Raw genomic sequence first — 72,089 nt, forward strand, 5'->3', positions numbered from 1 at the left:
TTTCTGCATTATTCATAACAAACTTAGTTACAAAAATTTTAAATGCCCCTTCAATACAATGAGATTGGAGGGACTTGTGCTAAATTACACTATAGACTAGCAATAATTAAAAAAAAAAATATCAGTCGACTGTAACATAGCACTATAACAAAATTATAAAAATAAAGGATACAAAATTGTTTTTATTCCTTTTATGATAAAAGGATATTGGATCTAGGGGAATTACCTAACTCACACAATGAGTCATCAATGATTTGACCAAACACACTATTATGCGAGTTGAATTTAAAATTTTGTCTAATAAATAAAAAAATAATTAATAAATTGTAATACTAATGACAAATTATATACTTAATTGAATTAGGCCTTTTGCCAACTCAGTACTATGATATAGTGGTATTCCTCTATAATTATAAATGAAATGTCTTAGATTCAAATATCATTGAATTAAAAAAAAAGGCCTTTTGAACCTTTTATATTCTTTAATGGCAATTCTTTTAAAATTGTTTTATTTTTTGCCGACACATTTCCACCATACGAGTGTTGACACGTGCGTGGTGTAGAAATAAATACATTCTCTTTTTTCCAGATCGAAGTCGAAGTGCTTCTGCAACGTACTTTTAGCCACTACGATCTACGACAACGTGTTGGGTCCTCTTATAATGAACCCTGTCGTAAAAAGTCATATCTTCGGAGCCTTCATTTTATTTTTCAATTTTGTTTTTTTGTTTTTTTAACCAACGATAGTATTTACACTAAAGAAGAGGGGTATGTTTAGCCTCATAATGGACTAGCAATAATATGATTCAAATTCACTTTTGGCGAAAAATATAACCTAAGACCTCTCACTTACAAGTGAAGAGAAATATCACTAGATCGTAATACCAAGTGCTTCTTTTTGTTAAAGTCTTTCATTTTGGTCATCATCTTTCTTTTTTCTTTTTTTTCTTTTTTTTTTTTGGGATTTATTTATCATTGTTTAAAGATATTCTTAAAATTATTCATTAATTTGGAAACTATTTAACTATGCATAGAGTGGAGCAAATCAACGAGAAATTTTTCGGGGTTCTGGTAACATTAGCTGAGCTGGTGTTCCCAAAACCCATAAGAATTTGACACCTGTTTGTCTATTTTGTACATTTGATAAAAATGACACCTATGTCATTTATTAACTAGGGTTTACTCTTATAAATATATGCTTTTAAACAAACAAATAATATCTCACCACTATCTTACATTCTCTCTCTTTTTCTCTCTCGACTCTCGATGATTTTGAATCCAAATCCTACTTCTTTTGCTTAAAGACAATTTTAAGGAGAAACAGATAAAAATTATGAATTGCTTTTTGGTTCTTCCAAAGACTAAAATTGCAAGATTCAACAGTCTACAAGTTTTGTTTTTGTTTTTGTTGTGTATCTGTTTGGGTCCAAATTAATATTATTAAGCCGAGCTTAGGCTTGTGCTCGGCCCAATGCTCTTCGAGAAGTATTATGGGATGTCCAGCTGTCATTAGCCGTCTAATCAGGTTGGCCAAGTCAAATTGTGAGAGGGATTGATTTGGATAAGAGCGAAGAAATCGAATCCTGGTACAATAAGGGGTTTCGATGTTGGTAGCGCTGATAGCATGGGAATGAATCTGATTCATTATAGAGCTTGGTTCAGAAACCTATTGAAACTAGGATTGGCCGAATCCTAATTAGATTAGATTTGAGAGTTTTGGTCCGGATACATCTCTGGTTCGGCCAGGAGTAGGTTCACTGCTATAAATAAAGAGTCGCAGGCAACATTTGAGGCTCTTCCAATTCAACACACAAACTGCCCTATGCAAACTCTCGCTCTATGCGAAACCTCTCAACAACCTTGAGATTTTTATTTTCTTTTTCCGCCAACACATCTTCAGTTTGGATAAACAGCATTGTGAAGGCAACCAGCGAACATCTTCAGTTTGGATAAACAGCACTGTTGCCGTGAATCAGCCGACTGCGGAGCAATTTCAGTTTGGATAAACAGCACTGTGTCGAGGCCGACTGGTTACTTATCTAAGTCTCAGTCAAGAAGGATTTTCGAGTCCTTATTGGCAGAGGTCATCTAATTAGCCTTCTCGGTAAAGTGAGGTGTTACAAATTACTGGGCTTGACACATTGAACGCCAAGTTGTTTTATGATTGGGTATTCACAAGTAAGTTTTAGAGTTCGACATTCTGATAGCCAAACCATATTTACCATCAAGACATACATCTCATTTGAGTACTTGTGTTCGTATATTTTAGTGCCAGTTCGGCGTGCTTATACTCTTACGAATATAATCACTGTGACCGAACCCGGCGTCGACGATCCATAACTTCGCAAGACTAACAGCCTTGTCTTCAGACTCTAGGACCCGAAGGTCGAGATGTGTTCCTTCCTTGGCCACAGTCGCGAGATTCAGAAGTCAACAGCTCGTCCAACGCAACATTAACTCATTTGACTCACCGGCCGACGAGTTGGCACACCCCGCACACAACCGAATGACGTAGTTAGCTTTTTAATTACTCTGCCTGTGCGCCACGTAGGCTTGATAGTTTTTAGGGTTAACATTTTGGCACGCCTAGTAGGACCCAGTGCTAAAAGCTATGAAGTTCATGACCATTGAGACACGATCAGTAAAAAGGAAAACAGAGATGTGTAAATTAGCGACTAACCTTCCACCTATGGTCTAAAACCTAGATCATGATTACCTGTCATAGGCACAGAATCTTCATGCTACCGTTACACTTGAAGCCACAAGTGCGACACGTCGAGAAAAATAAGTCAGTCTCGGCGGACAAGCTCGTGATGCGGAGATCACCACTAGAGCGACAAAAGGAATTTTTGTCGAAGGAATAGTAAAGGATTGTGATGAGGATAGTGGTGAAGCATTTGATCCACCAACTAGGTCGTTTTTCCGAAGACGACTTGAAAAGCAATCTCGGCCGTTTAAGTAAGCATTTAGCCGAGAAATAAAAGGGATACTTGAAGAAGTACGTGGTTATATCGCCGTGCATACTAGATTGCTTGAGGTCCTGGTTCACAATACCTAGAATATTGGGCACGCTGATCGATCCAGACATCGTATTCTAAAGAATAATTCAATACCAGCATTATCGACCGAGACAAGATCTGCTCGGCTTAAAATGATTAATTTGGAGAAAAAGGGTGGATCAACCAGCAAAGCGGACGAATTAGACTGAGGAGCTGAAGCGGCATCCGTTGATATGGTATAGGTCCAAAGAATGATCGATTCGGCCCTCAAAAAGGGGCTGAAGTTCCCAAAATTCATTAATCCATACCCAGCTTATGTAGAAATGTTCGAATATCCTAAAAGCTTTAAAATCCCAGACTTCAGCGTTTTTGCTGAAGAATCGTCCCTGTTTTCATTAGAACATGTAGCTTGGTTCACTGCGTAATGCGGAGATGTTAATAGTGACTTCCATAAACTATGACTATTCAACTTCTCGTTGATGGGCTCAGCATTCGTGTGGTACATCAACCTCCCACCTAACTCCATCCAGAGTTGGGATGAACTAGTCGAAAAATTCCATGAGTAATTCTAATAGCCGGGAATGGAAATGTCAGTTTCTTCCTTGGCCATGATGGCTTAAGCATCTAATAAGTCACCAATGGATTATCTTACAAGGTTGAAATCGGCTAGAAATTGGTGCCGGGTACCTCTCTTTGAAGTCGAATTTGTCAGGCTTGCCTTGAATGAGCTAGACATGGAATACAAAAAGAAATTCTTGGGGGCATACTTTCAAGATATGTATGAGTTGGCTCAACACGTCGAACAATATGATTATCTACTCCGAGAAGAAAAGATCTCGAAATCCTTATCTCAAGGGACGATCTATAAGAACCCTACAGTTAGTTATGAATCGGTCGAAGTTGAAGAACCTCAATGTGTCAACACAGACGCGGCTGAGATAGTGATTGATAAGTTGTATGTATGTAAGGCATTGGCACACGCCAACTCCAAGGATGTCAAAACTCGCTCGGCCAGTGTAGAAGCATCCATTAAAACATCTAAGGTCTATACCTTCAACATAACGAAGGTTGATGCCATTTTCAACCAGTTACTGAGCGTAAAAATTGTCAAGCTTCGGTCGGGATATAATATTCACAAGGCTGACAACTTAAAAGGGAAAATTTATTGCAAATACCACAACTCGGACAAGCATACTACGAACAACTGCGTCATGTTTCGGGATGCCGTCCAAAGCTAGATCGACAACGGCAAACTCAAGTTCCTAGAAAAGAAAATGGGTGTTGACACCGACCTGTTTCCTACGGCAACAATAAACATGGTAGACGCTCGTCTGCCTAGGGATAAAGGAAAAGGAAAAGCTGAGTTCATCCCAGTATGGTTCGTCTCGAAACAAAACTCTTGGCCACGAGTGAAAATTGATTTATTCTCAAATGAGCCATCTCAAGATTTAACTGGGCCAGCTGTTGTTGAATCAATGTTGCTGAGGAAATTGAAGAACCAATGATCTTATGTAGTTGGTGCAAAGCGAACGTCGAGCCGAAAGAAAAACTGCGTCAAATAGGAATACCATAACACGTGCGCACAGCTGCAATGACGCCTTAACAAGTGTTTGGAACAGGCCAACGTCATAAGGTCTTTGATAGGCTTGGTCCTCGGTCTAAAATACTAAGCCATCTTCTGCAAGATGACACCTTGATTTCAACGCGCCGCTTTATAACGAAGATTATTATGTGCGCAGCTCTAGTAGTTCAGGTTCACCCGTAAACCAGTGCACCTTTAGACCTCATGAGCCAAGCGATCATTGTTGGTATACCTATAATTCCCCTGACGGTGTATACATTGCGCTGACCAAATCACAGAAATGTCGGTGCCAAATAATAGACTGTATGGCTCTCCGACGAGCGACTCACGATATTTTGGCCCCCAAGTGGCAGCCAAAGGAAATAGCCATGAATGAATAAGAATGACAGCCTCCGACGATTATGATCGAATTGCTCCAGGGAAAACAAGTGATCGATTGTGACTTTGAAACCACGATTGAGGAATCTGAAAAGCGGATCAAACTTCTTCTTCGTCCTGGAGAAATAAAAGCTCACCTCGAGTACTTCCGGAAGGAAGCCGAGAGTGAACTTCCTCCGTCACCCATAAAGGAACTGTTGATCAAAGTCACACGAAATCTACATCCATTATTCCTCGGGGACGCTTTAGAGTACATGCGGGAGTTTCATAAAAAACATTCGGCTAATGACTTATACGATTTTCCGAAAGCATGCCAAGATACTATTGACCTCATTTTGGCATGGCCAGATGTTGAACGAATCATCCAAAGAACTTCGAACCTGGGTTTAAAAGCTAGGTTCTAGCATATACGTGAGACTCGAGTCATCGGCTTTGATGTAGATCCATACATTGATATTGACGCGGCTAAACTTTCTTTCTCTCTCGAGGACCTCTAATATTTGCAGTGCCATTTCGAAGTCTTTTCCGCAGTCTCCCTCTTTGGTCTTACGGCTGACGAGACAAAACGTGTTGCATGATTAGATGCTTACCTCGCCACCAGAAATGCTCAAATCACATATCAGAAGCAAGCTCGTACCAAGACACAAGTCCCAAACCCAATTCCACCTTTTGATGATCTTAAGGCCAATGAACAGACCGAGAAGGCTCATGTCGACATATCGCAAAAACATACTCCAGCGCCAGCTGAGGAAGACCAAGCTAACATTACATACACGTTGTTAGAAGATCCAGAAATAGATCGTGACCCAATGGATCATTCGGTCCTTGACAACATGGAGATCAGCATGGTTCATGTCTTACTAGCCGAGTTCCAGCCAACTGTGTCCTAACCAAATTTCTTGGATGGCGACGTAGTTGCCAAAGAAGCCACACAAGTTGATTTCGTGGCCATTGAAGAAATTCAGCTGACCACAAAAGAAGACAAACTCAAAGCAGCTATTGCTGAGTTATTTTCCGGTTCTTCTTCAACCAACCTCCATCATGTGAAGCCGTTGTATGTTATAGCTCACATTGAGGGGTATCCAGTTTCCAAAATCTTCGTCGACTATGAAACAACGGCCAATATCATGCCCGTCTCCATTATAAAGGCACTGTGTCATTCTAATGGCGAACTTATTCCATCAGGGATCACCATGAGTAGTTTCGTCAATGACAAATCCCAAACCAATGGGGTACTTCCGTTAAAAGTAAACATCGCAGGTCACAATCACATGATCGCGTTTTTCATAGTCGATTCACATATCAAATATAACGCATTGCTCGGTCAGGACTGGATCCATCAAACAGGTTGTATTCCTTCATCTTTATATCAAGTCCTCATTTTTTGGGATGACAAATCGGTCGTGGTTCATCCAGCCGATAATCAACCGTTCGAAGCTAACATGATCCAAGCATGTTACTATGACGACCACGTCGGCTACATCACCTTGCATGGTTTCAACGTAGAAGGATGGCCGACGTAGATTTCAGTTTAGAAAGCCATCGAGGTTGGCGTCGAGACTGTTCACCAGGATTCGACGAGACTCGGATTGGCTGACCTCATTACTGATCCCAATGTCTGACACTAAACAGGTCAAACGATGGGTAGCGGTTTCATCTACCATGGAATGACTGCTACCTCAACCCATTATTTATTAGTGCTTTGTTACCTCAACCCATTAAAACTGACCTTTGTAAGTTACTAAATGAATTTAAAGATTGTTTTGCTTGGAGTTACCATGAGATGCTTGGTCTAGATTGAACTCTCGTCAAACATGAATTACATATCAAAGCTGGTTGTAAACCTTTTTGCCAACCCCCTCTACGATTCTCTACCGAAGTACAACTCGACATAAAAGACGAACTAGTTCGACTTTTAAAAGCCGGGTTTATTTGGATCGCTTGATACATCGAATGGTTGGAAAATATCGTACCAGTGCTAAAGAAAAACCGTGCTCTACGGATTTGCATCGATTTTTGTAATTTGAATTTGGCAACTCCTAAAAATGAATATCCAATGCCAATTTCAGATTTATTAATTGATGCTGCAGCTAATCATGAAATGTTGTCCTTCATGGACGGCCACGCTGGTTACAACCAGATTTTTATCGCCGAAGCCGATGTTCACAAAACTACTTTTCGTTGCTTGGGAGCACTCAGAACCTACGAGTGGGTAGTCATGTCATTCGGCCTTAAAAATGTTGATGCTACATACCAACAAGCTATGAATGCTATCTTTCATGACCTGATTGGCACGATCATAGAAGTGTATATCGACGATGTGGTAGTTAAATCAAAGTGCTGCCGAACACATTTAGATGATCTTTGGCAAGCTTTCCTTTGCATATGCCGACATAATCTCAAAATGAACCCGGCCAAATGCGCATACGGTGTATCGGCAGATAATTTCTTTTGTTTTCTGGTACACTTCGTGGCATCAAGATGGACAAAAATAAAGCTCACGCGATTATTGAGGCTCCACCTCTGACGACCAAGAAGCAACTACAGTCTCTACTCAGGAAGATAAATTTTCTTTGCCATTTCATAGCTAATTCGGCAAGAAAGATGAAAGCGTTCTCTACGCTTTTGAAACTCAAGGACTTGGATAGGTTATAGTGGCGTGAAGAACATCAGGCGGCTTTCACACAAATCAAGGTCTCCCTTACAACCCCACCCGTCCTCGTACCGCCTTGGCATGGTAAACCTCTTAAGCTATATATTTCATATGTCGAATAGTCCATCGGTTGCCTCCTAGCATAAGACAACGATATCGGGCGTGAACATACCATCTTTTATCTCAGTCACAATCTTAACCCACCTGTAATTAATTATTCCATCTTCAAAAAACTCTGCCTGGCTTTATTTTTTGCTGCGTCTAAACTACGGTATTACATGCTCCATTCCGTCACTCAGGTCATCACCCAGACCGATATTATTCGGTACATGCTCACTGGATCATTGGTCAAAAGCTGAATTAGGAAATAGACAATGACACTGTCTGAATTCAGCTTGCAATACGTGCCACAAAAAGCCGTCAAAGGACAAGCATTAGCCAATTTCTTAGCTTAACATCATTCTCTATATGGTTTCGGGGGTAGCAATGTCGAAATCAGCATGGTGGAAACACATGATAATTACTGGATGATGTATTTGATGGCTCTAGTACATCGGCCTCGGCTGATGTTGGCATTGTCATTCAATCCCCAGATCACTACCGCTGGTATTTTCTATCAAGCTAGATTTTAATTGCACGAACAATCCAGTCGAGTATGAAGCATTTATCATCGGCCTTCATGTCCTTCACGACTTAAGAGCAGCCCGCGTCCTCGTCTTTGGTGGTTCAGAACTTATAATTAACCAAATCAATGGCACTTTTCGTTGCATGAGTTATACTTTGGCGCCATACCACATAGTTGCCAACTATTTAGCCGAGTCATTTGAGAGAATCACATTCAAGCACATCTCGCTTGTTCGAAATATTGACACGGATGAACTAGCACAAATAGCCTCTGGAGCATAACTCATGGGGGGCAACCTAGGCTGGGTAATACAAGTAGTACGACGACCACACCAGGCCCTGGTTAATCACCAGGTTCTTGAACACAATCACATGATCTATCCTCGAGTTATGTCCCTACCTTCATTGTTGGAACGAGAGGTTTCTGTAGATGTTTGTGCTATCGAGACATTACCAGACGATTGGAGAAGATTGATTATGCGATATCTCGATAACCCCAATGATAAACACGATTGGAAGACAAGGGTCCATGCCATAAACTATGTGTCGTACTAGAATGAGTTGTATCAAAAAGGTAAGGATGTCTTATTGTTATTGTGCCTTGGACAGTAGGAAGCTGCCCAAACAATTATGGAAATACATGAAGGAATTTGTGGAGCTTATCAATCTGGACGTAAGATGCGTTGGTTGCTTTGCCGACACGGCTATTTCTGGCTGAGTATATTGAAGGATTGTATCGAGTATGCACGAAAGTGTGTACAACGTCAAATTTATGGGCCGATACAGAGAATCCCAACCGAATTACTCCACTCGGTTACCAAACCATGGTCGTTCATAGGATGGGCCATGGATGTAATTGGAAAAATTACACCATCTTCTAGAGCAGCAAAACATGCATGGGTACTTGTGGCAATCGATTACTTTACTAAGTGGGTCGAAGAAAAATCATATGCCGAATTAACATCCAAGGAAGTTTGCAATTTTGTAGAAGAAAACATTGTGACCAGATTCAACGTGCCAAAAACAATCATAACTGACAATGACACAATCCTTACAACCAATAGGTTCAAAGAGTATATGGCGAAGTTGAAAGTCCAACTCAAACAATCCATACCAGATTACCCACAAGCAAATGGACAGGTCGAAGCCAGTAACAAAGTTTTGATCGGCATTCTTGAAAAAATGATAAAAGAAAAACCTGGCATATGGCATTTAAAGTTGAACGAGGCTTTATGGGCATATCGGACTTCACTCTAATCAGCAAAAGGAATGACCCCGTATGCAACTTATGGGCACGACGCGATGTTACCAGTCGAGTTAAGTATAAAGTCATTGCGAGTAATTGAACAAAGTAGAATGTTCAGTGCCGAATACAATCAGTCCATGAGACAAGACTTAGAAGACTTGGAGGAAGTTCGGCTTGATGCTTATAATTTATTGGTGGCGCAGAAAAAGATTGCCAAGCGAGCCTATAATCAACGAGTCAAACAAAAAACATTTGGCGAAGGGTAGTTAGTTTGGCAAACCGTGTTACCCGTAGGAATTAAAGATCCTAGATTCAGGAAATGTTCGCTAAATTAGGAAGGAGTTCATCGTTCATAAAGTTCATGGCAAGGGGGCATACCACCTTAAAGATCGAATCGGTCTAATTCATAAACTACCAATCAATGGAAAATTCTTAAAGAAATACTATCTGGTCACTTGGGAGATGTAAGAATAAAAGTTCATTTCATTAATTTTTGCAAAATGGGTGTACAAGTAGAATTGATCGACCAATTTACAAAAACAAAGTTCTAAGAGGTTGAAGGAAGAAAGGCTTCAAGGGCGGTTTTCAACTCTAACCACCTCACTTTGCCCATTGTGATTTCAGCTTGCCGAGTTCTCTTGTCCATCTTCAGTTGCTCGATTCGTTTTGCCCTAGCCGCATATTCATCAAACAAGGTTTGCTTGACTCAAAATCCTTTGCGAGATCAGAGGCAATGGCTGACCTCTGATGTTGGAATTCGACAATTTGACGGTCGAGGTCGGCCAACTTTTCGGTCTTTGCCTTTATCGCCTCAACCTCTGGACGAAGAGCCTTTTGAGCAACCAATGCAGCCTTAAAGTTGTCTTATGCCCGAAGAGCTCTTTCAAAAATATTAAAATATTCTCGAGTTTGTTCCAGGGTAGAAGACAGGCGAGTGATAGTTTCATTGCTCAATAGGCCGTCAACTACAAGGTGGTTCAAACATTCTCCTACAGAGTCGAGCCCTTTGTGTTTGAGAATTTGAAAGGCTAAAAGAGACAAGAGCCTATGTAGCTTGGTAAGTATATTTGACTTTATCGCTGATGCAAAGGGTCGACTATAGTAGCAAGAGAACCGGCCGCCCCCAAAGAATTGGAAAGAAGGGCGTTGAGTTCGATTTACCACGAAGGCTGCATATAAAATAAAAATGTTGAGAAAAGTCAAGTCAGAAGAGCCGAAAAAAGGAAGGTTTGCTCTAAGACCTGTCGATAGGAGATTTCAACCGTGTCTGTTGGCTTGTTGCTTGAACCTAGAGAACCTCTTAATTCATGTGGCCGATGTAGGCTATCCATATTCGACAGCCACTGGGGTGGCCATGAAATATAGATAACACCTTTCGGCGCATATAATTTTCGGTGATATGAGTAATCGGGCACCTGACATTTAATATTTTCTTGGTTTAGAATCCTAAAGCAAGAAGTTAATAAAAGAGAATGAAGGTTCTTACAAAAGCCGAGGTGACCTTCAGTGGAGGAATGCCGAGGTCCTGATTCTGACGGCCGAACCACATTTACCATCAAGACATACATCTTTTTTGAGTACTTGTGTCCATATAGTTTGGTGCCAATTCGACGTGCTTATACTCTTATTAATATAATCATTGTGACCGAACCCGACACCGACGATCCGTGAACATCTTAAGACTAGCAGCCTTGTCTTCAGGCTCTAAGACCCGAAGGCTGAGATATGTTCTTTCCTCGACCGCAGTCGCGAGATTCAGAAATCAATAACGCGCCCAACGCAACATCAACTCATTTTACTCATCGGCCGAGCTCGGCCGTCGAGTTGGCACACCTTGCACACAACCGAATGACGTAGTTAGCTTTTTAATTACTCGGCTTACGTGCCACGTAAGCTTGATAGTTTTTAGGGTCAACAGTATCAAACAGCAATTACGAATGCAGTCATTACCAAAAAAGTGAGATACAAAGTGAATAAGCAAAAGAAGAAAGAAAACATTGAAGCAAATGAGTATGAATCTAGTATGCATAATTTTCATATCCATAGTTTCTGTAGGAAATTATGGTGTTGTATTTGGCGACAAGGACGCCGCCGTGTTTGGGCAAAACAAATCTCCAAATCCTAAACCTTATACTAGAATCTAAGGCTGCAGATAATATTTTTCTGTAGAGATCCGTTTTGTGAACTTGGGTTTTGCTAGGTACTGGCTGGAATTTCTACCATACAAAATACTTGAGGTTCACCATACCAGCCCAAGAAGAAGGGTGATGAACAGTCAATTAGTCATTGGATTAGATTAACCTAGAAGCCATTGGATCAATCTTACGGTAGGTGTTTATAAGCATAAATAGTTGTGAAGCATTTATTAGTAATGATTTAACCAAAGTGCCACATGCTGTGGTTGATAAAGAAGAGAGGCCAGGTGTCGAAGTCCAACTCGTGGGGAACACCACCTATCATGCTGAGGTTTGTGTACCTAGAACATCGAAAATTTTCATGATTGTCAACTTATTTAATTCATAAAGATGGTCAAACAGTCTTCAAATTGAGTTAAAATTTGCAAGAGAAGATATGTTGAGAGAAATGATGTCATGTCGTTATGTGAGAAAAAATAGCTCCTTACATTAAGGACGGAATTAAAATGACATTGAATGGTGCAGTTAAAAAACAATTGCATACTCCTCCCAACCCCCCCAAAAAAAGGCCAAAACATAAGGGTCCATTTGATATCCTACTTTCAAATTTTATTATTTTCAAAAATGTTTCGTAAGTAAGCTAATTTTTTAAGTTGGTTTTGAGTCTACTTTTTAAAATAGTCTTACCAAACAAGAGTCATTGACTTGAGACTCAAAAATTGTTTTTGAGTTTAAAAAATTGAATTATAATTGCATACCAAACATGTCCTAAGTAATTTGGGCTCACGAATCACAAATACAAATTTAAAAATAAATTTAAAAAAATGCAGGAAATGAATGAAAAATAGGAAATATCTCATATTTAGCCAACAATGGAAAATGACTACCACACATAAAATTTTAGCTCTGCTACTGCAAGGAGCCAAGTAATGTCCTATTTTGGTTTTAGTGTCAAAATAGTTCATGCGTTTTGCACACTTGCCCAATTTTGTATGTGTGTTTTCAATTTGGTCTATTTGGCTTTGTATTTAGCTTGGTTAGCCAATGTAATCCAATCAATCTAAATTAACTTGAAAATTGTTTTTGGACTATTTTATAAAAATTAAAATATTAACTATAGATATTTTTTAATACAATCGATATTTTACTGTAAACTACTTTGATTGAAAAAGAAGAGTTGGCAATGCGATAGGATGAAACAATAAATCCTATCCATATATGACAATCAGGGCCGGCTGAAGTACACACCCACCTAGGCCCCCAATTTTTTTTTTTAAACACACACACACATATATAATATATATAAAATTTTATAACTAATAGTTATCAAAAATATAAAATCATAGGCAATAATAATTTTTCACAATTTTTTTTTTTTACATTTGTTTCTTTTCTCTCAATCCAACTGTTCATTCATTTATTGAACGTAATAAGTAACTTTGTAACAATAAACAATAAAAAAAATATTAGAATTTGATGTACTGGGTAGCAAGGCTAGCGACTCTTTTTTCGGTCAAATCAGTCCGACTTGGTGGCGACTGGTAGGCGATATCCTTCCTCTCTTACAGGTTAGGTCACTATTTTTCTTCTCCAGCTTCCCTTTCCTATTCTTTTTCCTTTAATTCAATTTGTAAGCTTGTTTATAAATGGAATTAGGATTTTTGAATCTGTGCCCCCTCTAGGGATTTAGGATTTGAAAGATTTTAAGGATTTAGAGATTCAATCTTTTAGGTGTTTATGGATTACTATAAGGATTTAGGATTTGAAAGATTTTACGGATTTTTCTAACTCAATCTTTTAGGGGTTTTTGGATTCAATTTTAGGGTTTTTATTTTGAAATATTGTTAAGTTGGAAACATAAAAAATAAAAACTAATGATTATCAATGTCATCATCCATTTGCAGATTGAGTGGGTTAGCGAATTAGTTAAAAATTAGATTATATAAACTTATTTAGTACATTTGCATCTAAAAAGCAAGACATGTAATATTTAAGTAATGTTTATATATTTTTCTTCTTTTAATGATATTTGATGTAGAGGTAGACTTTTTCAAGTATTTAGCGATTTTTTTTTTGTTTTTTTTGTTTTATACATATCAATGTATAAATGATCGGAAATCAGAAAACTCTATTGCCCACTTTAAAAGCTCGTTTAGAGGCCCAAATTCTCAGGGCCAGTCTTAAGGAAAATCCTTGCAAATCATAAGGATTTAACCAACCCTCCAACACTCTATGATATTGTCCCGTCAAGCATAGAATGCCCCCACAACCCCAAATCTGTAGACTTGGTTTTACTATTTCAAAGGCTGCTTAACCGATGCCTACAATATTGTGCAGATTTTTTTTTTTTTGTTAGTTTCTATAATTTTCTATAGATAATAATCACACATTTACAACTTTGTCTTACAATTATGTGGATTAAAGAAATGAGGATAATGGGATTAACTTCTTGGAAAAATTAGGTATCAAACTAATATGCACATATATGCATATTAGGAATTGAACTTTACATAAGATTATTGATTAGGTTTATTCAACATATCAACGTAGATAATATATGCATATTAGAAATATATAAGGTTATTTGATTAGGTGTACTCAACATATCAACATAGAGATGCACGTATATGCATATTAGGAATTGAACTTTTACATTAGGAATGAATATATTAAGTTATTGATTAGGTGTATTCAACATATTAACGTACAAATTAAACGTGTATCGATGTTTCTCAAAAACTATTTAATTTTTTAAAATTTCTTTAGTCAACATATAAATTTCGTAGATCTAGTAGTATTATAACAATTAATGTCCTTCTATAAATTAGTAGATTCAGATTAAATTTTAAATCTACCCCTATTAAATACAGAGTCTTTTGGATCACTGTATATACCTTGGCCATTACTGTATATATTTCATATTTTGCATTAGAAATGTATTGTTTGGTTTTGGTAAAGTTGGAGGTAAATTCTAGTCGGTCGTTGATTTACCAAAAAACTAGATAGAGAGTTGGCATCTCGACTCAGATTTCTGGTAAATCAGTGATTCGATTAGAACTTATTTCCATAAAACTTCATTTTCATGACGAAGTTGCTTAGCGAATTCGAGTTCAAGAAGCTAGAACATGAGTTGTAACATCCCACATCGTCTAGGGGAGTGCGTCATGTAAGCCTTATATGTATATTCCCATCTCTACCTAACATCGCCTAGGGGAGTGCATCATGTAAGCCTTGTATGTATATTCTCATCTCTACCTAACACGAGGCTTTTTAGGAGTTCACTGGCTTCGGGTTCCGTAGGAACTCTGAAGTTAAGCGAGAAAGGGCCCAGAGCATTCCTAGGATGGATGACCCATCGAGAAGTTCTGCTCGCATGAGTTTCCAGAAACAAAACAGTGAGGGCGTGGTCGAGACCCAAAGCGGACAATATCGTGCTACGGTGAAGTCGAGCCTAGGATGTGGTGAGGACCCGGACCGGGATGTGACATGAGTTCCAACTTGACACATGGTGAGATTAGTCACCTACTATAAATTATATTCTTCTAGTAAAAGAATGAAAATTTTACAACAATTCTAGTCGAGAGCTTGTATATTTTCAACATAACTTGTTACTTCTATTGATGAAATTTAATATTTTTCGAGTAAATATATGAAAAATCCATCCTCTGTGATTAGATAATTGAAGCTTAGAGATTATGCGTTTAAAAACTTTATTAACTTTGTTCTTCATGGCCACTTAGTAGTACAATTTAGTTGTATTCCTCTTCACTTCTTAGAAAGAATTTTTATGTTTGAATTTTACAGATGACGAGTTTGAAACCAATTTATCCCCCCTCTCCCCAAATCGTTTTTATAAATATATTGTTGTAATGAATAAATGCCAATAAAATTTTCTTTAGACGTCAGACATTCTAAACCAATTTTTTATTTTTTTGGTTATTTTGCTATAATTTCTGTGAATAATAACTACACATTTATAACTTTCTTTTACATTTGTGTGGATATGCATCTTATGAGTTGAAAATTTACATTAGTAATGAATATATAAGGCTTTTAATTTTACTTAGTAGTGGGTTAAACTATTAGTTGTTAGGGGGGTGGGGGAGGGGATTTGTTGGGGATTGAGCCCGCACTTGATTGCTTTCCGTCACTGTGGTAAAGCTTCAGGTTATTGATTAGGTGTATACAACATATCAATATAGATATATTAAGAATTGAAGTTTTACATTAGGAATGAATATGTTAGGTTATTAATTAGGTGTATTCTATATATTAACGTAGAGATTAAACGTGCATCGCTGTTTTTCAGAAACTATTTTATTTGTAAAAAATTCTTTACTCAACACAAAAATTTGTACTATGATACTATGATACCCTTCCTTAAATTAGTGTTTCTGATTAAATTTTAAATCTACCATAGAACCCTTTGGCAGATGCAAGATCTGAGACGAGCCATAAAGCATTTGATCATGATCAATTTTGTAAGCCGACCTGAGTATTGAGCATTTATCTGCAAGAACTAAATTCGTTGCAATCCGATTCCACCTCTCCCCTCAACAACTAACTATTTAGTCAACTAACGCTACTGTTTTTAAGAAAACAAAGTTGAAGATAAACCCTAGCCGATCGTTGATTTACCAAAAATCTAGTTAAGAGAGTCTGGTGCGATCGGTCTCATCCGATTCGAGCTTGATTCCATAAAACTTGACTTTCACGACCAAGTTGCTTCAGCATGAAGGTGAATTCTACTTCACCCGATTTGAAAGACTGAAGATTCATAGGTGAGATCGCTCCCTGCAAAAGCTTGTGACGGAACCAATGATATTCCTGAGTCACTTGACTCATAAGCAGAAAGACTCGACGCAACCAAAATCCAGACTGGTATTTAAGTGAAAAAATTTCATTCGACTCCACCAGAATCCAATCGTGGTGTCATACAATAGTCGGGTCCCTTCCCAGGAGAGAGATTCATCATCACCTTGAGCGAGACATCAACCGGTAATTGTTTACAGAGAGATGAACGTGATACAAATTGCACCCAACGCTATAAGAGAGACGATGTACTGTACAGTAACACTGTACAAGACAGACGATATGCTATACAGTAACACCGTATACGAGAGACCTTTTGTAGCTAGAAATTTTTTGGAAAAGGTCTTTACAATATAAACACACATTTCAGTTCTCGTTTAGAGATCGCAAAAGAGGCTGAGGATCGTCAAGAATCCTCATAGGTTTCCAGTCAGATTCTTCCTTGGTTTGCCTTAGAGCCACAAAGTGAAGTGCGTCGCTTTGGACTTGATAAATGTGACACGCCCACGGGTAAGAATCTGGAGCGGACCACACCTTTTGCGCTTCGAATTCCGTCTCTTCAGCAAGTGACTCGGACACGCAATACACTTTGTCAAGTTCCGGCTCCATAAAACTAGCCATAGCAATGCATCCGGGAGACACATATCCCTCCGGAGCCCGAGGATGCCAAATCGATACCGGTGCTGCATAGTCATCCGTGCAGTTCCTCCATACCTGCATATGTACGTATATGTTAACCATTATATAATAGCTGACCGTAGAAAGGTCATTAATATATGACAAAAAAGAGCCATCATATAAAACTTCAAGCGAAACAGGACTCATCATGGTTCTATATCGAATGTAACTATGGCAGGCCGCGCTGACTGGGGTGATAGACTATATTGAGCAAACGTAACCATGACCCAGTTCACGATTAGAAGTTTAAAAGAAGTTTGAACATGAGTGAATGGCTTATGATTAAAATTTCCAATATCCCCTACTTTCATTCCAATCGTTATTATGTGTGAAATGAAACGCTCTCGACTATTCCACACGTGATATGCCTGACATATGAAAAGAAAACATACAACTTTCTCCTGATGATGATTAAGTTGATCATCAATAGATACAATTTGTATGAAGGAAGTTTTTCAGTACAATGAGTGAGATGCTATTAAGGCAAACCACAGATGCAACACACAAAAATACGACCTAAAAAGTTCTACTGATCCTCATAGACTATCCTAACTAGGTTATAACTCTATTAGTGATTATAAATTCTTACCAGGTCATAACCAACTGGAAGTGCAAACAATCTGTCAATCTTGCGATAAACAGCAGCAACGTTTGGAGGATGGCTGCCAATGCGAGCAATATCACCAATCGAGACATAGCTGAAGAAAAAAAACCACTCATCAATTTTCGCAATGACAACTAGCAAGTTAGTAGCAGCTGGTAGTGAAATGCATAATTTCAGGAGACTGAAATGTTAACGCGGTTCTACTTTCTTTGGAATACAGAGTAAAGGATCATCTTAACAAACACTCAAGACATGTTTTTCATTTTTGTAAATCACATTATATTAAAGGCTAAAGAGAACCACATATGGCCATTTTCGTCTTTTCCTGACTTTTCTCCTTTAATTGGGGAAGATTCGGATGGAGCCCTAGGGGTGGGGCATTAAACCGGTGATATACCATAGCTTTAGCTCAGCTAGAGAAAAGTCTAGGAACAGCACTTTTCAACACGCCAGTCGGTCCCTTTAGGTTGAGCAAGAATGTGACGGAGCTTCTTGAACTTCATGAAGTTCAATAACAAGTAGCCTTTAAAAGTATCCTAGCTAAAAAAAGAAACAGCGCTCTAACTGTTGCAACAGAGCATTCACATGAACAGTCCTGCTCCAAACTAAGTAGGCTCTTTGACTGATACATAGAAAGATGCGTTTATAGTCCGAGACAAAAAATATAAAATGCAATGAATATTAATGTTATCAAGAAAAATAGAAAGTAGAAAATCGATAATAATTACCCGTCTGGACAGATGGGTCTCCAAATGCTACATATTACACCATCTTCAGGAACCTAATTATATAAAACAATGATTCATCTTAGACTGCAAAACCATAAGGTGCCAAATCTTGACCAGATAACAAGAAAGTACTAAAAATGGAAACAAGGTAAGCAATGTGAACAGTAAATCACCTGTTTTCTGCACAACGTGCATCGATTTCTGGATTCTTGTTCGCTGCTCCAAATCTTTGAAAAGTTAATACTGTGTTTAACAAATTTACCATCCAATGCAGAATTGTATGATGGGATGTCTCTCAGCCTAGTAATTGCCTTGTTTGGTATACGGTGCTCTCTCCCATCAGCTTCAGACCCGGAAAAATACACATGTCGCTGGCTTGATGGAACCTGAGAATGGTGAACCATATTAAAATTGTGTATAGGTTACCTCTTAAAAGAACAAATCTTTATGTACAGTATTAACCTTCAGAATTAGGCAGTTCATGTCCGACTGAGATGCTTTCCACATCTTCCGTACTACGGAACAGATCCTAACAGCTTGGAGTTCATTTCCCTCAATTTCTTCAATACTGCACTTTATCACCCGGACAAAATTTTCTGATCTTCTAAAATTTTTGAGGTGGAGGATCAAGTGAGATGGTTGATTGCAGCCTGCTTTTGCCAACTCCACAGCCATGAGCTCTTCCCAAGGTACATCCCACATGATCTTGCAAGGTTTCTTATCCATTTTGTCTGGAGCCAAACACTAGGAAGCAAAGAAAGAAGATTGAATGTCAAGCAGACAAAAGCATTGGGCACATACAACAGAAAAACCTATAGGCCATTGCAAGACTGCTTGAATAACCTGAAGCAGCATGACTCGCTTATTTGTCACTAAAACAATCCGTTGGTAAGGCACAACAAAATGATCTTCATAATAATCAGACCAAGCAAACTTTGATGGTTCCTTGAATAGTTCAGTACAACCAAAGTGCCGATGTGCTTCTGCAAGGTATAAAATCATCTGCCGAAAAGAAACAAAGAAAGTAAAAATAAATAGGACTTGTACATTAAGATAATAGCGACTTCTTTTTGGTGGAGCAGTGTGACAGTGTCAAATAAAATTACCCAAGACTCGCAAATGTTAGCAGTAAAAGGCTAATAACTAACAGATACATTTGATTCGTATTTGAATCTTTGATACATGTATTTCAAGTATCTCAGCAATGTGCCAATTGAAGTGAAAGACTTATAATCACAAAACTGAATTTTTTACCATCTCCTCCTTATGCATCCCGTATCCTACTCACTCACACTCCCAGGAAAACCAAAGCAAATAGTTTATTTGATCACTGAAGTTAAGGAAGTAACAAATTACCTGCCCAACAGCTTCTCTCTCACAATACTCTCTAAGTACAGCATCAGCATGGATTGCTCGGGGATTTCTAATTCTTTGGAAGGTTGTCTTGCTATTGAAAACTTCTAAGCATTTGGAACAACTTGCTCCAATTCCATCAACAGTCAATGAGAAGAAGTCCAATGCCCCACTGACTGGTTGCACTATCACTCCTAGAAAAGCACGCCCAAGCCCATGAACTAGTCCTAAAACACCATTCTGTCTTGCGCTCTCTACAGGCTTTTTCAGCACTCCAGACACCCCAAAGGCAACACCTTGCACAAGTGCTTCTGTACCTTGAATAATTCCATCACCCACCCCAGTTATTCTCCTTGACGTCACCTGAAACCATTTCAAAAACAGCCTTTCATCATAACATTGCATTACTAATTTTTATTTCTTGGTTAATATGAAAACATTACCTGCTTTGAACGCAGTTGCAGAAATTGTCCATCCGTCGACAGCTCAGCAAACCCATTACTAAGAGAAGCCAATGTTGAACTTGTCATACCAAGTACATCGACTGAAAATATCAAATGTAGAGGATTATGGATCAGATCTCTCCAAATACGGTTACCAATGGCAGAAGCAATGGAACTCTTCCGCATGAATCTGTCTTTGTGCATCACCCTTCTCAAATGCACCTGCAGCAATGACATATTACTGTCATGACTATAGCCTCACCTCAATATTATGATGGATTGGAAACATTTTCCGTAGTTTACAAATGAAAACTGTTTACAAGTTTGAGAAACTGGAGAGCAAATCATAGCATCTGAATAGAGAACCACCCAGACTCACCTGAATCTTGAATGCATTTCCGACAGCTGATAGTATGGGGCTCCACACTCCTAGAACCCCATGAGGTCTTTGGGCTGGTGCTGTTTCCAATGACACCTTCAGCCTAACTTCTGAAACATCTATTAGGCTGGAAAGAGAAGGAAAGAAAAACAGCAAAAAAGAGAGTGAGGAAATAGAACTATTATCCCAAAATTAAATCACAAAAAATTATTCCTGATAGTTCACAACTCATATTTCCCCATAAGTAGACAGTTCCAAAGTTTGCAGGTCTCTAAACACCCCACAAATATAACCCCCAAAAATACAGCCACTAATCCTATATGTAATTGCAAAAAGAATAGGCTGTGCTCAGACAGGTAACAAATATTTGGGTGATAATACAATGGAACATGGAAGGAGGGAGGGTGGGTGATAATACAAGGGAACATGGAGGGAGGGAGGGTGGGTGATGATACAATTGGAACATGGAGGGAGGGAGGGTGATAATACAACGGGAACATGTTTCCCCATCAGTAGACAGTTCCCAAGTTTGCAGGTCTCTTGCAGCGCCCCACAAATATAACCCCCAAAAATACAGCCACTAATCCTATATGTAATTGCAAAAAGAATAGGCAGTGCTCAGACAGGTAACAAATATTTGGGTGATAATACAACGGGGAACATGGAGGGAGGGAGGGAGGGAGGGTGGGTGATAATACAACGAATCCTATATGTAATTGCAGAAAGAATTGGCTGTGCTCAGACAGGTAACAAATATTTGGGTGATAATACAACGGGAACATGGAGGGAGGGAGGTAATTGCAAAAAGAATAGGCTGTGCTCAGACCTAACAAATATTTGGGTGATAATACAATGGGAACATGGAGGGAGGGAGGGAGGGAGGGGCACCCAATGGGTCTTGGGGAATGGAACTAGAAGGGTATCGATGTTTAGTTGTATACTTATATCTTTCTAAATCATATGGCTAATATTAAAAGAAAAGGAAACGGAATAAATGCTATAGCAAATGACATAAGAACCAATTTTGATTAATAAAAAGAAGGCCCAATGCCTTAGCATATGAGCTTTAACCGCCAAATAAGGACAAAGCAGTGGTGGTCAATTTTTTTCCCCATTACATTTTCTTTTTTTGTTTGGTGAAGGAAAAACAGTTCTCTTCAGCGCTCATAACTATATTGCTGCAAATCCAATGAATTGCAGTTTCTGCACACAAGCAGAAGTAGTGATACTTACTCAATGCGTATTTCTGGATCAACTTCTGTGACACTAGAACTTTTAGGCAAACGATCCAACTGTAGATTATTGTAGAAATCTACCAAAGCCCAAATTATTGGTTCATGAATATTAAGCCTCCAACACTTATCGGTTACCTATCATGTCATCACAAATTTGGGTCAGAGCTTAGGTACTTCACTGTTACAATTGACAACAAAACATTTTAGGCATCCTGTAAAGAGGCATTACCCGTATATAAACATAAGGGTACACCTGTACGCCATCACTATTTTCCTTGCGCATTGTAATAGTCGTTTTGAACACTGGGTAATGCATGTCAGAGTTCATTTCTGGAGCCAACAGCACTGGCATCAATGTTAGAGGAAGCTGGTTGTCCAGCTGCAGAAGACCCAGTATGAGCTTGAACCTAGCAGAGTGAAACATAAACGTTTGGTGTGTAAAGCATATTATTTAATAAGAAAAGCTACATTGGAGTGAGGATGGATCTGAAAACACGGAGTTAGAAGGATAAAAAATTGGACACACAAAAAGAATCAAACAAATGACAGTCACATATTCACAGATTCTGTAAATTTAAAACAAGTGTTTAGCTTAAAAGAACTTGGGTTCTGATTCTCCTGACAGAAGATTAAGAAGCAAAAGTTGTTTCACGGACCACGATACTCTACAATAACTTTATTGAATATAAACACTAGAACTTGGTTTGCTGTAAATTTGAATGAAAACTTATTTTCGGTTTTTAATTCAAACTTTCATACTTACGACACCACCTTTACAGCCACAATTCAACTAACATTTCGTTGTTTTAATTCTATTTAATAGTCATGATACTACTGCCAATATGCAATTCACATGATTATTTTAGGTATGCAAATGAAACAATGCTTCATCTTTCTAGTATGTTTTTAACGAGGCGATTACAAATCACTAATCCTCATTAATGTCATTAATAGCTCAATCTATAGGATAACATAAGTGATAAGAAAAGTTGAAATTTCAGAACTTCACATAACATTACAGCTGAAAGACATCCATAAGAAAATGCTATAGGAGTATAAGAAGGTTATGCTCTCACCTGGCTGTTGTACCACCATCATAACCGGTCGAATATGAGACGAAGACTCTCTCAAAATAAAAGTAGGAGACCTCTTTTGGTCTATGGTCAACAATAGAGATCCCTACAACTCCAAACTCAATTATAAGCTCAACAGGTGAGGCACTATTACTTTGATTGGTGTTTTGCATATGAGAATGCCCCCAATTTCCAGCAATTTGCAAATCCAAACTTGTCCCCGAAGTTGTTGTGTCTGTGAACCTAGCTACCTTGATATCACCAACTTCCATAACATGAAATTGTAATCCAAGTCCCTCATCTGCACAACATATCCCGGTCCTTTCCAAATCAAGTTCCCAAGGCCCATTGCTAGCACTGTCAACCCCAGCTTCTATGATCTTTTGGCCATAAGGGTCTTCCCAAGAAAAATTCGTTGTTGAAAGAGGCGCTAGGAGAATCCAGGCATCCTCACCAAAAGCAGACTGGCGAATTCTAATTGTTTTGCTGACTGTCCTGTTCTCAATTCTGCTCAAATGAAGCTTTAATAGGTTAGTCACCTATATCTCTCATATATATATATATATATATATATATTATACACACACTACACACACATGGCCCATTTCTTATAAGGGATGCCCTTTTACTATTGATTAAAACAGATCTCAAGTGGGCCCAACCATCACTGCGATTAAAAATTCAACGAAATTGCAAATCATTTAGCCATCTAAATACAACACAACAAATAAATGAGCAAAACGTGTGTGATAACACTACGACATTTTATTACGATGATCAAATAGTCAAACAATTTTCGATTCAAATAAGTTTTTGCAGGGGCTTATCCCCGACTGGGGATCTAAAAACTAAAGTTCAAATCACTAGATCACATTGTAGAGCGGCCCGGTCGGTGAACAGGTGTGTGTATCAATGTGCACGTATGCATTTTAACCGCCTTAAGAGTGATCAAAATAGATTAATTGTTGAAAGGGATCATTGGGAGGGGTATTTCACAATGTGGGTCAATAATTAGAATAGTCTAGCTTGTATATCCCATTCAAACAACCATCCCTACAGAGGATCAGCCAAATCCTGTTTGACCATTTGACGATCGTAACAATCAATATTTCATCGATCGATAGCCTTATAGCCAACATTTGACAATATAGTAATATACAGTTATACATACATGTCTGTTCTTTAATACACACCATATTTCATCAATAAGAGAATATACAGATGCAAAGAGAATATATGGCGGCGGATATGGCACCACTTTTTTTACACAACTTCCGACACACGTTTTTGTGGGCCCACTTGCAATGTATTTCAACAATCTAAACCATCTTTTAGGTCTTCCCTCAAAGATCATGTCTACCAAAAATCACCCAAATTTGAAACCATATTTCTTTTGTATGCAGTAATTCTTTATAGAACAGTATTCATCCATTTTCTTCACTCTAAATAACTGTCTTAATGGTTTTGGATTTGTCTAATTTTTTGCAAAGATGATCTATAAATGATGTTATAAAAAATAGATGGTTCGGATCGTTAAAATACATTACGGAGTAAGCCCCACATTATATATGTATATATTATATAATATTATATATATTTAATATTTACCAGCATATAACAAAAACACGATATAAGTACCTGATGGGACCACGGTTTGATCCGAGGCGGAATACAACAATGAAACGCGAACCTTCTTCATAGCCCCGAATCTCTGTTCTCAAAAATCTCCGAGTACCATCATGCTTCTTCAAAACAAGATAAATGGTATCCTCCTTTACAATTTGAACAGGGAATGACCAGTCGGTATCTTCTAGTCGAACCTAACAATGGAACCGAAAAATAGAAATAAGTTTTTCAGAGTGCATAAGATTAAAGCTCAGATCATTCATCTATGTAGATAACTGAAACAAAAACCGTCCAGCATGATTCCAAAACAAAAGGTTCTAGTTCGGGCAGGATACACCTGAACCAAGCCTTACTTTTGTACCAACCTGAGCTAAATTAATTTATCAGGCTTTCATGTAGCTTTTGCTTCTCCAAATATGATATATATTTTATACTATATTTGATCACATGGGACTTGTCAGGGGTCACATGTCCATTACTAGGTGAAGTATCGTATTGTGAGTAGGTTCTTTAGATCCTTTTAAGGGTAAAACGCACCCTGATTTTCCAAAACAATGGATACAGATACAAGGACCATTGTTAAATATGTTTCCTATAAAGAATTACCGCGTACACTCCACTAACCTGAAGTTTATCATGTCCTTCTGACTCACGATGTACAAACGAGACCCTTGAATCAGATGCTCGAAGAATCTTTGGTTCATCCTCACTGCATAACTTAATGGATATATCCCGACCAAGTCTATTGGTAAAAGTCATATATGGTCGGATAGAAATTACCTGGAAAGAGAGCAAAGGGTAAATAACCAGTCTAAAGATTTATTGCAATCTCTAAAAATTAAAATTACCTTTGTGGGAACAGATTGATATAGGCATGGTTTTGTTGTAATAAAAATCCGCATACAATTGCCTTCACAATCATAAGCATAGAGATCCAAAGACCCATCCTAACAAACAAGGAAAGAGAAAATCTTAACGAGACTTGTTTACCAATAATGGATCCATATAAAAAAGACATAGACATCTACCATGTCACCAAGGGGAGAAAGATCTTTGGCAGGTCCAAACTGCTCCTTGCCAGATTGATCAATGGACAACGCAAGGCCCAACAATTTAAATTTCAAAGGTGAAGCAATTGTATGACCTTCATATATTTCCTCTTCAGTTATTTCCTCCAGGACAGTTTCATTGTCCTTTTTAGAGTGAAATGGATTACCAACCTTTCGTGTATGTTTCTTTCCTTTGATATCTAAAAGCCTAAGTTTGAGAGGGGGACACCTAGAAATTGAATACCAATAAGGAGCATAGAGCCTAATGATCTTAGCTTGCAGTGGCCGTTCTTTGTCAGAATTCTGTTCAAGAACAATTTGAACAATCCTGCAGAAACAATTACCACGGAACTATCAGACTATAAAAGAAATGCACTTCAAGAAATGTAAAGACTAAGATACACAATATAATTTATGATGCAGATTATTTGAAACCTTCCAGATATCGAACTTCTCAAACTTATAGTTTTTGGCGGAACTTCATGAGGATGGGAAAAAAGAACAGCTTCCTGCAAAGGAAATAAATGAAAGGGTGGGATATATAATGAAATTTATGTCAAAGAAAAATAGAATCATACAAAAGAACAAAAAAATAAAAAAAGGGATTAGTTTGGTCTTAAAGGCTCACATTTATAGGCAGCCACCCTCTTTGTGGAAGCAGTGAAAAGAACAAAGGGTTTCTTATGTCAGCACTATAAACATTGACACTTTTCCCTGGAAAGAATACCCCTCTAGAGCAGGCAAAAAAGTTACCACTATCTTGAATCTCAAAAACAGAAAATTCAGCTGCAAGCGGAAGAAAATTGGAGATAGATAGCGGGGACTTGATTACAAGAGTCCAATCCTGGATCGGATCAGAACGAATATCTTTGGCAATTTCTGTTGCTTGTACACTCGTACAAAACCACAACTTATGAGAACCGCTTGAAGAACTACCACTTATCTGAGTGCAATACAACAGTTCCTCTGACTCAGTGAGAGAAGACACACTTATCCCAGAGCATACTTTTGACTTACCAGAGTCCTCTGTTTGTTCAGACCCATCCACCACTGAACTCCAAGAATATTCACTACTATTGTGGAGAGAGGGCCTTAAACGCAATACATACATTCCAGGTTGTGCTAACCCAGATAGAGGAAGAGATACCGTATCTCCAGGTTTCAAAAGTCCAATATATATTTCCTGATGTGTATCGTTTTGTTTTCTATTCCTGATCCATCTCCTTTGCCTTGCATAGTTTCCAGATCTTAATGGATCAAATGACTCGGGCCATTTTAAACTCTCAACATCTGGAGCATAAACCCAACCGTCAGCAGTGTTAACAGATTCCATATCCAAATGCCAATCATCAAACCATTCCCAGCCAAGTGGTAACTCAACTGCAGGAACTCCCTGCATTACCGACAATAATCAGAAACAATCTAATACCTCCAGAATTACTAAACCTGTCTAGTAATGAGACAGACCACAAAAAAAAGGTTTAGTCATCACCCAAATTAAACTATAGCTAATGGTCACAAACATTTGTTACTTCTCATCCAAAAAGAGCAACAAAAGAAAGGAGTGCCTCAAAAACTCTGCTCCTTCATTTTCATACAAAGCTGTGAGTGGGTTTCTTCTAGAGTTTAGATTGGAGTGGCTTCGACCAAGAAAGTGTAGTTCACCAAAGATTTTTTTGTAGGGGGTTAGACTTTGTAGATCTGTAGTTTTGGCTACTGCTTGGACTGTTTTGAGTAAATGTATTAAACAATCTCCAACCCGGTATACCATTCCACGGTATAGGGGGTTTGTTTTCCAGGTGATCAGGTATCCTTAAGTTTAAGGTCTATGAGTGTAATGGTACTGGGCTGAGTGTTAGAGCGTTAGGGTGTATTTCTTCTATTTTGATATTTATTTTGGGCCTACAGGCGACATTCCACTTGACCATGTTTATAATGTGATTCAGTTAAAAGTTGAACCTTGTTTAATTTACTTTTCCGTCAGGCTCTGATGTTCAGACGTCAGCATGCCGATTTTGGGCGAATATCGACATTGGGGTGTGACAGAAGATGGGGAAGGAGGTTTTACAAGATTTATAAATGGTTTCATCACATTAATTTCTCTTTTTATAAATGTTCTTATATCCTAACAAAAGAATCACAAATGTTTCTTCAATCCATATAGTATCACTAATTTAGGGACATCGTAGCTACCAATTTTGGATGAGAATATGTAACAAAAGTAATATACAACAAAACTATGAAAATCAACATGAAACATATGCTAAGCATGGAAAACTTCAGTCGGAGAGATTTAAATTCAAGGTTCAACCTACACGAGTTATCAACACAAGAACACATGCCAAGGACATCAACTAATTTCTTTACCTGATGAGATCCTGCACTTTCAACGATTTCTTGACTTGGTTGAACCGTGGTGCAAATCCAACCAGTACCAGGGCTGTATTTTTCAGTTTCAAAGAACTCATCGGTTTGAAGTTTCTTAAGATGTACTGGACCTTCAGGGGTACAGGCGTTGTTTTTTAACGTTGCGTCTTCCATGGAAACTTTTGATACAAGGCACAAATCAAGTACAAAATCCGTACTGTTACGTACAGAAACAAGAGACCTAATATTCACATATCGATTGCCATCATTCACATGTACTTCACTAGCAACAACGTCATTCCCTAACCGCCAACAAGCAGCTGGTGCAGCATAATTAAGCCTCACTGTAGTCCAAGGCCCTTCCCTGCTTGGACTGATCTGAATAAAACCAGATTTTCTGCCACTGTTATCAGTTTGATGATCACTTATCTCAGCTTCAGATATCGGTGACAAAAGCACCGCACATCTGATTTTTCCACAGGACTTTTCACCATTATATCCCTGAATCACAATTCACATAAGTATTACAAGGTTGATCTACTTGTTAGTAAATTCTTGATAAATTTCTACCCCTAGAACGAGGTACATGTTCTGACACAAAACAGATACAATAGGAAAAATGATATTTCTAAAACATGAACGTGAACTCTACCGCAGAATCTGTTGAGGACAATTCAACCCAGGTCCATTTGTTCACGCTATCATATGGGTATGAATTATCATGGATGATCCATGCAATCTGCTTTAAAGGGGCTGAAAATAATCCAAGACGGACCCCTAAAATCAAAAATGAAAAGTTAAACCCATCTTGCCCAAAATTGATAGGATAGACAAAAATGCGTATTTCTTAAGTACTTAAAAAACAAAATTAAAAAACAATTTAAGGAGTGCGGAAAATTCATTTACTTTACAGAAAATACATGGATATTTAGGTCAAAGTTGAAAAAAAAGGATGCATAACAGATAGGAACTAAACAAAAACAAACTATAGTATACACAGGATTCACAATTTTTTACACGAGGACAGTGGGTAGGTTCAAGGTGGTGTAATGAAATCTGAAATACTATGCTTAGTTGGCATTTCTACATCTTCCGTTTCCGAGGTTTCTTTCAGTTTATTAGTAACAATGGGTGAGGGTATTCTGCCTCAATAGTAGACACAGGTAATAAATAAGAGAATAGGATTCACAATGAGAATTTCAATATTATACAGATATGGCATGCAGATAAATAACAAATGCAGAAGGTGATTCCCCATTGGGTATTAACTAGAAAGACCACAGATCAAATAAATAATAAATGAACTACCTTTCCCCAGCTCCGTCACAATTAATTCCACCGAGTAGTAGTCCTGCACAAATTTGGATAGAATAGCTTGAGTGGGAACAGAGACAATGAAGATGAAATGGGATAACCAAGAAGATTACTTATATGTTCATACAACCTCCAAACAATGATATATAAAAATAAACCAAATGGGTTAATACTGTTTAATGAATCATATACATCTACAGGTAGCATTACTGTCTATCATTGGAAATTTATGAAGCCAAAATTCAGTAAGTGAAGATTAGAAAATTCACTTAGCATGTCCTAAAAATACATTTTAATTACAAGATGTTACACAAATTTCATAGCACAAGAATTGAAATCCAGTAATCATCCTTTTGGTCAAAATTGTGAAATTAAAGTTCGGGTATTAACAGATGTGAAATCCAATGTGCAAAGAATACATGCAAAAGCAGAGCAGTTGTAATTGGGAAAACGTGCTAAAAAGAAAAATATTCTACATACTGGATCGTCGACTTTAAAGAAAAAAATTTCATTCCACTTGACCAACTCAAGCTCTGAAGATAAGTGATCTGAACTGCTTCCGCAAGTACGTGCACTTTGTTGATGGCTCAGTGATCCACTAGGGAGGTTCGTGTCAGGACTAAGGCGAATTGCTATGGTATACTGGGGGGATGCTAACCCTCCAACCTGTGGGAACTGCATTTGCAGGTAGAATTAAAATTCATATATTTTTGTTATAAAATAAATTGAAAAAATTGTAAGCAACTATATTTATTTATTTATTTTGTGAGAAAGACCCTTTTATTATGAAAAGACAATAAAACAATAAGCCAAAAAAAGTGGACATGATAACCACTGGAAAAGAGAACGAATGGAAGGAATCAAAAGAAATTGAATCCATGAGGAATGAGAGTATACCTGCCCGTCCACTATGATAAGAGTAACCATTGTTCTAACTTTACGGAAATGTTTTCCTTGCAAGTGAGAGTCCAGCATATTCTTGGAAACAGGAACTTTCACGGGCCTCATATCCCCAGGAGTCATCTTAATTATGTTTGCGAGTCCCCTTAATTCTGTAGCTCGAATAAAGATATCCTGACCAAGTTTGTTTTGTGGAATTATATAGAAGTTTCTCTTGTGATGAACGTCAATAGCAGATCTTCCATCATCTGTTGGCGAGGATGCTTCCTATTCGATATCATGTTAAAAGAAAAAGAAAAGGTGAAACTGTAAGCAATAACCGTTAAATGCAGACAGGAGAAAGGGTGTACAAGGAAAACTTCATTTAGTGATGGAGGCAGAAGAAATTTACTCTTTTTCTATCATATTCATGCACATGAATAAGACTGTTCCAGCTTGCATAAGCTTGAATAATCATATTAGCATTAGAGACAGAAACATTCAAGTTCAGATCCCTTGTAGAGGTAAGGCGTAACTGGGAAGCTGTAGTTGTAGCACTCGGATCATATTGGTACCTGTATGTGGGCCGATATTAGTAAATAACTACTGATGTTTCCGAAGTGAAATTTTAACCAAATATGAGCATAACTGCATCAAAAGTGATGTGGAAAAAGGAACACAAAGTTTACACTAGATGAGATATAAAATCTTTTCTCTAACCTTTCAACTAGTGGAAACTTCCTAAGCACCAAAGCTAAAAACATTTTTAACTTTTCTTATTTCTTCTCCACTCTACATTATCGATTAGATATTGGCCTAGAAGATGCCTGACATTTTGGGTATCAAAGTCAGACATTTGGGTAGCAAACCCATGTTTTCAAGAGGTTCTATGTTTGATCGTCATTCCCAATTTCTTTGTTGGTTTTCGGGCTGCGTGGTGGGTCAGCTCCTGCACCTATATATTTCTCTCTTTGTCCATATGTCTAGCTCTCCAGGTGCAGTAGGGGCTCCTCATGGGCGAGGGTAGAAGCCTGACATATACAGTTGGACAGTTCCTCAACAACTTAAGCTTTTGGAGCATTTTAAATGAGCAGCTTCCATGAAAATTACCATTGAAATGATAATTCACCCACCGCGACCTCATTTAATCCGAGCATGGTCGACAATAACTAAAACATATATCAATCGCCATATTGTGATATCTGGTATAATTAGGGCGGGATACAAAGTCTTAATGAATTATCCCTCATAACCCACAACCATTGACAGCACCCACAAAAAGATCCATAACCTTGAGAATCCACGGCCCTTTACTTGATCCTTTCAAAATTTCCAACTTCTTTTCCACACCATCCATTATGTATGCTCGACTTTTCTAGCTTCCTAGGTTCCACATGGATTCCTTTTAAACATTGAATTCAGAACTGATAAGCTACCTAATGCATCCTATATGTTTTCATAGAATTTTTTAATACTGAGGTAGAATAGAAAATTACCGTAAGAAACCATCTACCGGCTCAATGAGAGGCTCCCAAACTTCATACTTATCATTATATGATCTAGCAGCCAGAGAGAAGCTCACAGTAGAATTCAAGTAGTCGGTTCTTCCATGCAAACTGAACCCAATTCCACTTAAAGAGACATTAAACAATGGAACCATCTGTCATATTCCATGAGACAAAATCATTAGAGAAATTGCCGTAACTAACAGAAAATTAAAGTAAAAGTAGGACTTGAGCTTTCAACATAACAACCACCAAAGACAGCATATATTTTTCTTTTCTTCAAAGAAAAAGATGGAAAGCTTAATATTATGTACTTGTGTTCCATGTTCATAAATAATTAAATACACAGTAAGAAGTTATTATAAGAAGAGACGACTCAGCCGAGAAAATACCAGAATTGTCCATAAGGTTAATCTTTATGAACATAACAGAATTGTACATAAGAGTAGGTTTTCTCAATTTCTTGACACAATATTGCTAGATATGATTAGGGGCCCATTCATTCCTTGAGCTTGCTTCACATTTTCTTTATTTAGAAATATGGCGTCCAGTTATCACTTATTACGGATGCATAAATGATACGTATAGAGAAAAAGTAATTATTAAAATTTGGAAGAAGGTTCCCTAATCCTACCTTTCATTATTCATTTACAAATCACTACGTTTCATACTCCTTATGTGCTATTTTAGTATGAATTCTTACCAAGCCACTATAGTCATCAAAAAGTGCAGCAGAAAAAGTTCTCAATTCTGCATCAATTACAGTATCATCTGAACCACTTGGTACATTTGACTCGGCCAGCTTTAAAGCAAACCTTCTTGGAGGTTTTTTGAACCCACTGCGAACCATAAAGGTCCCCAACTCATTTCCAGCTGACCAGATACTAAAAGAATCTCTTGTAAGCTTGATATCAGATGTATCCCATACACTTTCGTCCGAAAATTGATCTCCAGTGACCATATCACTGCGTATGCATCTTAATGAGCTGAAATCGGATTGCTTTGCTGTTCCCTTGCATGCAATACAACCAAGGGAAACAAACCCTGGAGGAGCCTGAGGAAGCCAGAAAGATATACTCTCCGTTCCCCTTTGTTTCTTAACTTGCCCAACAAGCTGGAAATCAAGAGGGGCTTTGAAGATCTCGTCATCTCCTGATTCACGAAGAACAATGCAGGTATTTGGGGGCTCGTACCTAAGTTTAGTAACCATCAAACTTATGTTACTTAAGATACAACAGAAAAAGACATACACAAAATCATAATGTTATAAAGATAAGATATCCCTCAACACCATTATCATATACCCGTTGATAGCAATATCACCAAAATATACCATCCCCTGAGGGACAACTGGACGCCATATAGACAGTTTCTTCCTTGAGTTTGATCCCTGATTCCACCATATCAATTGGAAACTAGCAACAGCTTCGTAATGCCGCCTAGAGTTTACGGTTGCCAACCTTTCTGGTTGGACGTCATGACTTTGTGCAGAAGTATCTTGGACATCGAAAGGTTTAGATGATTTCTCAGGTGCTTCTGAAAATCCAAATATCATGTGACGCAAATCATAGGCTGTACCCATTACACTAGATGTATTTGGAGCTGCTGGCAAAAAGGTGCCAACAGAATTATCCACACGCCAGAATGCTAAATTTGACTGATAACTGCATTTTAAAATGGAACAAAAAATCACGTTTCAATCATTTTTACCAATGTAAACAGGCCAATTTAGTTGGAGATCTAACAGAAAGTGAAGTTGGACCCAAAATCTAATAACAGAGTCATGACAATGCGTTAAACGTTTGAAGCCAATAAAAAATGTATTCCACTACCTCTTCGTATGGAAAAGACATAAACCATCAAATATGTTCAAGTATTGCCAAATTTGGTACTTTTGAACCTCAGTGTAAACTATTGGCAACTTTAGTGTAATCCGAAATTATTAGAAGTGAGAGAGTTTGAAAGCACGACATACGGATTGTTGGTACTGATTGCAATGCAATCCCTTAAGGAAGAAGAAGAAACTAATGAAGCCAAGATACAGAAAGCAGAAGACAGTGGTGGCTGTGTTCTTCCAGGGGAAACGACACAACCCAATGCAACATATCCATTAGGTGCTTCAGGAAACCAAATGGAACAATTAGCTCCGTCAGAAAGGACATCATTTGGTATTGAATCAGAATCATTTATGCTATCAACAGACGAGCCCTCAGAAGGTAAAGGTGGCCAAATCAGCTTAAAAGACAGGGGCTTCTTGACTCTAGCAAAATTGGTATTTACAGCAAGAACTGCTTTTGTAGGCGGCTTGTCCCTGTCATAAGAAAATGGTATTATCAACATCCAAAACTATAAAAAAATGAAAACAGTTGCAATTTTAGTAATACTGATATTTAAAGAGCACCATGAGGTACAACTAAGATATGACACTAAAACCATTAATATCAAAAGAAGCCGTTTTAAAACAGCGTCCACTAACAATGGTGTCAGATAATCGCCAAGAACTGCAAAACCAGGAGGTGCACGAGGCCTCCAAAAAGCATATATTTGATCACTGTAGGGATCTGAAAATGTGAAGGAAGCAGGAAATACATCATCAGCATGTAACTTTAGCAAGTCAAACCCTTCTTACAATATAGAAAAATAAACAAAATAAAACACTCTGGCCTACTTTGTATCGTTCCAATTTTGTCAAACTGCAAGCAAACCACTGTCATTTTCTTTGATGTTGTCCTTAAAAATGCCAAGATATCCTCTTCAACTGCTAAAAAAAGTCTGAGGATGCTAAATGAAAAATTCATAAATACATCCGAAACACTTAGATGTATATTGGTCTTTCCAGAAGCATTTGAATATTTTACAGAGGTGTCGAAAGGCTCCAGAATTGTGATTCCATTACTCTCCATAGTTAAACCAAGCACATTTGCATTCATCTCCATGGTATCACCCTTCATAACAAGCCTGGAGGCAGAAAGAGCATGTATAACGTCACTTTTCCATTATATTTCAGAGCATTAAAATATTTGTCTGAAGTTCAAGCAATAAAACAGAGTTTATAATGCATCAATTAAACATGAAAATTTCTAGCTAGAAGGTAAAAGGAAACGAAAAAGAAGAAAACGAAAAGAAAAGACAGAAGGTACAAGGAAAAGGAAATACTTGGGACCCATTTGAGAAACTATCCATAGTTATTCCTAATAATATTTCTAGCTACAGAAAAAATGGCAAAACACATAAATAACATCAAACATTCATAAAATCTGCAAACGAATTATACTAGTGCGTCTAAACAATGATAATAAAAATAAATAAATTGACCTGCAGAATCCATCCAACTGTGCATGCAAAAGTTGGTTAGAGAGCACAAGTATCCATAGTTATTTCTAATAATATTTCTAGCTACAGGAAAAATGGCAAAACACATAAATAACATCAAACATTCATAAACCCTGCACACAATTTATACTAGTACATCTAAACATGATAGGAATAAAAAAATTGACCTGCAGAATCCATCCAACTGTGCATGCAAAAGTTGGTTAGAGAGCACAAGTGATTCCCCAACATCTTCAGAAGTATTATAGAATGTCAGCTCTGGGCCAACCAACTGCAGCGAAATATTTTAGTTACAAAATAAATTTAGCAGTTCCAGAAAATGAGTATGGCCTGAAATTGGGAAAAAACAAAGGCTTATTTTTTGCTATGCCCCCTGGAACTCGATGATAATCTCATTTTCTCCTCTGAAACGCAAAATGCGTCACTAAACCCCCTGGAACCTGATTTTCGTCCATGTTGCTTGATTCTGTCATTTATGTCATAAAATCTGTTAAATCCTCTTCCGTGGCTTAGCAGGCTCCAATTATTTGATGATGTGTTTACCATGTGTGAATACAATAACAAAAAAATTTAAATGAAAAAATTAGAAAATATCTAAAAAATTCTTTTCCTCCCATGGTCCCACCCTTTCTCTTCTTCTGTGACTAAAACCCCACCCACCATCTCTGCCCATCAGTGCAATTCCAGCACTGTACCCATCCACCCAATTTTTTTTGGAAGAAACGATAGATTTTTATTAAAACAATACAAGGAATTACAAGAAGTGGATAAGAAATCCACCAACTAGCAAAACTAGCTAAGTCCTCTCAAGTAGGACTACTTTACTAGTAACTAAAGCTGAACCAAATTCATTTTACGGCTGCTAACACATCCATCACTATATAAGAAAGAGAACAATCCCTCGATGCCCAGAGGGCTGCCCAGTACCTTACCCTAAACCATAGTTCCTCTACTCCCACTCCCTTTTAATCATAAAAAAATCTTCTCTTACGCTCCAACCAAATGTTCCAAAAAACTGCCAACACCAAACAGCCCCACAAAGGTTTAGCTTTCTTCTCCTTTCCTAAAGACTCGAACTGGGAACTTAGAAGCTCGTAACAACCCTTTGGAATAACCCAACTAGCTCTAACTTCCTTGAACAATTTCCGCCACAGCTGTACTGAGTAAGAACAATGGAGTAAAACATGATTAACACTCTCCTCAAATTTACACAAACTGCACCACTGGGGAGAAATGCAAATAAAAGGCCTCGCTTTTGAACTTGATCACAGGTGTTGACCTTCCCAATAGCCACTAACCATGCAAGAACTTTGAATTTTGGAGGAGCTTTTGATATTTGGAGAATAGGATGCAAAATGTTGCACAGTTTCATTATTGCACAAGAAAGAAAGAGCTACACGATCTGCAAGTGAACAATCCTGATCTGTCTAGTTTCCACCACCTATTATCCACTCTTGATTGAAAAAAAACGAACATCTTCCACCTTCTCTAATAACCCAGCTGCCTCTACTTTCTCCAGCTGATTCTATTCCTCTGATTTGATTTCTTATTGTTTTTAGTTAGTATATGAGGAAATTCATCAGAATGACATTCCCAACTCCAACAGAACAAATCCACAAAACTTGAAATTCTTTGGTCGTTCTTTCTCGATAACAAGAATAATCTAGGATATCGCTCTTTCAACGGTCCATCCTATAAAAACCTCACCCTCTCCCCATTGCCCACCTCAAACTTGCAACACTCTGGGAAAGAAGGACCCAATGAAATATCTATCCATGGACTACGACTTGAACCACACAAGAAGTGTTTGCGTCTAACCCGTTAGCCTCCTGAAGAAGTTGAGGTTCCATCATAAAACCAATTGGCAATATGGAGAGTAGCCCAACTTACTCATAAGCCCATGCAAGGTCCCTCATTCCATCAATGTGAGATTCATTCCCAACACAGCCCCACGTGTGGCAAATTTTCAAGCCTAACAAGTGGACAACATAACGGGGGGACGTGGAGCGCGTGTGGCCGTTTGGCTCCACACGTGGGACAATCTGCTCTGATCCCATGAAGAAGTTGAGGTTCTACCATAAAACCAATTGGCAATATAGGGTGTAGCCCAACTTACTTATAAGCCCATGCAAGGTCCCTCCTTCCATCAATGTGAGATTCATTCTCAACACCTCTGACCCCGTACTTGCTCCTTATCACCTTGTGCTAAAGAGAATTTGAAACCTATAGGAATCTCCACAACTGGTAGCTTCTAAACATGTTTCTCTCAGTAATTCGCACGCTTTCTACGAACAACTCCTATCTCCATAGTCCAGAATGATAACCTTCTGTCCAATTTTGAAATATCTCGCTAAATGTCTATATCTTGCATTCCCTGGGAAACTAATCGCTCTAGCCCTCTCCCTTCCTCCCCTCTCCTTCACTGAATTCCTAGAACTGAAGTGCATGTCTCTCTCTCTATTCCTCCTTTTCCCAGTTGGCCTAGTATTTCAAACATATTTCCTAAGCACATATGAAGGTGAAGAAAACCTCCCTTCTCCGTGTATGCACTACCAGGCCGCTCTGCCACTCTCAAATGCCAAAATTTGAGAATGACAGTTGGCATACTTGATGAAGATAGATGACTGCCAAGTCGTCACCTTCATCCATGGAAGACGGTTTTAGTAAGAGGTGGTCATATGTGGATCAGTCAAGTCGTCTTCATTCATGGAAGACGGTTTTATTAAGAGGTGGTCATATGTGGATCAATAGATGCCATCGATTCGTTTATTAGGGTTTGATTGCGAAGGACAAAGAGAAGCTTAGATTGAAAGGGGGGGGGGGTGTGGGAGGGGCGCTTGGGAGTAGATCTAATCAGGTGCCAATATAATATTTAATTTTCAATTTAATATTTATTTTGTGAATCACTCATCAATTCTTTTCATTTCATTCTCGTTTTATTTCTGGTATTGAACTGGGGATTTAGATCACTTTACTGTGTTTGGTTATGTAAGGATATTGAAATGGATAGAGAGGGGGAGAGAAGTCAGGTTGGGCGGAGTCGGGGTCTGTGTTGGGGTAGTTGCCGGGTTGTTTGTTTCTTTAATCAGTTTTGTATACGTGGCACTAATGGGTTACCACATCAGCAACCAAATGGGTCCCATTAATGCCACGTATGAGATTTTTAACAGATTTTTTGCCAGAAATGACAGACTGCATGCTTGTTGAAAATCTAGTTTCAGGGTGACGCATTTCGCATTTCAGGGGGGGGGGGGGGGGAAGTGAGACTAACATTAAGTTCCACAGAGCATAGCAAAATATAAGCCAAAAAGAAATAAAACGAAGCAAACACCTGCAACTCAATAACAATCTCTGTCGACCTGTCGGCCACAATACTTTGAGGTGGCACATTATTGACACCCTCTGTTGAGGAATTCATATTAGAATCTTCATTCCCTCCCACTAAGGAGACCTGATCTTCCTTCAAAGCTGAATAGCTACTGTTGGATCCCATAGAAACGCATGAATCTAGGTATAGCCCATTCTACATCCACAGAAGTCACATTAGTAATTCAAATATCATAGAAGTTTTTTAGGTACTAGCATGTGGATAAACAAGAAAAGATGATATCGTAATGGGAGAACCTTGATGACAACATTTCTGAATTGCAACCTCTTCCCGTCTCCTATATATATTATTGGCTCTGTACTAGGCCCGGAGAGATTAAATCCCTGCCTATCTTTCAAATATAGTGTACCACCGTTGCCATCATAAACAAAATGATCATGCCTTCCATCATCAGCTATTAAAGGTCTTAAAGAAGAAAGAGAGAATTCAGAAGAGGGTTGCTTGTAAGTTGACTGATCCAAAATCACTGCATCCATTCCATGGACGGAGTTCTTTACTTCTTCACTTGACAGAGTATTGCTGATTGTAGGAACAAAAAACTCAACAACACCCAACAGAAAGTCAAGTGCAACAAGCAGTTGTGGCCTTTGGATGCATAAGGAAACAACTGTTGACAGCTGAGAAAATTTTGCATCAAGAATGATCATCGTAGGAACTAATGTCAAATCATTCAGTTCCATATCATGTGCACTGGAGATTTGTTGAGCACCATCATGAGTCACAAAATCTAAGGGACTTGAACCAACGCATTCGGGTTTTCCTACCGCCAACCTAAACTCTGGTTCAGTACCCTCACGATCATCAAGCACAGCAAACCCCTTTAGTGTTGCTGATAGGAAGCCTTCTCCTAGTGTATTTGATTTGTACAGTAACCATGCACCACTGATCTGTACGAGGAAAGGAGGTGATGGCATTATAAAACCGAGAAGATATATATGTACATATAACATCTATTCTTTTCTTAAAATGGGGATATCCACCGTGGTTACACACACATTGTACCATGATGACATCCAATACGGTCCTATTAAGTTCCAGTCTGCAAATTTAATATATCCTACAGTTACTATTATGAATTATGAAAAAATCAACAGTTTAACCATGTCCACAGTTGATTATTCCCTGTGTATTAACATCACCAAATTTTTTTTAAATAAAACAGTATTACTTTATTGAGAACTCTATATAGGAAGAGATAGCAGTGGCTGGCTACTAGCTTTGCTTTTGCTATTAGCTCCTGCTAGTGCTAGTAGTTAGCTTTAGGAGCCATTTTCAAGCTGTAGAATAGCAAAATAGCGTTGCTTTAGTAGCTGTGTACAACCAAGCAGGCAAGGAAGAGAAACTAAGGGGTTTACAGGTTGATTACCTTGACCGTTTTACATATCCACTCCCTTCACATTAGTGGAGTTTTCTTTTCTTTTTTCTTTTTTTTCTTTTTTTTTTTTTCGAAATTAGTGATAGTTAATTAATTGACTTTGGTTGACATTGAGGTGGGTTGAAACGAATATCGAGTATCACATCTATATGTGACACTATTTCTATAGGGGAGTGACTTACACCCACCATTTTTCTCTCGCTATGCACCCCTATTTATTTTTGGCCTTCAGATTGAAGAAATCATAGAGAATCTAGGGACATAAGTACAGGTGCGCAGAAATCATTCCCCTTTTTAACCGCATGGAAGAATATTAGGTTTAATGGTTGGTTAAGATTGTTGATGAATGAAGACCCTGTTGGTCATATCAAAATAAGGGAGACGGTTGGATTTTAATTTTCGTCTTTCTTAATAAAGAAATCCTGTTTAAATCACTTAAACAAGGAATGTCCAAATACTGTATACTGGACCAGAAAATTTGAACAGAAAAGACATTTATATAAATGCAAGGCTTTGAAAATGACTTTCAATAAAGATGGATGTATTGATCAATCAATGATATTAAGGGGACTTGCAGGGGCCAACTCAATCTGTTAAAACCGAATATATATATATATATATATATATATATATATATAAATACCTCCAATTTTCAAGAGACTGAATATAGATGCAAATATTGTAATAAATTACTGACAGTTAAAAAATCTACCAAATTAAGAAACTACCTGTACAGTGGCTAGAGATGCATCTCTTGCTACTCCAGTATGCAAGCACAATTCAACCAAATCAATAACAACAGAGACTTTCATCATAACCCAAGCTCCCTCAGTTGCATTTCGAGATTCGACACCAACAGGGTCCTGAGGAGTGACGTGTTCTTCAACATCAACTGATGATATCATAGACTCATGGTTCAATGGAGGTATAATATGTGGAGTTTCAGAAATGTTAGACTGTGCACAATCAGTGATAATCTGATATTCTCTGTTTGACAAAGCTGCTTTCAATTTCTCCATCTGAAAAGCACGAATCATAAACCTTTAGAATGTGACTTCTCTTATAATGCATTTTTCAGAAACACACCCTATACTTACACCTGCAACTTTAACAAATAATGTACAAGGGTGCACGAGTGCACGGAATAGAAAAAAACTTGGATTCACACACTGGTCGATGAATAAGTGATGCATTACCTTGATTACGACCTCAACACTTGGTATTTGATGCAGCAAATCTCGAAGTGACCTTCGAATCACAACAGAAACTCCCTTCACATCTTGAATTATACTTTCACCCAACTCTGCTTTAGTGCCAACATTTAGATTGATGTCCTCAACCTACATCCCCCCATAAATGAAGATTAATTAACATGCAGAGAGTAAATAAAAAATTACGATGCCAAGCACTCCAGGGTTTTAAAAATCCATTTCAATTGGAACCTCCATATCCTTTTCCAGCCACTACCCCTCAAAACAAATAAATAAAAATTGAGGATAGAGTTTAGACGGTAAAAGAAAAAACATCAAATGTACTCAATCACCTGAACCGTTAACACTTCCATATGAACAGCATTAATTTCACTTCTACTTCCACCAAACCATTTAAAGGTGTTCCGGACAGTAATATGAACAATGTCAAGCTTCAAGTAGCTGAAATAGAAAAATTCAGAGAATTACAGAACGTACATCAGAAATATCAAATAAAGATATGAATTATATTGGTGCACCAATGGAGCCTAAATTCAAAATCTAAAACTAAAATACAGAGTCTAAATTCCAAAGTAAGCATACTCAGGACTGTCGGTTTTCTGAGGCATCAAAATAATAGGCTTCCTAAGAGATACATCCAACTTCAGTGCAGGTGATCCCTCAAAATCACTAGTTGTAAACAATTTCTCTGAATTTGTGACTTGATCTTTTAGCTTGACAAAACCTTTTGAATTGTTGGGAACAAGACCCATGAAGTAACTAGCCACCTACAAATGATTTTACAGACATAAGAGAAGTGGAAACAAACTAGAGTGCATAACGAACAAAAGAGAAGTCAAATGTATATTACCTCCTGGATAAACCTATTCAAATAAACAATGCGTACTTCTGAAAGCTGCCCATAAAGGCTAAACTCATAACCTTCATAATCTTCCTCGTCAACACTGAATGAAGTAAGCACCAACTGCATCATAAAGAAAATAGTTGTAAAAATATCAATGATAGCCAATAAAAACAATTGAAATAGGAGAATAACAAAACAGCATAAGAAAAGAACATCCTGCAGAACACAAGTATATATTTCTGTCAAAATAATGCAGAAACCCTATAATTCTTTATATATTTCACATCGTCCAATTTTTCCCAAGCCAATTCATCATTTCCCTCCACAAGACAAGCTATTCCTATTTTGGTCTTAACTTGCCCTCTCCCTTTGACCAACAATTCCACCCAATTTAAAATTCATTGAGGAACACGTTTTAAATTTTATTTGGTCCACTGATCTATTCAATAACCATCCAACAAAATACACAAGATTACTAAGAAAAAAATCTTAAATTTCGAAACCTCCAGAGGGATAAAGAGAGAAAGGAATACCTCAACAAATGAACTGCCTCCTGGATTTCTCATGTCGCATGCCCAGAAATACATATGGCTGCTAGGAAGACTCTCATCACTTATTCTAAGATTTCCAAGGGCTGCCTTAATACTAAAAGAGGATGGAAATACCTGAAATACAAGGAAGTTTAGTAAGCACGAATCAGGTAAGTTCAATAAAAATGGAAACTCTTCCAAAGATGGGAACTTGAAAAAACCTTAATATCGGTAACCAAATTATCTTGTGATAAAACAGCAAGCTTGCTTTCATCTTCATTCATTAATATAATTTGAGCGCGAGCCATATTTAATGTTAAATTAAAAACGACCCTGGACTTCCCCTTTCCCAGCAACCCTTTAATAGATGGCTCACTGATGGTCACTGATCGTGGATCATCAACTGCATCATCTCTGGAGATGTCATGTTTCACAATAGCTGCTGAAGGACTGTCACTGAAAGATTCACAGCTTTCATCCTCAATGGTAATAGCATTAACGAATTCCATGATGGCAAGAATTGTTGGTCGACGACAGAAAAATGATAGGGTAGCCAGGGTGACCGAGACCTAAACATCAATTTAAAGAATAATTATTCAAACCACAATGCAAGGGATTGATGTCCAAATTTCATGCAGAATAACACTCACCTGCATGTCTATGTTATGGTACAGAGGAGAATTTTGGTCATAGATAACTATTTGAGCTTTCACAAAACTATCCAACGGATCATCGAGTTCAATGTCCTTCTTAGTTGCCTGAAGACCGTTGCCAGGGAGTAAACCAGCAATACGGGTAAAACGAGGGGATTTCAACAATAAAGTTTCAGGGTCAACCAAATTTTCTGGTGCCTCGTAAAATTCATCTCCTTCATTCAGGATAACATCACTGCCATCCAAAATTTGATTCCCGGTGGCACCAGGGGTTAAATTTGTTTCTGCATTGCCGATAAATGATCTTGCCAGATAGCAAGGCTGAGGCATTCTGTGACCAGAAACTAAATCTTCAATCTCCAAAGATTTCAAAACAGTTCCGATGAACATGTCACCTGCTCTAACCGATAGCTCAACCTGTATCCAAAAATACAACTCTCTGGAGTTGGCAAAACCGATTGAAAACAGTACAACAACAACAACCAAGCCTTATCCCACTAAGTGGGGTCGGCTGGACGAATCCTAGAACGCCACCGCACTCGGTTTTGCGCCGATTGAAAAATAGTAAATAAAACATTAAAATAAAAACCGATTTGTCTAAATCAATTGATTTATTTACCTGGCCACCTATTGCTCGAAATTCAAATAAACGCCTTTCTTCGGTTAGGAGCACTTTCATAAAATTCTGGTCATGCTAGAGAAAGTAGCTCTTAGTTAGATCTGTCCCTTACAAGGAAACTTATGTCAAGTATATAGTTGAGGCTTACCTGACAACTACAACTGAAGCAGACCTTCAGTTCATCAAGAACACCAGTAATAAATGCTCTCTCCATTTTTGATATATCAACTAGATCCTCACTGGAATTAAGCTCGATTACTGAATCCTCAGACTCCGATGAAGTTTCAGTTAGACTAGTCACAGGAGCAGAACCCTGCATATAAGATTACTTAAGACATTGTTTATGCTTTTCCTTACAGTTGAAAGTGCTGCAATTTGTGGGAGTACTCCCTAAGAAATACCAAACAAGTTTCATAAAGTAACACTTATAAGAGAGATTGCCTAGCAGGAAAGTAATGACCAGAAAATGCTATATTCGAGGACAGAAACAACCTCCATAATTATGTCAGTACCAGTAATTCTGTGAATATGTTATTCGGTAAAGAAAATCAGGAAAATAGGAACACAAATCAAACTAGATAAAGAGAGGAGGACGAAAGCACTGCGACAAACGTCAAAACACCTATCTGTGACTCCAGAATCCAGGTCTTTGTGAACAACAATCCGAACAACAAATAGGAACACAAATCAAACTAGATAAAGAGGGAAGGACGAAAGCACTGCGACAAACGTCAAAACACCTATCTGTGACTGCAGAATCCAGGTCTTTGTGAACGACAATCCCAACAACCTAAACGACATTGGGCTGTGACGTTGCGCAGGTTAAAGGTTTATGGGGAATGGTAAAAATCATAAAATACTAATTTCAATCAGCAACTACACAAGAATTACCGATGAACGATAGACAGCCCCCTGCAACCGGCTCTGCCAAGTTTTCTTCGAATCATCGGAGTCACATTGCAATATTAGTGCATTTGCATCCTCCACCACCTATATAAAAACATCAAATAAGTATAGTCAACAAAACAATTTTATAGGGGGTAATTGAACTAATTTTCTTAAACTATAAAGATGGAGCTACAACTTTGGTATTTGCTCGTGCAGCATCACAGACAGCCAATACAAGATCAGCACCACCAACAGACTCTGAAGGAACCTGATATATGTGTTTTCCACTTAAGCTGCAATAAGCATATGATTCCAAGAATCAGTTGCAGTAAGAACAAATTCTACCAAACAACATTTCACTTAACATAAACTGTTACATTAAATTAGGCATTGCATATGAATTATGATGTATAGATATGAAATACTGAAAACTATTTCATAATTTACTAGTGCAACAATCTAAATAGCAGTAAATTTATGTAAAGTTAGAAACAAATAGAGGTAGTGGCAAAACAACAGGACAAAGACCAGTAACAAGTCTAAGATAATTTGGAAAACTAAAGTGCATTAAAAAATACCCCTAATAAAAGGAAAAGGATTAACAGCATCTCTATACACAAATATATCTATTTTTGTTTTTCCTAACATACCTTACTTTTAGATAGACAGATAATATCAAGGAAAAGTTGGCATCAGAACCTGATACACTGTTTGTACGATTTTGAGCTAGGGCTCTCAAGTACATAAAGGAAAGGCCCAACTAAGCATAGGTAGCGCCGCTGCCACACTGCTTCCCTATTTCCAAGACCCTTCACATTAAAATAAATAAATGAGCATAGATATTCAAACATAGCACTACATAATAGACATGAAACTTTTTAGAAAGTGTTCGTTTGTTTTGGGGATGAGTGGGAAAAAAAAAAAAAAGAAGGGATAGATTGATTGATTGAAAGACAGCACGAGAGAGAAAAACCTTCCATGTAAGAAGACACAACCACCCCTCAAAATCAGCCTCATTCCAAGGGCAAAGAAGATCTGAGTCCTCACTATCCTCCTCCTCAAACATCTTAACAATTTGCATCAATCGATGATACCTAGCTGGAGAGAAGTGAAACCCTAATGATGGCAGCCGTACAGCAACTCTTGTTGACGGGTAGGATGGGCGCTCTAATCTAATCTGGATAAAGAGACAAAATAAAACTAAAAACATCAGAAACAATCTTTTCACATTCAAAAGAAAAACATGCTTCCATTTTAAGCTAAAAAGGTCCCAGCGTATACCTGTTGAAGGTTTACATTGACCCCACACTTATCAAACAAAGGCAACAAACTAACACCATTTGTACCACCATTTGAGTTGGCAGAACTAGAAGACTTCTTTGAAGGAGATTGGCTCCAACAGTAGTCACCATCAACAAGAAAAGCAGATACATCGCTTAAAATTAAATTAAACTGCAGATACAAATCTAGCTCCTCTTGTGATCCATCTTCACAGCTATCCTGCATGCATTTTTAAGCTTGATGTAAATTTTTACAAGAAACAAACTTTCCCAAAAACCAACTTTCCCAAGGCAAGCATGAGCTTTGTTGTTAACCTTGGTACCAATAACCAACTTTCCCAAGTCAAGCATGAGCTTTGTTGGATGCTTGTTGTCGGGACAAAAATCAGTAGGAATTGTAATCTTGGGGGCTGCAATATCCAGGTCCAACAAAAACCTAACAGAAGATAATAAATGATAAAGAATATAAAACATACATTAATAAAATAAACATAAAGAAGCTAAAGCATCACGTACTTTTATTAAGAAAATAATCAGAAATCACAAATAGATGGGAAGTCCATCAAAATAATCATCAAACAAGAAACTCAAAAATCCCTGAAACGCATACGAGGTTCTCTAAAAGTCCTAAAATACATTAACCAGAAGCCAAATGAGTGTACAAATCTAATTCTACTCCATAGTGATCCCACTTACTACACCTTTGCATAAAAATAAAAAAAGAAACTACATTGATTTCCAAGCATACAGTACAGTCCATGAAGGTCAATGGCACACACTATCAAAGAAGAATTGCCTTTTGTTGGCTCCGATGCCCAAATCATTTTCCACTAGAAAGCTATAGCAACTATGAGGCCAACCCCACAGCAGTCTAAAACCTATCCCACGTGACACAAGAATGCAAGACAAATATTTGTATATATACACACACACACACACGGGTTAGGATCGGGGGACCCCCATTTTTTGGCACACATTTGTAGGACCCACTCCTAACTTTTTTTCTAGTATCCAATGAAAAAAGTTGAGGTTCCACCATAAAACCAATTGGCAATATAGGGAGTAGCCCAACTTATAAGCCAAAGCAAGGTCTCTTCTCCCATCAATGTGGATCCATTCTCAACACGTCCCCTAATGTGTGGCGAATTTTCGAGCCTAACACGTGGACAACATAACGGGGTGACATGGAGCATGTTTGGCCGTTTAGCTTCACACGTGGGACAACCTGCTCTAATACCATGAAGAAAGTTGAGTACCACCATAAACCAATTGGCAATATGGGGAGTAGCCCAACTTACTTAAAAGCCCACGCAAGGTCCCTCCTCCCATCCATGTAGGATTCATTCTCAACATCCAAACCGTCTATATTTTAATTCATCATTCATAGATCATCCTTCCAAAAAAATTAGACAAATCCAAAACCATTAAGACATTCGTTTACAGTGAAGAAAATGAACAACTACGGTTTTGCAAAGAAACACTAAAATGACTCATTATATGCAACGGTCATACAATTCAGATTTGGGTGATTTTTGGTAGACATGACCTTTGAGGGAAGACCTAAAGATAGGCGGTTCAGACTGTTGAAAGACATTATGACGTGGTCTTTACAAAAAAAGGCTGTCAAAATGTGTATCCTGGTCCTAACCCTACATATATATATATATATGTCCACCTAGAAGGGCCCCTACTATACTGTATACCTGGGTATATATAATCAGCACTTCCAGAGCCCTTTTACAATTGCACAACTATCCCTCACTTGAAATGATCAATACAAAATTTAACAGGAAGGACTCAAGTTACTCCATAAAAAGAAACAACAACAACAACAAAGCCTTTTCCCACTAAGTGGGGTCGGCTATTTTGGGGGGGATGCAACACGAGGACTTCCCAGGAGGTCACCCATCCTAGTACTACTCTCGCCCAAACTCGCTTAACTTCGGAGTTCTGATGGGATCCGGTGCATGTGAGTTGGTATGATCGCATCCCCCCCATAAAAAGAAACAAAGAACCTAATTAAAAAAACCTGGAATGGTCCTTCAATGCTCTATTCACTTGTTGCTGAGCTGTGCGCTTGACTCCATTGATTGTCATCTGGTACAAAATGAACAAGACAGTTTGTATGCCATTAATCCCAAACTTGACCACCATGCTTGGGAGAACAGAATAACAGGCAGCCATAGGTCAATGAAGCCATGGTAAACAATATAATCACTGTTTCACTGAATTCTTGCACATTCCATCTTGAGCATGTTCCACAAAAACAAAAAAAAAAAAAGCAGTAAGTTCTGTACTTCATTTAGCATCCTCACAATATTATGAACATTTTCTTTATCATGCATTATGACACCAAGGGAAAGTCAGAAGTGACATGGCATAAAAACACGCTAAAGAATTTGTCCAATGCATGCATGTTTCCCTTGAATATTTAATATTTTTTCCTAATTTCTTCCATGTATTTGCTCTAAAAGTCCCCCAGTATTTAACCCCATGAATTACATGCCAATCTAATAATTCAGATTTAATACTTTTGGAAGTTCAAACAACAATCTTCAAATAGAAGAAACACACATACACACACAATGACTGGAACATTGTAACATGTCCAACAGCAGAAAGCAAGGATACTAGTTTAAACAACTATTTAAGCATATTTCAAAAATTAGCACACGCAAGATAGAACCTGCACTGCAGCTGCAGTTTCCAATGCTATTTTCTGACTGACAGCTGTATTACTTCGAAAGAATTTGATAATTTGACCGATTACGTCCTTTAGATACTGCCAAAGAGATAAAATCAGTAAAAAATCACCACTTAGAGGAACAAATAATTCAGGCGTAGCAGAAACCTACCGTCACATAACAAGGAGAAGCTTTAGCAACCAAGCTCCAGTCCACATTTTTGTTTAAAGGCCTATAACAGAATGTGCCAACTAAAGAATCATAGGTACTCGCACTCTGCAGGGTAAGTAGATGATATGTGGTTTTACTAATCACGTAGGGAACTGAGCCACAAATGTTGATCGGAAAATGACAAAGAACACATCAGGATAAAGGCCTACCTCTGCAAGGAGACCACTTGGCGTGGATAACTTGTATGATCCTAATTTCATGTCAAAAACTTTTGTCTCTGGATAAAGCTTTATAAAGCAATCCAAGCCTTCACATGATAATTCAGCAAGACACTCCAGGGACTCATCAATAAGCTTAGTAGCATTATGTTTCATGCAAATGCTCAAGGATGTCTGAAGGGCATCCACCTTGCCATTACTTAAAACTGAGAGACTATCGTCACTTTCCTTATACCCAATGATGCTATTTAACTGCTTCCAGTCTTCCTCACTGAAACTAAATGGCTCGCTCTCATCTATCTCAGACTGACTCCCCCTGGAACAGTACATAAAATGAAGGCAAAGAAAGACTAATATCAAGCTACGGTATATGCAAATAAGTAGGGTCTCGAACAAGGAACAACCTGGTTTCAAATTTGAAAGTAAAATTATTACCATCCCAACGACCACCAAGATTTCTTTGCTTTCTGTTTCCTCAAGTCAAGATCCGACTCTAATGACTGCTCTACAAACTTATGAGCCAACATCCTGCACGAATGATACCACAATACCATCAAAATCCATCTGACATAAAACCATTTCAAGTTACATACAGTGTTATATCTAAGCAAATAAACTTAAAGCCACCAAAACAGTTAAAAATGTTGTATAGAAACAAAACAGTTTCAACTAGTACCAATAACTACCAGAAGAGTATCACTAAGCATACCGCATTTTAATACCACTTGACAAGTGACTTAAACAATCAATACCCAAGAAGATGGTTCCACTAAATGACACGGCACGTACACTTCACTTGCCACATGATGTGCTACTATAATATGGTACAAACACGTGCTGTGTGTAGCACTATTACCATCAGAAACTAATAAATAATACATTTACTCAGAAAAGAATACCTCCACTGGAGTATGAGTTCAATATCAAGCCCACGATCTAGCTCCTCGATATCTTGGTTGTCGTCAACTACCACCCGACTAGGATCAGATCTAAGAAGTGAAGCATATAGAGAGATATATCTTTTACGCAAGCTTGCACACTTCAGAACATGGTCCCAGGACAATCTCCCACTGCCACAAAGATATTACTTAAGCAAATATAAAAATATAATTCTAACTTTTGTTTCAGAGCATACAAATGAAGTTCACTGTCAATTTCATTACGTGAACAAAAATTGCACAAATTAGAATGCATTGAAAAATATAAATGGGTAGTGTTATTGGCACTCCAAAAATCTCTGTGTGCACTCCTCTCCTCCTAAGTGTATTTGTTTCTAAGTATAGAAAGTTTGGAGTGCACAATGAGATTTTTGGAGTGCCAATAACAATACCCAAAAAGAAAAAGATAAACTAATGAAAAGGGCTTCAAAACTTTTAATTTTAACCAAAAACCATCCTATAACTCTATTGAATGATAAGGACAAGAAAAAAAAAAACAAAACAACCTAACTACGAGCGTGCAATTGCACAGCGTTTTTTCCAGATTTTGTTTGGTTTGGTGTGCTGGTGCTTTTTCCCAGCTTATGTATTTGCTTCTATGGAGTTTTTTATCCATTTAAAATGTATGCCACAACTTTTTTAAAAAAATATTTATGTGGAGTGATTGATGGCAGGAGAAAGGGGATTCATAAAACAAACTTGCAGGAGAAGGGGTTTGTTTTGCAAGAAAATAAAAAAGCATTCTTAGAGAACTTGTGGAGTTCATTAACATAACACAAGGAACTCCAAAAAAAACTCTGAGTTGTGAACCATATGAATTTTCAATTACCTCCAGTTCTAATTGGTTCTTTGTTTGATTAGAAAATATAAAAAATTGAAAGAGTTCAATATAAAACACTGGAACAAGAAAGAGACACTATATATGAAACATGACGAAGAACTAGGCATTATATATGGCACTATTTATGAAACTGGATCAAGAATGAGACACTATTTATGAATCTATACCAATTACTATACACTATTTATGGAACATGACCCAATAACTAAGCACTATTTACAAAAGTGAACCAAGAACTAGGCACTATTTATGAATCTGGACAATAAATAGTGTAGTGCCGTTTAGTTTCATAAATAGTATAGTACTGTAGTTTCATAAATAGTATAGTACCATTAAGTTTCATAAACAGTGGAGTATTGTTTCATAAATAAAATAGTGTATGTGATGGACGCATCCAGTCGCGTAGGGTTTTTTTTTTTAATATTAAAATTGTGTCATTTTCATTAAAATTTAAGTTCTTTTGTCCTCTTTATTAGAAGTTTAAGGGTTTTTCATTAAAATTTAAGTTTTTTTCATTAAATAAAGTTATAGCATTGTTTTTTATTAAATTAAACTTAACCCAAGCCCTTTTCATGACAACTCCCTTAAGAAAAACTAAATTAGCTGGTTAGATAGGAAGCCCTTTTCTTTATTCTTTCAAATAAGTATTCCAAAATTGTGGGAGAAAATGTCAGCTTTTTAGCCTATGGCCAAGAAATCCATCAGAAACACAAGTTACACAAACAATTCATATGGGAGGATAATTCAAAAATAAAAATACAAAATTAAATTAAAAAAAAAATAAAACAACAGGAGCTGATACCTTGCCTTCTTCATTTGGTCAGCAACAACCCTATAAGCATACTTCCACCAAGATCTAGGGTCAGATTTTACAGAGACGTGTGGACGATAATGAGCATACTTCAATCGCTGATTAAATGCAGCAAAATTATCTGCTAACTTTAGCGCATCCCTGTATCCATCCTGAAACAAATAATACTCAACAGCTTTTAAGCGAATCAAATTACCTCCCAGCACCAAATCTGAAAGGACTGAAGTAAGATGGAAATTAACCTTTGGCAAGCAGAGAGTCACATCATCCAAATTAACTGCTGCTTTGTGTAAAGGCTGGCCGCTATCAGCAAATTCATTTGGACGTAGTTTTGAGTACTTGGCATTTCCAGACACAGGTTCCAGTATGTAAGTGTGCCTTTTGGCTAATCTATTCGCTGGTTTACCATATTCAGTACCAAATCTAAAAACCTGAAGTGCCAAAATTAATATAATAAATGTGTATGCACATGTACACGCAGGTACGTCTGCTCTATTTAATATTTATTAGTGTTAAAAAGGATTCCTTGAGCATATACCTGGACCCACTCTGATGGAAGTAAATCCTCCCATGGTTTGTTAACATGCCATGGAGCAGTATCAGAATCCAAATAAAGTGCAAGCTGATCCAGTTGAACAGACTGCAAACAATGCCAGATCATAGTGTGAACAAACATGGTAGGGACCAACATATTGATGAAGCCAAGTGATTCACAAGTAATAGAAATTTTTTCTAAAATAGACAGTTTTAATCAGTCATTGAAAGATCCCAGGAATGTAAGAAATCAATATAAAAAATAAATAAAAACCAAACAATACATGAAAATACAGCAACATTGCAAAACATTTGGGGAAGTTTGGATGGAGTGGTATAAGAGAATATTAAATAACTTCGGCATCATTACGGGCTGCTATGGTTTCAGAGTTGGGACTATTCTGTTTCTGTTATTTTGTTGTTTATTTTGTTTATTTTCTTGTTACATTGTATCTTCTTTGTTTGTTTTATTGTTTACAGATTTTTTAGTGAAGAACAGGCGGTCAGCGGAAACCCTTTTCTATGTAATGCATTCTCTCATTTTCCATTGACGAAAGTCCTTTTTTCTTACAAAAGCATATGTACTTATAACATTTTAAATGCGGAAGAGTAACTGAATATTGTGTGGCAATTATAATTTCATATGACATGATAATAAGAAACCTTCTGTATACGGTCTAGAGAACCCCCAGTGACAAATGTTTCCATTCCGTTGTTATCAACTGTCACAGCAGAAAGACTTTCCAAGGTTATGCCTGCTGCAAACGGATGGCCCGGATTGCTACAGCATAAAAGACATAAAGCATAAGCCCAAGACATAGGAATTAAAAATACCAGAACATTTAAAGAGGCTTTTTGTTTCCTTTACCTTTCAAAATCCTCGTATCTGATGTGAATATTTGATATTGAAAGTTTCAAATTTCCAATTATTGTACTGATCAGGGATCCCAACCATGATGTATTCTTCAAAGAAAAACAAATTATAAATAGTAGAATTATAAAACATAAAGAACATAGAAATTCCAAATACATGGAAGATAAAGTTAATTCAATATTGAGCATAACCATAATCAAGCGAATATTGGATTTCAAACAAACGTGTAGGAGCAAGGACAACTAAGATAAAAGCAAGCCATATTCTGAAATGGAAGAAAAAATGTGTACAGCATACATTATACATACGCAGAGGTAAAGCTATATTCTCAGGTGCAAGATAAATTGGATATGTGTACACAGTACAGTGTACATTATATATACGTAGGCACACGTGCAAACCTAGTAATATCAAATTTTAATAATGGCAAAATTCAGTCATAGCACTTGGATTATGGTCAATCCTACCATTTCTGACTTTAGTTGCTGCGCCCTCTCTAACAGCTTCATTTCCATTTCCTATTTACAAGGGAAAAGTACAAAATGGTCACTCAGCTATTGGCAAAGAACACTATTCATTCCACAAACCGATTACTATGTCTCACCCGAATTCGGTTTTTCTTAGCTTCCTGTACAGCATCCTCACTGGATCCTTCAACTTGAGTTTCAGGTTCAGCTAATAGAAAGATGCGGTCCAAAGAAACTAAAACTGGATCCTGGCCAAGCCTGCTCCATGGAACCTTGGTTCAAGAAAATAAAATAACCTCATTGGAGAAAGGCACTTAATTACAAATATCATAGGTGAACAATATTCCACACAAACAAAATATTGCCAGTAACTTCGAAAATGAAAAAAGTTTGTAATAAGGAAGTAAATAGGAGGTGAAAATTGCAATCATCCAACAATATGTTCATCCCAAAGTTATAATACATCATCCATTAACATAACATCTGGTGTCACTTTTGAAATTATGCACCAATCCCTTCACCATTTTCACCAAAGAGAACAGAAGAAAACACAAATTGAAGAAAAAAAAATTAATGATTTAGATAGCTATCTATAGAATACTATCTGTAAATTATTACACTGGAGGGTTTTCAAAAACAATTAGTTAAAAATAATACCACTGCAAGTAAAATCAATTAAACAGGAAAACAAAAAGCAATTCAAGCCTGCAATGAATGGAAGAAAAACAGCAGGAAAAAATTACACACACACACATATATATTTGCACCAAATATATACTGCAGAAAATATTGAATTCCACTGACATCACATCTTCCAAACCAAAAGACTTTGAATTGCCAGTTGATGACATTACCGCATGACTAATAATAACTACTACAATTCGAGTCATTCGGTACCCTTACAACTCCAAAGAAACTCTTTTCCTGTACCTCATTTAACTAGGAAACCCTTACAAGAACAATGTTTTAAATTCTATACTGCATCGAACATCTTGACATCTCTGCTTACATTTCCAAATTGTTCCTTGAAAGCTAATGAATGGTTACCTTCCCTTATTTTTAAATAAGCTAACAATTTTTTACTTAGCAAAAATACATCATGGTGCACCACTGACCCATTTCAGTAAACAAGACAAAGCACACAATGTGGAAACCTACATACAACCGTTTCCACTTCCAAAATGGCCCCCATTCCCAACCTATATGGCATCCTGCATCTTTCCACTACAGAAGAATAGCAGAAAGGGGTTATCCTCAACTCTTTCATGACTGAAGCCCATAGTGAGGACCAATACTTAACCTTATCAAAAAGCTTATCCAACCCAAATTAGTCAAAAAAAAAAACCTCTAAAATCCCACATCCCCACTATACTTGACACTCTTTCCTCCCTGAATAACTGCAAAGCTTTCACACATAAAGAGTAGCCACCAAGATTACTTATATACACAGGTTCATTTTTATTATGAAACCAAGGCAATGATAAAAATTTCACATATCAGCAAATTTATCTTGTAAAGCCACCAAATGATATATACATGAGTTCAATTTTATTATGAGATAAATCCAAGGCAATTACTTGAGACTTCCAAACATAATACAGACAATCATGAGAATGAAGCCAAACTTCTCCCCTATTGTCCAATCAGGAGCTGATGGACATTCAAATAAACAAAGAAAATCAACATAATAATAAACATTAATGTTAGTCCCGCACCTTAAGTTTCACTGATCCAAGAAATCCTGCCTTAACCTTCACTGGTAATTTTAGTGCATTGAGTGCCTCGGGCTTCAACTGCATGTTTTTTAGCTCCACATCACCTGATTCACATTATAGCAAGATGTACGTAATACAGTTCTCAGGCTCTAGCATAATAATTTTTTTTTTCCTTTTTGAAACAAAAAGATGAAAGTGTAATACATAAGAGAAACTGTGCAGTAAAGTGGATGAGTAATCCACCATGAGTATAGAAGCGAACGTTAAATCAACAAACTACACCTAGCTTAAGAAACAATAATTAGTCATGACAACATAGTTTTCCAAGCTAGAATAGATCGGATAGTGATCTGCTCCTAAGAATAGGAGATACATAAGCCCAAAGCACTGGCCAAAACCTGGCCAAAACCTGACCATGAGGCGGGCCATGGAAAGTTTTAACATAAGCAGGGGGGATTCGCAAATCCTCCAGATTATCTCCCACACGTCCTCCACTTCCAACCCCCTAACATCTTCAAAGATCCGCTGATTCCTTTCTGACTAAGGGAAAACTGGAAGAGAACAAGACAAAGGACAGGGTTTCTTCTGGCCAAGAAGACCTGACTTGCAATCACTCAGAAATGAATAAACAGCCATTCTCAAAGTAAACTACAGCCAAGAAGCACGCACAACAAGAACAAGACTCTAAGACACAGTACAGCTACCCACACGACAGTGTAACAGGAAAACCATAGTCTCTGAACCGTGGAAATGTCGAAGCCCATTAAGCATGCCCAAGATGAGACTCAGTGTCAAGTAGATATTTAATTTTGTTATTGTTACTCATATTTCTGCCCAAAAAATTAAATGTGCATTTATTTGCATATATATGCGTCTGTGTATTTATATGCAGTGGCATTTCATTGAGGACTTATCCTGAAGAGTGAAGACTGCATGCAGGAACTGCCCTGCCCTGTAGCCAAACTATACATCCCTCAGGCCCCTTTCATTTTCACTACAATGGTAACCAAATTGAAAACCATGTAGCCATCTAAGTTTAGTAAAGTGAATAGATGGACATTGTGCTTCTTAGTCCTTACAAACACCGAAATGCTCATCGTTATACCCAAATGGCTAAACCAATTCTGATGTGACTAATTTTCTTGGGCGACGAAATGGACAGTTGGTACAATGTCATTGACACTTAGAAACCCATTTCTCATTTTTCCCTATTGGCAATGGCAAGTTGGCAACCGACCCCAAGCAGCTAGTAGAGTGTTAATACCAGTGGTGGATCCAGGAAATAATATTAGGGTGGTCAATAAGAATAGCGCGGGCAGTGCGCAAATTTTTTTATACCAAAAATAGCATGCATATTGCCATTTCATCAAGTCTTCGTAGGCCTGAAAGTCATTTGAAAATGCATACTACAGACATGTTTATGTATGCAAGGGGCAGCACCCAAGGTATTCACGGACATTCATCGGGTTTTGGTAGGCCTAAAGTCGGTTGGAGGGCAAGTATGAAGCCACCTCTAATCTTCAAAAGGACAACACTCAAGGTATCCATGGACATTCACCGAAGTTCGGAGGGTCAGCACTTGAGGTATCTATGGACGTTCATCGAAATTCAGGGGTCAGCTGACCCCCCATGCCCCTTAATGGATCCGCCAGTGGTCACTACACTACAAAACCCTCCCCTAAAACCCTAAATATACCCTTTTTATTCAATCGACACCACTCGAAACGCATCGTTTCGAGCAATTCCCAATTCAATCCACAGAAACCAAAAATTCAGTAAATAAAACCAATCAAAGCACAAGAGTAAAACATTTGCAAAAGAAAGAGGAGAATCGGAAAACCAAGTAGAAGACGCAGCAGCAGCAGGAAAAGGAAGTTTCTTCTCGAAGGAAGGAAGGAAAGAACGAACCTTGCCAGACGCTGATCTTGAGGGCCTCCTTGTTGAGCCCCCTGACGTAGTTCCCCAAGTACCTCTGGAGGAGGTTCGCCACCTGATCCTCCAACATCTTCTCTTCCTTCCAGAATCCAAATCGCTATCTCATTCCTCCGCGATTTCTAATTTCCGACTGAAATCGGAAGATATCGGATGCTGCTGTTGGTATCCAGACCACGCTTACTACGTACACGACTGGAAGGTGCGGCCGGATCAGAGATTCTCTGTTGCGCGGAACATGTTTTTATCGTGGTCCTGCCAGTGCGATGTCGCCGTGTGTATGGAAGGGATCTATGATCTTACGTGGCGGGAAGGCAGATGCTTTTGGAGGTGGATTGTCAGTTGGGTTTTGGTCTTTGGCGGTGGATGCTTTATTAAAGTGACGTCGTTTGGCAGTCTGCGGCGGGTCTCTTCAGACACTGCCACGTGCAATAAAAGGTGTATTTATTTATTGGCAAGGTTATTCTTTTAACAGAATGTTCAAACACACTATCAATCAAATGAATCCTTCTTTTATATTTTTTACTCTTCTTCTATTTTATGACATTGTCGTTTAGCACGTTTGAATTATAGATCTTTAAAAATATTTGTCTAAATATGGTTTAATTTCTTGTAAAGATGTTATATTTAAAAATCGTGAAATATGCACAAAAGCTAAAATTACAAATAAACCTTTTCAGAAAGTAGAAAGAAATACTAAAATATTAGATTTAGTTCATTATGATATATGTGAGTTTAATGGTGTTTTAACTAGAGGAGGAAAACGTTATTTTATTACTTTCATTGATGATTGTTCTAAATTTACTTATGTTTATTTAATGTCTAATAAAGATGAAGTCTTTGAGTTTTTCAAACGATATAAGACTGAGGTTGAAAACCAAAAAAAAATTAAAATTAAAATCATTCAGATGATAGAATTGGTGTATATTTTTCAAATGAATTCTCTTTGTTTTGTGAAGAACATGGAATCATTCATTAGAAAACTACACCTTACACTCCACAAAAAAATGACTTAGCAGAAAGAAAGAATAGGACATTCACTGATATGATTAATTCAATCATCATAAGTGCAAATGTTCCTACATATTTATGGGGTGTGAAGCTCTTCTTGCAGCATGTTATATACAAAACAGAAGTACATCTAAAAAAACTCATGTGTCATCATAGGAAGTATGGAATGGCAGAAAGCCAAATTTGGTATGTTTAAGAGTTTAGGGGTGTTTGTCCTTCTATAGGTTTCACAACCCTAAAAGATTCAAATTAGGTCCTAGAGGTATAAAAAATATTTTTGTGCGATATGCCCAGAACTCTAGGCATACAGATTGCTTGATGTAAACTCAAATGTCATTGTTGAGTCAAGAGATATAGAGTTCTTTGAGAATAAATTTTATAATGACCCTAGTCCTTGTTCAGTTGAAGAACATAATCAACAATCAGTGTCGAAAGAAAATCCCGGTTCGATTTCTAGCACCAAAAGAGAAAGGAACCGGAAGAGGTTCTACAACATAGGAAAAGTCAAAGGGTCAGAAAAGAAAAGAATTTAGGTCCTGATTTTATATCTTCAGAAGCCATTTTATTTTTGGTGGAAGGAAATAGAGAAAATTTTCTACATAAAATAACCTTCATTTTAAATGTAGAAGGAGATCCTGTAACTTTAAAAGAAGCAATGACTTCTAGAGATGCTGTTTTCTAGAAAGAAGTTGTAGATGATGAGATGAACTTATTGTTATCCAACCAAACATGGACTTTGGTTGACTTACCACATGGATCTAAACCAATTGGTTGTGAGTGGGTGTTTATAAGGAAATATAATACTGATGGTTCTCTGCAAACCTTCAAAGCCCGATTCGTAGCCAAATGTTTTAAACAAAAAAAGGAAGTTGGCTACTTTGACACATATGCACCAGTTGCAAGAATCACCTCCATTAAGAGTGTTGTTTGCTTTGGCATCTGTATATAATCTATATGTACATCAAATAGACGTGAAAACAACCTTTTTAAATGGGGATTTGGATGAAGAGGTATATATGGAGCAGCTGGAAGGATTTGTTCTTCCTGGTAATAAAAAGAAGGTTTGTAAATTAGTGAAATCACTATATGGTCTCAAACAAGCGTCAAAAACTAGCAATCCTAGCACTTTACATTGGAAAGCAATTTGTAGAGTTTTTGGTTATCTTAAAAGACTACTAATTTGGGTCTATTTTATTCAAAATTTCCAGTGGTACTAGAAAGGTACTCAGATGCTAGTTGGATTACTAGTGCAAGCGATAATAAATCCACAACATGATGGATATTCACTATTGGGGGAGGTGCTATTTCTTGATATCAAATAAACAAATTGTTATATCACATTCCACTATGGAATCTAAGTTTATAGCATTAGCAGCTGCATGCAAAGAAGCAGAATGATTGAGAGATTTATTGTTCGACATAGAGTTGTGGTCACAACCAATGTCATCTATTTCTTTGTATTGCGATAGTGAAGCTACATTGTCTAGAGCTTATAGCGAAGTATATAATGGCAAATCTAGACATATTAGCTTTAGACATGAATTTGTAACAGTTAATAACACAAGAAGTTGTTAACAGAACTTTTGTAAGGTCAAATAAAAATTTGGTAGATCCTTTTACAAAGGGACTCTGGAGAGATATGGTACAAAATACATCTAGTGGAATGGGGCTGAAACCCTTTACTATAAGTCACCAGTAATAGTAACCCAACTTTGCCTAGAACATTACTAAACCAAAGTTTAATGGGTAATAATAAGTTACTGATAAGTGGTTTGAATAAGCACTGAATAATTTATATAGCTTTTTACAAAATGTCAGTGCATACTACTATGATATAGATGATGAAATTTAAATTCTTAATGAGGCATAATAATATAAGATGTTCGAATAGCATAACATGTACAAGTAACCTCACCTATACAAACATAAGGAGTGGTGCCGCTTCTACCAAGGGTTTTTTGGGTTTTCTCTTGTAAATGTTTATGAAACCAGGATGTAGCACATGACCATAATAGTGCTAACTAGATACAAAATTTTCTCCAAGGAAGTTATAATATGATCATGTGTGAAGTATTTTCCGGCTTTGACTGATAAATACATAGTTTAAGGTATGGAAATGCCACTATTGTATTTGTAAGAACCTTGAGATACCTACACTAATTGAAAGTTAAAATCGAAAGATACCTTTTTGTATGCATGAACATATGTGTATGATTAAAGTTAATGATATAAAGATTGATTCATTATAATATTTCTAGTTTTATATATTTTGAGATAGAGGAGAATTGCTAGATGTTTCCAAGTATATGAGCTATATATATTATTGAAATAAGGAAGGATGGTTGGTATATTTCATTAATATATATTTATATATGTATGAATGTATAGCTGCTATGATGTCTCGTCCACAACTTTGGGAGTTGATGCATGTTCCATCAAACAGTCTTTGCATGTATGATGGAAGATTGGCTGCAGTGTCGTGTCTCTTGGTTTGAAAAAACACAACTAATGGATTGCAGTGCCGTTTGTGAAAAGCACAACTAATGGATTGCAGGGAGCCCATGTTGGCTGCATAATCAGATATACAATTCTTCAAACAATAGTTTCTTATCCTCTTTCTCTCCATAAAAATCATACAGTTTCCTTTTAGAAGATTTTAAGAGAATTTTAGTTCTTGCTAAACTAAAATTCCAAACTTTGTTGTATCCTGGAAGTGATTTGCTTTAGACCCGTTAGCAAACTCATATTAGAGTGGGGGCAAATATCACTTTAAGGAAAACGTATGAAAAAGTCTTGGTATATCTCAAGTAAGGTTCTAAAAGACGCTAGGCGCTAATTGGGCGGCGGGTTAAGGCCTATAGCCTAGGCGGATTTAAGTAAATCTATCATATTTCGTGTAAATAAGTGTCTGCTTATACTTAAAATATATAGAATTTCATTATAAACTACAAAATAGAATGCATATATATTAAAAAAAATGCATATATATTATGAAATATTGGAACATAATGAAAACATGTGAAATAAGGATATAATGTGTATTCATTTAAGTAAGTAACAAGTCTCTTATAATTTATTGGAAAAAAATAAAATGCAAAATGAAAGTTATCTATTTTTTGTCTAAGTGAGTTGCGATCTAGGTGGGTGCCTAGATAGGTTTGGGCGGGTTAGGCGGGCGCCTCAATAGATCTAGGTGTCATTTCTTAATTTTCAAATGCCTAGGCATTAATCAGGGCGGTGGCCAGCCGCCTAGCGCCTATGCGAGAATTTTTAGAACAACGATCTCAAGTTCTTGTTTTTCTCTATCCTTTCTTTCTTAGCTCAAATACCTAGCCTTAAGTTACAACCATTTCAAAGACCTAACGGATTTATAGGGAAGTCTCGCTTATTTGATGAAGGTTGATACATATGTTCTTAGTATTCGATTCCTTTTATGAGATCTATATTTTCAAAAATTGTCGTTTTTCAATGTAATCATATGTGATAGTATTTTGATTCCCTTTGTTGCTTTGAAGGCTTTTCCTAAGGAGATCGACTGGGTGTGAAAATTATGATTGAGTTTTGAGATTTCAATGAATTGGTTGTACTGGAAATTTTGATAGGGAACAAATGGGAAATGTGCCCGCAAGCCCCATAGGAACCGGCCCATTTCAAATGGGCCGAATTAGGTTTGGTTCTTATTTCAAATTTTGTATGATCAGGCCCACCCTGCCCCATTGTATTTTCAAACGGGTCCAGTCTGGTCCCCCTAATTTGGTGCCAAGCCCATGCCCACCCCTACTCAAGGAGACGCAACTCCTCCTACTAGGGACAGCTAGGGGTTTAAAGGCTTGTTGCACATGCTCAGTGCAATTGTTTCGCCAACGAAAGTGGACTTAGTTAGATTTTTGTTTTAGTCAATTTCTTGTTTTAGGTTTTGCTCGAGAACTAGCAAAAGATAGGTTTGTGGGTATTTGTTAGGTTGATATTTTACGTATATTTAATACATCTCTTGTGTATTATTTAGTCATGATGTTATATTAGATTTTGGGTTTAATGAATTTTGTGAGACATTTGTAGGAAATATAACTTGTGAACAAAATAAGGCATTAGAGGCTTAAATTAGAGAAAACCCGAGGAATTATTTGAGATGGGTTATGTGGTGTAATACCCTGAAAATTGAAATACATGAATAAGATATTCATAATTATGAATATGTGGAGAAAATCGAAAATAAATTGATTTATGGTTATGAAAATTTTATTGAGGAATTTTAAAACTTTGTTTCCATAAATTAGTATAATTTACGTCATAAAATCTATCGATTAAGTGGAAATGATGAAAGTGCTCCTAGGCGGCTAAAGGTAATCTTACGATGACATATTTTATCCTCATATGTTTTGTCATGTTTCTTGACATATTTGGATAGAATTCAATCTCACAAACACGTAGGCGCAAACCTTTTGTGAAACAGAGTTATAACGAAGAAGTTATTAACGTTTAAAGTTAGGGATATTTTGGTAACTTTATTTCATTTTAGAAGGCTCTAGAAAATCTGGAGCAATGAGTTTTGCCACGTGTGTGGCTGGGATGAAGGAAAAATCAGAAATAGACGGCTGTGATGGAAAGGAAAGAATAGAAAAGAGAAAAGGAAGAAGGAAAGATGGGGAAGGTGATGAATGGGAGGGGAAAACCGGGAGGAAAGGGAGAGAGAAGGGGGAACACTGGATCATATGAGATTCGGCAGCCTGACCCGTTTCCCTTGTCTTCTCTGGTGTTTTTGTCGGTTTTTTCGATGAACCACCTCGATTGAACCATGGGAAATCACCTCACAACCTCCTCTTTACCCATTCCACCCAAAAATTGAGAGAAAATCTCATTGAAACCGTGCAATTTGCACGGTAGGTGCGTCAGAACTCCTTGGCGGCGATCCGCCCTTTTTTGAAGCCAATATCGATCACCACCACTATCAATGAATTCCTTGTGAACCCAGGAACATGTCCCAAGCCATGTATAGGGCGGCGGAGCACCGGAGATAACAAATCGAGGCCACCCAAATTCTAGGGTTTCGGCGGGTTTGAGTGAAATTAGGGCTATTCTCGACCGAATTGGACTTTGGCCTAGGTATAAAAGTTGTTCCCCTTGGCTTACTCGACATTTCTGTAAAATTTAAGAATTTTTAGAAATAGTGAAATTTTCCGGCAAGTCGGGGCGGTCTACGAAAGGCTAATGTTGATTCCATAATTGGTAACCATTTGATGTGATTGGATTGTGAAAGCTAATGTTGAATATAGCAGATATTAGAACATTTTTGGAAATGGAGAATAGAATGAAAATTGAATTGCGAAAGGCTTGATCCCGCTCAAGGGTACATAGGCAGTCTAACAGTGTTAGATACAGCCTTAAATAATCGAGATAAATCCTTTGTTGAGAAATTGTACTAAGAAAAGGAATTGGGTAAATAATTTGAGTTTTAACCTTATGTTTTGGTACTTACATGTTGGTCATAATTTTAATGTGAGGGATTAGGAAATGGAAGTAGAGAATCGGGATTAATGGTAACTAACTAAACAAGAGTTAGTGTAGGCCTATCACCGATATTATTTTCTGAAATAAATATTTCAGGACGGGGCGTTACAAAATGGTATCAGAGCGAATGATCCTACTCTACGATATGCAAAAATTCTCGAGTCTTGTTGGTGTGAATTATGATATGCATTGTGGTTGCATGATTTCACAATTTTTGTGAATAAAGTTGCATTCATGTGATATATATATGTGTGTGTGTGTGTGTGTGATACATATATGATTTTCATTGTGTTTGTGGTGAAATTTCCATGGTGATTATGAAAATTTCGTTAATGAGAATTATGATTTGCATTGATATTGCATTCTTCCCTAAGTTCTTGCGTAATGAGAAAGTTATGTGGAATACATATATATGTTGTGAATCATCGTGAAACGAAGTGAATTGGATTGATATTATATGATGCATTATGGAAATTTTGAATGTTAAGATGATAGTGAAATTGTGACAAGTAGATGGAAGAGTTGTAATATACCTAGGCCAGTGTGAAATGTTGAATTGGGCAGAAAATGTCGTGGATGTGGAATTGGGCGAAAAAGGCATGTGGATGTTGATTTGGGTGTGATAGCCTGTGGAATGGGAGGATGTGTGATGTGGGCAAAAAGAGCCTGAGGATGTGTGATGTGGGCGAAAAGAGCCCGAGGATGTGTTATTGGGCAAAGTGGCCCCGTGAATGATGAATTTGGCGAAATGACTCGTGAAATGTGAAAGAACGGATGTGTGGGCACAAAGACCCAATGTTTCCGGGAAGAAGCTCTATGTGTGGGTTGTGAGAATGAATTATGGAAGTGATAAAAATGTGTGAAGTGGCTAGGTATATTACAATCTTTTCCAGCCTACTAGTCCTTGATTGAGCTAAAAAGCAAACGGTGGTGGAATCATTGTTTTGACACTGATAAGTAAGGCTAGAAATTTTAAAATTTTGTGGCCAATGATAATTATGGTTAAAAATTTTAGTATTTATTAAAGCTGTGATGACTTATCAAAAGAAAAAAAATATTTATAAATTGTGGTTATGGTTGACCATTATAATTGGAATGGTGGAAAGACCATGAAAACTCCTCCATTTATTGTTGGTGGACATGAATAAAATTATGAAATGAGATTTGAGTTTGTTTAATATAAACGAATTTCCAATTGTGTGATATGTGAAATTTTTATGATTGATGAAAATAATTGATGGGGAAAGTTTATAATTACAATTTGATTGTTTTGGTTGCCGTAGTCATGAGTTGTTAATGTTGGATTTGATATTCCGAACAAAACTAATGACGAGCACATATTATCGTGGTTATGTGATTAGTAAAGTTTAATTTCGTTGACCGTTAGAGACATCTTATATAAATTCTCTCATTTGGTTGATGGAATGTGAATAGTACCCTGGAAGTGTGAGTCACTAATTTACGCAATATGTGGCTGCACTTAGAAGCAATTTAAAAGAGAAACAATTAAAAAGAAAGATTAAAAAAATGTTTTTAAATTTACTGTGGGTAATTTAGTTTATATTGTGGATATGAATGAAATCATAGAATGAGATTGATTTCGTTCAGTGTTAACGGTATTGCGGATTTGGTTTTGAAACTTATTTCCATTATCCAATGAGTGTGATTGGAAATTCCAAGGATTTTGGTTGGAATTTTGGTATTTGATTTGCCAAATCTAATGGGTTGGTTTGAAATTTTGATATTTACTTAGCCACTGATGATTATGGCTTAAAATTATGGTATTTAATTGATTGAAGATGGTTATGGCGGGACTTTATGATAATTGTGGTTATTATGCTAGTATTTATTTAGCCAAAGGTAGATGTGATTTGATGTTTTGGTATTTATTTAGCCAACGAGAATTATGGCTTTTTGTTGATATTATTTTTGTCAATGTGCATGTCTAAAAAGATTATGATATTTATTCTGTCAATGAATGTGGCTGGGAATCTGAGAGTGTGGGTGAGAACCACGATTATTATTCGTTGGTTGCTTATTTTGGAGCCTAAATAAAATCGTAGACTTAGATTATGATATTATTCATCATAAAAGGAATGTGGGAATAATTTTAATTCCTCTTCGTAACTCGATGGTTGAAATCTCAGGGACGAGATTTATTTTAACAGTGGGTAAATGTAATACACTGAAAATTTAAATACATGAATAAGTTGAGAAAATCGAAAATAAATTGATTTATGGTTATGAAAATTTTATTGAGGAATTTTAAAATTTTGTTTCCATAAATTATTATAATTTACGTTGTAAAATCTATCGATTAAGTGGAAATGATGAAAGTGCTCCTAGGCGGCTAAACATAATCTTACGAGGACATATTTTATCCTCATATGTTTTGTCATGTTTCTTGACATATTTGGATAGAGTTCAATCTCACGAACGCGTAGGCGTAAACCGTTCATGAAACGGATAAGTTATTAATGTTTAAAATCATGGATATTTTGGTAACTTTATTTCATTTTAGAAGGCTCCAGAAAATCTGGAGCCATGAGTTTTGCCACGTGTGTGGTTGGGATGAAGGAAAAATGAGAAATAGGCGGTTGTGGTGGAAAGGAAAGAATAGAAAGGATAAAAGGAAGAATGAAAGAAGGGGAAGGTGACGAATGGGAGGGGAGAACTGGGAGGAAAGGGAGAGAGAGGGAAGAACACTGGATCACATGGAATTGGGCAACCCGACCCGTTTCTCTTGTCTTCTCCGGCGTTTTTGTCAATTTTTCCAGCAAACCACCTCGATTGAACCTTGGTATATCACCTCACGACCTCCCATTTATCCATTCCACCCAAAAATTGAGAGAAAATCTCATTGAAACCGTGTAATTTGCACAGTGGGTGGGTCGAAACTCCTTGGTGGCGATCCGCCGTTTTCTGAAGTCAATACCGATCACCACCAGTATCAATGGACTCTTTGTGAATCTAGGAACATGCCCTAAGCCTTGTATGGGGCGGTGGAGCACTAGAGATAACGAATCGAGGCCACCAAAATTCTAGGGTTCAAGCGGGTTTGAGTGAAATTGGGGCTATTCCCGGCCGAATTGGACTTCGGCCCAGGTATAAAAGTTGTTCGCCTTGGCTTGCTCTACATTTTTGTAAAATTTGAGAATTTTTAGAAATAGTGAAATTTTTTGGCGAGTTAGGACCGTCGACCTCCTCCCATGGCAGTGCATGGCCAATGGGTCGACGCTGTTGTAGACATCGAAATTTCGGTAAATAAATGTTGACCGATAAATCAAAGTTTCAACGCTCATATATTACATAAATTTTACACGTAGCGTGTGTCTAAACAAAAAATCGAAATAAGTTGGAAAAGTCATCAAACATGACACGTGTCAACACCTGGCAGAAACGACTTATTTCATCTGGGATATTATATTCAAAATTAGGCCTTGGAAAATTCTATAAATAGAAGCCAATTTCATTCATTTGAGGAAGGGATATTAGGCAAAAAAACCTTGAAGCTCTAAAACTCTAAAACTCCGAAGCTCTCAAGCATCCAGGTTCCCGAAGAATCAAGAAAACATTCTTCGTTCTTCCAAGATCAAGCCCCGACGGCCCTTGGATTAACAATCACCAATTCAAGATCAAGCCCTGACGGCCCTTGAAGAAAGTGTTCTTCGTTCTTTCAAGATCAAGCCCCGACGGCCCTTGTATTAACAATCACTAATTCAAGATCAAGCCCCGACGGCCTTTGAAGAAAGTGTTCTTCGTTCTTCGTTCATCGTTCTTCCAAGATCAAGCCCTGACGGCCCTTGGATCAACAATCACCAACTCAAGATCAAGCCCCGACGGCTCTTGAAGAAAGCGTTCTTCGTTCTTCGTTCATCGTTCTTCCAAGATCAAGCCCCGACGGCCCTTGGATCAACAACATCAACAAATCCACACATCCAACCGTTCTTCAAGATCAAGCCCAAAAGCCCTTGAAGATTCGTTCATCACCATTATTCAAGATCAAGCCTCAACGGCCCTTGAAGAAACACTCATCCTCAAGATCAAGCCCCAACGGCTCCTTGAAGATCTGCTCAAATCCACCTTCAAAGATCAAGCCCACGGCCCTTAAAGAACGTTCATCCAAGATCAAGCCTCGACGGCCGTTGGATCAATCACACATCCACAAATACACACCTTACGGAGATCGAATCAGAGGATCCAAATAGAGAGAGATTGTAACCCAAAATCATCAAATACAAATATTATTTTGTGCACGTTGTTCTTGTCTCTTTCGTTTCAGGAAATTTTCGTGTTCACAGCTGCCTTTTTCATGCAAATTTAGATATTGTGAATCCATAATTGGTAACCATTTGATGTGATTGGATTGTGAAAGCTAATGTTGAATGTAGCAGATATTTGAACATTTTCGAAAGTGGAGAATAGAATGAAAAGTAAACTACGAAAGACTTGATCCCGCTCAAGGGAATGAAGGCAGTTTAACAGTGTTAGATGCAGCCTTAAATAATCGAGATAAATCCTTTGTTGAGAAATTGTACTAAGAAAAGGAATTGGGTAAATAATTTGAGTTTTAACCTTATGTTTTGGTACTTAAATGTTGGTCATAATTTTAATGTGAGGGATTAGGAAATGGAAGTAGAAAATCAGGATTAATGGTAACTAACTAAACAAGAGTTAGTTTGGGCCTATCACCGATATTATTTTCCGAAATAAATATTTCAGGGCGGGGCATTACACGTGGGCTTCACTATACTTGTGCAATATTTGATTTGGAGTCAAAGAGAAGTCAACCCAGTGATGGGCTAATGCAAATTAATTAGGATTCCTAACCTAAGTGGCATGTGCGGTGGTGATTAAAAAAAGGGATGTTAGTTATGTTTCTAAGAAGGATTGGTCCTGGAGGTTGTTTTCAAGAGGAGTTACAACATAAAAAAATAAAAAAAAAGATCAAGAGCTTGTTAACCACCCAGCGCTGCAATGAGAGAAAGCTGCAGATTTTCAGCGCATACTCGCACACAAATACAAAATTGGAGTTTTGGGTTTTCTTCCATGTCATCAAATTCATCCATATTTTTCATTAGTTCAATCATGAACTAAGTCCTTTTGTTAAGACTAAGGTGTACTTTTATCATGAACATATAATTGTCGTTATTTTATATTAATCTTAGTTATTTTCCATGTTGAGTAATTGTTATTGTGCTTTGTTGTTATCAAATAACTAGCCATTATTTGTGTGAAGAACTAAATTGTGACCGACATGATGAGTTTAGTAGATCGCTTCTCACAACAATTACCATGAATTTCATAGCCGAGTAGACATACTAGTTATAATTTGTATAGTTTCATATAATTATCCATTGAGCGTAAAGGGTTGTGATTATCTATATCTATGGCTAGACATAGCATGGGTAGATCGTTAGAAACACGGTTAGTATTTCTGACAAGAAATAATGACGAATCAAGGGATAATTGCTAGCAACACGAGAATAATATGATGTTAATATGAATAACGAAATTAGATGGGATTGAGAATGAGGAACCTAATGCCCTAGTGTTTCCATACATTAATCTTTTATTATTCATACACTTTTACTTCGAATTCAATCGATTGTTATTTTTACTTGTGTTTTGTTTCTTTGCATATTTGACTTTGTGATCATAATCCTTCTTTTATTTAATTTTAGTTTGAAGTTAATAGCAATAGTAATTTTAAGTTAATATGATCCTTGTTGGAACGACACTCTACTTAGCACTATATTACTTGGACGATATTGTACACTTGCATTTATCACAACACTACCCTCATGCGGCAGGGAGGACCGCTGCGACGGCAACTACGAATAATTTGGAGGTGGGGCGATTGCAGTGGTAGCTGCAATGGCAATGGCGACTGCGAAAGACGTGTCAAATCATCTAGCAACAAACTTGTTGGCAACTACGCGATACTGTTGGACTACCAAACACCTAAAAAGTGTACAAGTACTTGTTTTTAGGAAAAACCACGCGTGCAATTGGTCTTATAGTAACCATAAATTGATGTAACCTTCAAACAATTTATAGATTTTTAGAGTCAGTATATGTATGCCCAACTGCTTGCTAGTTTAAGACCTCTAAACCTTTTAGAACTGCACAAGCACTTATTTTTTGGAATGAAACATCTGAGTAGTTGTTAGATCAGTTGGTGCTGCTTGCGAACCTCCAAACATTTTAAAATTGTACAAGTACTTATTTTAGTTTTTCTGATATGTACATGAGCATGTCTGCATAGTTGTATGTTCATTTATATTCAGAGTTTCTTACTTTGACTTGCATTGAATCGTTTGCTTTGTCTGAACATGTGTATGTTTATTGAACTTGATGTGTATGTTTAATGGACCTGAGGTGTAGTTTTAATGGATTTATTTCGTTGGTTTTATAATGTGTAGAATTTCGCATATGAGGTTGACTTCTTGTTAGGGGTTGAAGTTTTTATGTTGTGATGCCATAGTCGAATGAGTCATTTGGTTTCTTTTTTATTGCGACTACCTTAATAGTTGTTGGCAAAGTGGTGGCAGCGGGTGTCCATTCTTTAATTGTTTGGGCTTGTGTTTAAGTGCATATGGCTACTCTTAATTTGTCTTAGATTGTTTGCCTTCCTTTGTATTGGCCATGTGTTATTTGTTCTCTAATTTGACTTAATTTACTTATAGAACTATAACTTTTTTAAGAAAAATATATACAATCTAATTTCTAAATCTTTTCTTATTAGGCTTAACTGATACATATTTATTCATCCTACTTAATACTGCGCATGGTGGCCTTCACCTATAATTGAGAGATTTAAGATTCGAATCTCGTGGATAACGAGTTCGATACAAATTTATTCTTCAACACTCTTAATTTAAATATACGATTGTATAAGAAAATAAGAAAATGCTAGGAAGACCATATTTCTAGACTATATTTTGTAATCCAAATTATATGGCAACGATGACACTACTGGCAAAGATCGTATGGCGAAAACGCCACAGGCGCGGAGCATGGTAAGCTTGCTTCGGGGGAACATAGCATAGGGATGAAAGGGAGTCGGACAATAAAATTAATAAGGGAGCGTCATTTGAGTCTTCAATCACGTTGTTTAGTTGCATGTCTAATAGTTCGAGAATCTGAAATGTTTAATGTCATAGCTGAGTTTGATTTGAAATCCCTTGAAAATGAGAAACCAACCCGTATGCACAATGTTATTGCTCAACCTACCTTGATTATTAGAGTTATCGATGCACAACAAAAAGATCTTTGGGTTCAGACTATTCGAGCTCAAATTGTTAATGGAGAGGGTCTAGAAGGATGGAGTATACACTCAGGTGGAAGAGTAACATATAGAGAACGATTATTTGTACCATCACAATATGAAATGCGGCAGCAAGTTCTTCATGAATTTCACAATCTCGTTTTGTTGTACACCCTGGTGGAACCAAGATGTATAATGATTTACGTACACTATTGGTGGAGTGGGATGAAACGAGATGTAGCGGAGTTTGTAGCCAAATGTTTCACTTGTCAACAAGTAAAAATGGAGCATAAAAGTCCAGCCGGTTGCTTCAACCACTCCTGATTTCTCAATGGAAATGGAGCATATAACCATGGACTTTATATTTGGTTTGGCAAGATCTACAAGAGGACATGATTCGGTGTGGGTCATTGTTGACCGTTTGACAAAATCTGCTCACTTTCTTCCAATGAGAGAGACAAACTCTATGAACTCATTGAGTAAATTATACATACGGGAAATTGTTAGACTTCATGGAGTACCTGTTTCCATTATCCTTGATCGCGATCTGAGGTTTGTCTCACAGTTTTGGCAGAGTTTACAAGGCACATTAGGAACTCAATTATGCTTTAGCACTGCTTTGCATCCTCAAACAGATGGTCAATCAGAGAGAACTATTCAAATCTTGGAAGATATGCTTCGATCTTGTATATTGGACTTCAAAGGTAGCTGGGAAGATTACTTACCTTTGGTGGAATTTGTATATAATAATAGCTATCAATCTAGTATTGAAATGACTCCATACGAAGCATTATATGGCTGACCTTACAAATCTCCTTTATTTTGGGTTGAAGTGGGTGAAAATTTTTATTAGGACCAAATTTGGTACGTGAAACTACAAAACAAGTTAAACTCATTCGACAATGTTTGCTTACTACACAAAGCAGTTAGAAAAGCTACGCTAATCAGAGAAGATGGCCATTAACCTTTGAGGTTAGCGATCATGTATTCCTTAAAGTTTCACCTCGTCATGGTATCAAGAGGTTCAGTGGAAAAGAAAAGTTGTCACCACGTTATATTGGTTCTTTTTTAGATTTTAGAGAGGATTGGTGAAGTGGCTTATGTTTAGCACTTCCTCTGAGACTTGCAAGATAATGTGTTCCATGTCTCAATGCTTCACAAGTACAAACCAAATCTTTCCCATGTCATTAATTGGGAGGATGTAGAGTTAACTGAAGGTGTGACATTTGCACTTCCTCTGAGACTTACAAGATAATGTGTTCCATGTCTTAATGCTTCGCAAGTACAAACCAAATCCTTCCCATGTCATTAATTAGGAGGGTGTAGAGTTAA

The 72,089-nt window shown here is 37.4% G+C and overlaps 1 protein-coding gene, 1 long non-coding RNA gene and 1 other non-coding gene across 3 annotated transcripts; 1 reads left to right on the forward strand and 2 right to left on the reverse strand.

The window, feature by feature from the left end:
• Positions 1-12,903: 12,903 nt before the first annotated feature.
• LOC126617691 (uncharacterized) lies at positions 12,904-15,296 on the forward strand. Its single transcript, XR_007621477.1, has 2 exons — positions 12,904-13,185; positions 14,892-15,296. It is a non-coding gene; the product is annotated as an uncharacterized LOC126617691 (long non-coding RNA).
• Positions 15,297-16,501: 1,205 nt separating this feature from the next.
• Positions 16,502-57,189, reverse strand: LOC126617690 (uncharacterized). The gene is made up of 64 exons (XM_050285734.1): positions 56,945-57,189; positions 55,037-55,140; positions 53,459-53,593; positions 53,322-53,372; positions 52,849-52,943; positions 52,644-52,761; positions 51,985-52,086; positions 51,689-51,877; positions 51,438-51,598; positions 49,756-49,926; positions 49,292-49,384; positions 48,848-49,172; positions 48,639-48,743; positions 48,470-48,565; positions 47,813-47,880; positions 46,099-46,219; positions 45,785-46,003; positions 45,477-45,680; positions 45,203-45,312; positions 44,700-44,796; positions 44,507-44,605; positions 43,764-43,928; positions 43,616-43,690; positions 42,994-43,413; positions 42,565-42,912; positions 42,347-42,478; positions 41,820-41,933; positions 41,552-41,736; positions 41,302-41,410; positions 40,955-41,098; positions 40,487-40,777; positions 38,620-39,270; positions 38,327-38,518; positions 35,163-35,266; positions 34,331-34,620; positions 34,139-34,223; positions 33,638-33,973; positions 32,967-33,326; positions 32,366-32,855; positions 31,654-31,817; positions 30,570-30,732; positions 30,176-30,445; positions 29,759-29,953; positions 29,273-29,315; positions 28,617-28,741; positions 27,965-28,465; positions 26,226-26,990; positions 26,033-26,106; positions 25,577-25,925; positions 25,397-25,495; positions 25,173-25,328; positions 24,561-24,742; positions 22,926-23,429; positions 22,079-22,256; positions 21,848-21,984; positions 20,615-20,741; positions 20,236-20,457; positions 19,796-20,155; positions 19,283-19,441; positions 18,902-19,183; positions 18,613-18,825; positions 18,440-18,492; positions 17,697-17,805; positions 16,502-17,143 (listed from the first exon to the last, which is right to left on the reverse strand). Exons 1-64 carry the CDS (start codon positions 57,039-57,041, stop codon positions 16,796-16,798), a joined length of 13,029 nt encoding a protein of 4,342 aa, XP_050141691.1. The 5' UTR covers positions 57,042-57,189; the 3' UTR covers positions 16,502-16,795.
• On the reverse strand, positions 47,656-47,774 carry LOC126620501 (5S ribosomal RNA). Its single transcript, XR_007622527.1, has one exon. It is a non-coding gene; the product is annotated as a 5S ribosomal RNA (ribosomal RNA).
• Positions 57,190-72,089: the final 14,900 nt, after the last annotated feature.

The sequence above is a fragment of the Malus sylvestris genome, chromosome 4, assembly GCF_916048215.2.
Source record: "Malus sylvestris chromosome 4, drMalSylv7.2, whole genome shotgun sequence".
Classification (NCBI taxonomy): Eukaryota; Viridiplantae; Streptophyta; class Magnoliopsida; order Rosales; family Rosaceae; genus Malus; species Malus sylvestris.

Bases quoted from the DNA above. Each gene is read 5' to 3' on its own strand.
- LOC126617690 (XM_050285734.1), bottom strand. From the start codon at position 57,041: ATGTTGGAGGATCAGGTGGCGAACCTCCTCCAGAGGTACTTGGGGAAC. The intron at 51,878-51,984 runs GTATATGCTCAA...TTGGCACTTCAG, and splicing joins TTCCATCAGAGTGGGTCCAG to GTTTTTAGATTTGGTACTGA. The intron at 28,742-29,272 runs GTAGTTCATTTA...TTTTGATTTTAG, and splicing joins TGTGACGGAGCTGGGGAAAG to GGGTCCGTCTTGGATTATTT.